The sequence below is a fragment of the Emys orbicularis genome, chromosome 4 (assembly GCF_028017835.1).
Source record: "Emys orbicularis isolate rEmyOrb1 chromosome 4, rEmyOrb1.hap1, whole genome shotgun sequence".
In the NCBI taxonomy this organism is placed as follows: domain Eukaryota; kingdom Metazoa; phylum Chordata; order Testudines; family Emydidae; genus Emys; species Emys orbicularis.
Genome location: NC_088686.1, coordinates 36,014,844 through 36,086,932, shown reverse-complemented (window position 1 = coordinate 36,086,932; position 72,089 = coordinate 36,014,844).

The window sequence follows — 72,089 nt, the reverse complement described above, 5'->3', positions numbered from 1 at the left end:
TGTCCTTTCCCCAGGAAATTAGGACACTTTTTCTAATAGGTCAAAGTCAGTATCATTTGAGGCTACTTATGACAGGGGATCCCCCAGCACAGTGGATATATATTGGCCAGATTCTTGGCTGTGTCCAAGGAGCACACAGCACAAATTGGAGGTGAGTTGGGATGTTAAGGTAATGTAAAGCTCACCTTTACACTTCCCTGATCCTGGGCTGGTGGTCTGCTGGACTAGTTCCACATGATAAGTTAGAGTAGCTTGAAGGGCTAAGATTGCATAGTGGTTCTGGTAATGGTCTGAGTGTCTTTCTTTGAGTTTTATTTTGATGAACAGACTGATATTCAGAACAAGTATGGCAGAGTCAGTGGCACTATAAACTTCCCTAGTAATGTGCATTCATATACTTGTGTAAGGAGGGGCCACATCTCTGCTAGTGAAAAAGATAGTTTGGTCTCTATGGTCCACTGACTATATGACCACAACATCTTTCCTAGTTAGTGAAGCTGAGATGAAACTCCCAATCATTTTGCATATGCTACCAAAACCAGCCATCAGACAGTAAACACGTGAGGCAGATGTAAACCAAAATGGAGCCCACTGCCTGCAATCCCTGGAAGAGGAAGTCTCTCGCTCTTTCCCTAAGGCATCATGGGAGTTGTAGTCTCTAAGGCTGGATTGCAGCACACGGGATCTTCCCAACTGGAACATTCCCAATTAAATTCAGAGGCCCCACTAGTAAAGGGTGCCTACAATCCTTTCTTCTGTTTTTTAGCATCTCCTTTATAACCTTTGTCTGATGGATTATGCATTCCCTTGATTCTTGTGTGCATTACATCATTTCTTGTTTTCTTTATTCTAAACTAATTAACTTAATGATTTGGCCTAAAAAGATGTCTTGGAAGCTGCTTTATTATTATTTGTTTTGCATTGGAATTGCTCTATCTGTATTTGATCTGGACACTTATTCTTACAAAAGCCCATTCCTGTTCCTCCAAGGCACTTTCTATTATTTTACGTAGCTCTACTGTCTAGTTCTATTCTTTAACTCCTGTCCTTTTTGGAAAGAGCCCCTTTCCAGGCTCAGTTCTGTTCCAATATGAAGAATACGGCAAAACTCCCATTGACCTTAACCGATCAGGATCAGGCCTCAAGGCTTCTTCTGTTTGTTTGAACATACTGGTTTCCCATTTGCAGAATACATCACATTTTGGTCATTGAGCTTTCACTTGAGGCCGCAGCAGCTTATGTATTTCTAGTTTGCTTTAGTTGTGATCGGGTAAGAGCAAATGAAGAAAAGGGCTATTTGCCAGAGGGTAACTGACACCTCGATTCAGGAAGCAGTCAATGGCCCAATTCAACATTCCTGTCTCTGCTATTCAGTGTCTCACAAGGGCTGCAATTTATATCAAAGACTTTAAAACTGCACATAATTTCTCTTTTATTGTTCATCCTTCTCTTGTTCATTGCTGTTTCCCTATCAAGGGTATCTTGGGCGGTGCCTTTTTATTATCCAATCCACCATTTCCGGCTTGACTGAATCATTATATTCAGTAGCAAGTGGGTCTTTGCTATTCCTTTAGAGCCTGGTCCTGCAAAGTGCTGAGGCCCTGCTAAAGGAGCATTTTACCCATTGACTTATACATGCACCCTTTAGAATCAGACTCTGTCTCCTTTTTTCTGTTTTTTTTTTTTTTTTTTTTTGTTCTCTTAATGGTGGGACCCCCATTTAGCCCTATAGTCACCATTTTTGAGAATAAACCATGTCTCTGTAACATGTAGTTACTCCATCCTTTCTTTTGTCACACACAGCTCCAATTTCAGCACTTTACTTCCATTTGACTCAAGCACTTAGTTTATTTTTTCCCTGATTGTATCAATTTATTGTAGGTTTTGTGTTTCTGCCTTAAGACTTTCATGTCTGCGATTCCCACACACTTTAAGTTTATGATCTCTAGGACTTTATTTTTCTTCTTAAACATGTAATCTGATCCCTCCCCACCCTCCTTAATCTCTTGTGGTTAGGTACAGAGTTTAAGACTTTTCTAGCCTTGCAGTATGCTGCAGCTTCTCACACACAACCTAAATTTTCCACAACCAGCCAGGCAACTAGTCAGACTAACTGTGATGCTGGCAGACCAGGTGTCAGCTCATGCCAAGATCCCCATGTCTTCATTGAACACTGACAAACACATAGCTGGAATCAGTCTGGATCACCTATGTGTTAGTATTTGATAAAATACGTTTAGAATTATTACAATGTGTTCAGTGTTTAGACTATTGAATGGTTGTGAATTGCTGCATGAATGGTATCTTGCTTATAACATCCGTATCCCATATTATACTGCAATATTTGAGCAGTTGCATTGTGAGCCTCTGTGGCTATGTAAATCACCAGACAGGACAGAGACATTAATTAGGATGAAGGCCTGAGCTTCCACAGAAGGTGTTATGCCTGTCCCAAAAGGAAAGGTCCATTGATACCAGGTGGACTATTGTGGAATGTTGCAACTGGAATTTCCCTATGTACCTGCAACAAGAGGTCAAAAAACTTGCTGTTCTGCTCTCCTCCCCATGACAATGACTCATGGAAGTGGACTTCCCACATCAGCTCAATGTGCAGCTCAGAGCACATGACAGGAGGGGGATAAAAAGGAACTTAGTATCTCTAGTCTGTGTTGATTCTGAGGGGCAAAGTGTTTCCAGGCATGAGCGAGAGATCCCCAGCTGCTTAGCCTGGGTTAGTCCTACAGGGCATTTGTGATATGTTTCCACTGCCATGTAAGCCCATGATTAGTGAATTCTGATTAGACAACCCAGGGCTTGAGTGTCTACACCAATTAACCCTACATTAAGAATCTTCTAACCCATGCTTGAACCTGGGGCTCTGGCATCCATTCTACAGCACATAGACCTGAGTCAAACCAACCATATCCCAGACTCCCGAATACTCTTCCAAAATGTAGCTGTTCTAGCCCTTTGATCATGTTGCACTTTGGGGAAAACTGAATTGTCCACCCTGCACTTTAGAGGAAGTTTGAACAGCCCACCAACATATCCTTCTGAGCAGTCATTTTGGTCTGTGTGCTACCAGCTCCTGAAGCCAGCAACATGGAGGAGGAGGTGCCTTTTCAATAACTCCTCTTGTTTGCGCTTTCGCTGCTGTGTCAGGAAATGGGCAGAGCTTCCATGAGACACTGGTGAACATTACAGAGGCATTTTGATGGAGCAGGGAGAAAAAGAGGAAGACGACGTACGCATGCCAGACTCAAACTGGCTACTGTTGCTCATGACACTAGGTATAATTGCTGATGCTGCTTATGCAGACCAGCACTTCTGGAGCAGGGCCACAAGCACAGACTGGTGGGACCACATTATCATGCAGGCGTTGGATGACCAGCAGTGGCTCTAGAACTTTTTTATGAAGGAAGCTGTATTTCTGAAGTTTTCTGAGCAGTTTGCCCCAACCCGCCAGCATAAAGACACATGCATGAGGGTTTCCATGCTGGTCCAGAACCAGGTTGATGGCTAGAAGATGGCTAACCCAAACTACTGCAGGCCCATTGCCAGCAAGTTTGCTGTTGGAAATTTAACTGGGGGTAATCAGGCTCATGATTTATCCCAAGGTGGCAGGCTTAAAAGATATTCCTGAAGTAATTGCTGGGTTTGAGAGAATAGGGTTCCAAACTGTGCTGGGGCCATAGATGGGATTTGTTTGCCCTTTTCAAGGAGCATGAATACATAAACCAAAGGGTACTACGTCCTTGTTATGCAGTGGTCAATTTATGAATGCTATGGTGACGAGTTGCACTGGAAAAGTTCATGAAGCCTGGGTTTTTTTCACTGATTGGGAGTCTACAATTCATGGACAGACTGGGACACTATTCCCACCTAATAATATTGTTATAAATGGAGTTACTGTCCCCACCGTTATTCTGGGGGACCCCGCATATCACCTTTTGCCTTGGCTTATGATACCATATCCTGATTTTAGAGGCCTTGGCAAAAAACAACTTGTTTACACTCTCAGCGGGTGTCGAATGGTCACTGAATGTGCTTTTGGCAGATTGAAATCCCATTGGTGATGTTTACAGACCCATTTGAATTCTAGTGTCATTAATGCTGTCCGCATTACTGTGGCTTGTTGTGCTCTTCACAATCTTTGAAGCCAGAGGTGAGCCATTTCCCCCGAATGGCCCTTTGATGGGAAGGGGCTGCTGAATCGATACCCTCAGCCAGAAAGTGCTCCTACCATAGCTGGAGCTGGATGCATCTGGGCAACAGAAGTCAGGGATGCTTTGTGCTCCCACTTTATGGACCTGCATGGTCCAATGGAAGAGGGAGAATAGTACCTTTTATGAATGTTTTGGGGGAGGATGGGGCTGATTGATGGGCGGGGGAGGGGGGAATTCAGTGTTTGGGGAGTTATGATGGTGTTGACTGCCATGCAATGTACTTATGAATGACATGACCACTTATCTAATGGAAGTGGGAGGCTGATTCACAGTATGGATTGAGGTAAGGCAGTGACTGAAGTATGGATTGATGTAGCTAACTGTTTTGAGGAATACTGTTTTCATACTAATTCCTAATTGTCCCTTATCGTATGTTTACTTTTATTATTTTGCATACACATAGTATGATGTGATGCAGTGATAGCAATAAACTTGCTTAATAAAATAAAATGTTTTATTTATAAATATGTATTAGAAATGTGCAACATTAATCCCTTGCCAGGCAGGCCAATTACCATTACTAAAACATCAGTAACAGAACCTTAAAGAAAGGTTTAGCAGACTTTAGCAAACTCCAGGAGATGGTAGATAAGATCAATAGTTCAAGAGAATTGACTGTTTTTCAAAGAGTCATTATTAAGGACACAAAAGCAAACTATCCCACTGTGTAGAAAAGATAGGAAGTATGTCAAAAGACCACTCTGGCTTAACCAGGAGATCTTCAATGATGTGAAACTCAAAAAAGAGTCCTAGAAAAAGTGGAAATTAGGTCAAATTACGAAGGACGAATATGAACAAATACACATGTAGGGTTGGGAGAAACTTAGAAAGGCCAAGGCACAAAATGAGATCAAACTAGCTAGAGACATAAAAGATAGCAAGAAAACATTCTACAAATATATTAGAAGCAACAGAGAGACCAAGGATAGTTACTCAATGAGCGCCAGAAAAACAATAACAGAAATTTTAGAAATGGCAGAAGTGCTAAATGACTTCTTTTGTTCAGTTGCCACCTAAAAGGCTAGTAGAAATTGGACATCTAACATAGTGAATGCCAGTGGAAAAAAGGTAGGATCAGAGGCTAAAATAGGGAAAGAACAAATTAAAAATTACTTAAACAAGTTAGATGTCTTTAAGTAATCAGGGTCTGATGGAAAAACGTCTTAGAATATTCAAGGAGCTGACTGAGCAGATATGTGAGCCATTAGCGATTTATCTTTGAAAAGTCATGGAAGACAGGAGAGATTCCAGAGGACTGGAAAAGGGCAAAGAAAGTGCCCATCAATAAAAAGGAAAACAAGGACAACCCAGGGAATCACTGACCAGTCAGCTTAACTTCAATATCCGGAAAGATAATGGAGCAAGTAATTTAGCAATTTGTGAACACCTAGAACAGGGGTCAGCAACGTTCGGCACGCGGCTCGCCAGGGTAAGCACCCTGGCGGGCTGGGCCAGTTTTATTTACCTGCTGACGCGGCAGGTTCGGCCGATCGCGGCCCCCACTGGCCGCGGTTTGCCGTCCCGGGCCAATGGGGGCGGCGAGAAGCGGCGCGGGCGAGCGATGTGCTGGCCGCGGCTTCTTGCCGCCCCCATTGGCCCGGGACGGCGAACCGCGGCCAGTGGGGGCCGCGATCGGCTGAACCTGCCGCGTCAGCAGGTAAATAAAACTGGCCCGGCCCGCCAGGGTGCTTACCCTGGCGAGCCGCGTGCCGAACGTTGCCGACCCCTGACCTAGAAAATAATAAGATAAGTAACAGTCAGCATGGATTTGTCAAAAACAAATTGTATCAAACCAACCTAATAGCTTTCTTTGACAGGGTAACAAGCCTTGTGGATAGGGAGGAAGTGGTAGATGTGGTATATCTTGACTTTAGTAAGTCTTTTGATACTGTCTCACCTGACCTTCTCATAAACAAATTAGGGAAATAAAACCTAGATTGAGCTTCTGTAAAGTGGATGCATAACTGGTTGGAAAACTGTACCCAGAATGTAGTTATCAGTGGTTCACAGTCAAGCTGGAAGGGCATAACGAGTGGGGTCCCAAATGCATCAGTTCTGGGTCCGATTCTGTTCAATATCTTCGTCAATTATTTAGATCAGGGATCGGCAACCTTTGGCACACAGCCCGCCAGGGAAATCCGTTGGTGGGCTGGGATGGTTTGTTTACCTGCAGCGTCCACATGTTCAGCCAATCGCAGCTCCCCCCGCCATGGTTCACTGTTCTAGGCGAATGGGGGCTGTGGGAAGCGGCGGCCAGCACATCCCTTGGCCTGTGCCACTTCCTGCAGTCCCCATTGGCCTCGAACAGTGAACCACGGCCAGTGGGAGCTGTGATTGGCCAAACCTGCGGACGCTGCAGGTAAACAAACCGCTCTGACGTGCCAGCGGATTTCCCTGATGGGCCGCGTGCCAAAGGTTGCCAATCCCTGACTTAGATAATGTCGTAGACAATACACTTAAAAAGTTTGTGGATGTTACCTAGCTGGAAGGGGTTGCAAGTGCTTTGGAAGATAAGATTAAAATTCAAAATGATCTGGGCAAACTGTGGGAAAAGGTCTGAAATAAATAGGATGAAATTCAATAAGGACAAATGCAAAGTACTCTACTTAGGAAGGAAAAATCAGTTGCATACATACAAAATGGGAAATGATTGCCTAAGAAGGCTGCAGAAAAGGATCTGCATGTCATAGTGGATCATAAGCTAAATATGAGTGAACAGCATAACACTGTTGCAAAAAAGAAAACATCATTCTAGGATGTATTAGCGGGAGTGTTGTAAGCAAGACACAAGAAATAATTCTTCTGTTCTACTCTGTGCTGATTAGGCCTCAACTGGAGTATTGTATCCAGTTCTTGGAGCCACATTTCAGGAAAGATGTGGACAAACTGGAGAAAGCCCAGAGAAGAACAACAAAAATGATTAAAGGCCTAGAAAACATAACCTATGAGGGAAGATTGAAAATAGGGGGTTGTTTAGTCTGGAGAAGAGAAGACTGAGGGGGACGGGGGAACATAATAGTTTTCAAGTACATAGAAGGTTGTTACAAGGAGGAGTGAGAAAAACTGTTCTCATTAACCACTGAGGATAGGGCAAGAAGCAATGGGCTTAAATTGCAGCAAGGGTGGTTTAGGTTGGACATTAGGGGGAAAAATCTTCCTAACTGTGAGGGTGGATAAGCACCCTTGCCCAGGAAGGTTGTGGAATCTCCATCATTGGAGATTTTTAAACAGCAGGTTAGACAAACACTAAGAGCACTTAGTCCTGCCATGAGTGCAGGGGACTGGACTAGATGACCTCTCGAGGTCTTTTCTAGTCCCTTGAGTCTATGAAAAACAAACAAAAAACTAAGTACTTTAACAAGTGCAAACAAGTTAGGGGGCTTGTCTTGTACATGATTTACCATTGCACATCCACTGGGCCTCTGTTCTCCTTTCCCTTCTTTCCCTGTTTCCCATGCACTTGGCACCAGGGGAGGGTGATGGAGGCATCCATGTGGAGGGAATCAATATGGAGGATTGTACAGGACAAAGTTGCCCTGCCCACCTGCTCATGGAGCCCAATTGCAAGGGCTACCCACCCATGTAGTTTTGCAAACTATTTCTGGACTGCGTCATGGGGTTCTGTGGTATGGGTGATGCAGCAGGAGCTGGTACTCTTGCTGTGTTTAGTGATATCAGCCAATCAAACAGTTCTTTCTGCTGAGCTCCCTTAGCTGCTATTCCTGTTCCAGGAACTGCAAAGTGAGTGCCTGCTCCTGCACTCATACCCTGTCCTCGAGCTAGACTGAGGTGGCTGCACTTCCTCATGCCTATTACCATGCCTTCATTCTAGCCATAAGGCCTTCTGGCTTTAGAACTGAACCTGCTTGTTCGCCCTGTCCAGAAGTTCACAGAAACACTTCCTCTTTGAATGGTCTAGGACAGTACATTGTCCGAGGCGTCTGCTGCAGTGTGGGCCAGCTGTGGAGGTATTGCAGCCAGTAGGGGTCTGTGGACGTGGTCCAGGACAGTACACAGAGGGTTATTGTGTCACATAGCTCAGTGCAGGAGCACAGAAACAATCCTTGTGGAATTACAAGGATATAAAATGTAACTTTTCCAAATGGAACTTCAATATATTGTCAGAGGGATGCTTCAGACCACAGAAGCTCACTGGACACAGCCTGGTTAATTGCAGTGAAAGAATCACAGAGGCACTGGTAAGTTTTTTAAATTTCAAAGCTGCTTCCTCCCCCCTCACCCCCCCCCAAAAAAACTGCAGAACTACTGGGAGTGGGGAGCAGTCAGTGGCCATGCTACAAAAGCTTTTACTATCATTTCAGGCCTTCCACATGTTTGAGGACATAACAGTTCTTGTGGTGCCCGATTGGCAAAGGGAGGTGTTATTGCAAGCTGCCAGTGGGAAATCTGCAGTTATTGCAGCTGAAGTATTCAAACATATAGTGACTGAACAGCACATCTGAGCGGAGTGGGCTGATCAGCTACCAAGGTGGCCCTGGAAAATATGCCCTTCGCTGAAATATGACTATCTACCTGGAGTTTCTGCTTCAGGAAAAGTTTGCATCTAACAGTATGTAGGATTGGGTCAGAATTCATGAAGGAATCAACAGGAAGCTGCATTAGCCAGTTATTACTGCATGCAAACACAGAGAATTCCACAGCCATTCTCTCTATTTCCCCCTCCCCGCCCCCCCCCCCCCACCTCCCAGCACATTTTTGGACCAAATTACAAACCCAAGTCCTCAATGGACTGCATGGAACACCTTTAACTAAAATGGATTAGATTTGTAAATGTAAAACATTTTCACCTCCCACACACACACACCTCATGTCACTGTTTCCATGCGGTTTCTTACCCCATTGAGTGGTTACAGAGAGGCATACTTACAGGCATGGCAAATGCAAGGTGGTTATTTTTAAGAAAGAGGAATGCCCTAGCAAAAATCTGTGCCTTTCCAGTACAAATTCATTTTCAAGGCATTTTTACTGTTTGCATTTCCTGGGTGCCATTTTGAACTCCACTTGGTGGGAGGTGTGGGAGCAGGGAGGGAGCACCAAGCCATTGGTGACAGATACAGGCTGCTTGCCGGGGCTTCTACGAACATTTGCATTGGTTCATAGAAAAGAAATCCCTCCCATTCCAGAATCTGCTGCAGGCTCTGTGGTGTGCTGTTCTTCTGGGAGGGGGGAGCAGGGAGCATCAAAAAGCTCCTCTGAGTTAGGGTGACCAGATAGCAAATATGAAAATTTGCGACTGTGTGTGGGGGGCGGGGGGGAGGGTAATAGGCACCTATATAAGAAAAATCCCCAAATATCGGGACCGTCCCTATAAAATGGGGACATCTGGTCATCCTACTCTGAGTACAGCCCCAAGATGTGATACTACTGTTCCTGCAACAAAGCAGCCTCTAGTACTGGTTTCAGCAACAGAGTCACTCTGTTCAGCAAGAGAGTCACTCAATGTCTGCTGCTGGCTCCCCTCAGTCCCCATGCTCGATTCTGGTGCCATCAGGCACCACCATTGGCTCTGTGTAGTGCCCAGCCAAACTCTTTGTAAAACAGGGCATGATGTTGGCAAGTTGCCCAAAGTGCCATTCTCATCCCTGGTTTTCCTGTACTCAGTCTTGAGCTTCTTAATCTGCTCCTTGCACTGGTCATTGGTCCAGTAAATTTGCAATGGTGCCAGTTCTTTGCTATTTTCTGGTATGTGTGGTCACTCCTGTTACTCTTAGTGAAATCCACTGTTTTGCTGGCTTCACACCAGAGATTGACCAAAATCTGGCTGTGCTCTGTGACCATGAAGCAGTGCACTTTGCAAAGGCTGCTTCTGTTCAGTCTCTGTTGCAAACAGAGAAGGCTTTCTGACTGTGTGTTTGCAGCTCCATGGTCAGAAGACAATGGAAGGATTAAACACTGATTCACTGGGCTGCTGCCCTACACCAATGGGGGCTAATTCAATTTCCACGGAGTTGATTGGTGATTTGGGGCTAGAGAAGACAAAGGAAGTTGGCCCATGGGATTGCAGGATACTTTTGGCGTACTCCCAGGACCTGAGTTGGGGGACTGCATCTACACTGCAAAGCAACAGGTCTTGAACCCTCCAACCCTGCAGGGTCCTAGGATCCTAGGTCCAAGCCTAAATCTGAGCGATTTATGTGTAAAGAGGGGGTAAGGGGCCTCAAGCCTGAGCTCGGGTTTACATTGCAGTGTGGACATCCCATAGAGCTTGCTGGTTACAGAGGCTTTTATTAGCTTTTGAAACTTAAGACTGTAACTTATTTGTGTATCTATGTTTAGGTGCTTTAACCTTGTAAATAACTTTCTGGTTTCCTTTTCCTATTTAATAAATCTTTGGGTAGTTTATTGTAGGATCAGCTACAAGCTTTGCCTTTTGGTATGAGATCTAAGATGCAATTGACCTGGGGTAAGGCGCCCTCTGGGACTGGATGTAACCTGAATATTGCTGTGATTCTTGGTATAAGGGCCCATCTATCATAAAGGTATGCTCATTGGGTGGCAAGATAGATCAGAGTACTCAAGGAGACTGTCTGTGACTCCATGTTACAGTGCCTGAAGAGTTTACATTTGATGACTGGTTGGTGAAATCTAAGTAGATAACTCACAACAAATTTGGGGTTTATGCCCTGTTTCCTAACAGTTGCTCTAAGGTTGGTACTCACACTTTTAAGTTATTGCAGACAGCATTGCACTAGATAGCCTTGTCAACATTGCTTCTCTCGGCACCCTTTAATATGCTAGAAAAATCCTCTGGCTTCTTTTACTCTGCAGATGAACTGCAGATCTGTAGGCCTCATGTTCGTGACCACTGCCTTTGTGGCTCTTGCGTTAGTAAGAAAAATAAAACATGGTGAATTTACCATTCTTCACCCCAGCACTGTCAGTTGGGTCCACTCTCATTGTTTCTGGCAGTAGACAATACCTGATGATCAAATAAGAGACTCTGTCATTTTGCAAGGTAAACGGCAACAGTTTTAATTGCAAAAAGGTGTAGATTGTACTGCTGGTGGAGTAGCAGTAAGACTAATCAAGTAATAAGGCTATGAGCGAACATACAGTGTAAACAGGAGTTTCTACATGGAGAATTGTATTTCTCAAAAAGATGTACCATGGGGATCAGACCTTCAGATGATGTAAGGTTGGTTTGCAGTTGGGGTAGGAAAGATGGTCTGTCTGGTGGATAAATCATTGGACAAAGGCTCAGGGGGACCGGAGTTAACTTAAATGGGCTCAGGGACAGATTTCATGTGTGAACTCAGGCAAATCACTTAATCTACTCTGTGACTCATTTCCCCATCTGTAAAATGGAGGAAATACACCCCACCACACAGATTTGCTGTGACAATAAAATCTATTCAACTTTGTGAGGTGCTCAGATTCTAGAGTGAGCCGTATAAACTGCTGTCTGGACAGACAGATATAGATACCTATGCCAATTTAGATCAGCTGAGGAGCTGGCCCTAGTTAAGCAGTTTAGAAAGGAGTAAAATGGAAGACATTAGTATATGATCAGATTAAAAATCTGCTGATTCAGATTCCATTCTCAGATTTGCTGATACCAATCTGAATTTATACTAGTGTAGCTGAGAGCAGAATTTGGCCCTTTAAGTTATTTCCTCCTTTATTTGTCACATTGATTCAAACCATCTGAGTCTCTCTTGGACTGTTCAAAACATGGAAAAGGCCCATAATCTTAAAATGTCCATTTTAAAATAAGTCAAATGGAATAACACAATCATTTTACAACAGAAACAAACTGCAAAAATCCATCCCCTCCAAAGGCTAGCTAATCTGACACTTCAAGGTGCAGTCCTAAATTTCCTCATTAACACAGAGATGTTTAAATAAATAGTCGATGAGAGAAGAAAACATTACAGCACAGACAGACAAAGCTTAATATTCTAACTTTTTAAATATTTGGTGAACAAAGTGGTGATCCAAATACTTTAATGCAACTTGAGTTTCACATTAGACACTCACACTTTTTTGCTCACCTAATTTTCTACTTCTGCTTCTGTAGTCTGACAGCTTCAGCAATTCTCCATATTAATTTAGAATTCTATATATGTCAGACAAACCTCAGATCCTACTGTTTATATCAACTCTAATTTGCTCCAGATTTTTTTTTTTCCATGCCAGGGACCACACAAAAGCTTTTTTAGATTTACTTTATTTTATTTTGTTTTTTTTCCCCCTAAGATTCTGGTAGTCAGTAAATCATATATATTTTTTTTTAAATGCCTTTCCACAATTGATATAATTTCTTATTGAATAATAACTTATTTTACTTAGATAAGTTATAATCTTCCCCTTCTCTGTCCCCCTATGTATAAAATATTTTATTCCACTACTGTAGTTCAGACATTATGTGCATGCTGTCTTTTTTTTTAATTCCCCCATTTTAATTTCAAATATGTATTACAAAATGTAACACAAAAGAGGGAATACATGAATGCTCGTCTCCACACCTCTCCCTCCCTCCTTCCCCATATTGATACACACACACACACACACACACACACACACTTACTTACTTTCTTACTTACTTACTTGCAGCAGTCATAGCACCTGGAAAAAGATCATTAGTTAGCTATCTTCTACTTTTTGGTAATTTATGTGTAGGTCTTAGTGTAACACTGCAGTCAAACTCTTCTGATGTTTCTTCCTGTTAGAGAACATTAAGGGAGATGCTGGGGTGGTGATCCTTTCAAGCTAATTAGAGATTGAAGAATAACCCAAGAAGGTTGAGAATTTAGAGGCAAATTTTCAAAGCCAACAAGGAGATTTCTCCACACAACTCTCATTTAAATGAATATTGTACAAAGTGTAGGCCTAATGAGGTCCTTACTAGGTCCTTAATTGGGCGAAGTACCCATTGACCTCAGTGTTTTTTTTTTATTAGAACAACAAAGGTTTGAAAAAAGTACATACATTATTCTTATAACTAAAAAGATAGTTGAATGCACACACAACATATAAGGGGACTTGGAGAGGCTATTAATATTCGCCCTTTCCGAATGGAGATGCCAGAGTTGTGACCCTACTTGGTGAATTACTGTATGTGGGCAACAAGTGATAACTAACTGGTTATTGACTGTGAAGATTACAAAAGGTACAAAGTAGGAAAAAACAAAGGTGGTTATCCAAAAAACAAATGACAAAAAAAAGTCTCTTAAAACAAAACAATAAAACCATCAGGATTAGTTCTAATGTTTAACAATCTCACAATCCGCAAAAGTAGAGTAATATAATTGTTAATTTAATTTATAAAGCTTCTCAGCCTTGCCAAAGAGACTGTACCCACTTAATGGAACATCATAAAAAATAATGCCCTCTTAAAATTAAAATGGATACGAACAAGTGGGCCCATTATCAAATAAAGGTGTAAAGGAATGGGGGAGGAGGGCTAGGTATTGAATACAATGTAAGGCCATCAGTAGACAGAATAAAAACACCTTTTAAAATAAGGGTTGAGGTTTCATTTCTTTAAAGGTGCTCAGCATTGATCTGTGGACTTGTAGAAGACAATGGACGTTTCTCATTGACTTCAATGAGAGCAGAGTTAAGCCAATGCTCAGAATTTTTAAGATGCCATTCTTGAGCATTCTTTGTTTGCTTTTCAAATGAGGAGGAATAAATTGAATCAGAAGTCAAAGGATTGAGCTGAATCCCATAGGTCCACCACAGCAAGGGCATGATTGCCATAAGGTGTACATTTTAAACTGTGAAATTAATTAGCCATTGGAAGAATTTACCCAGGGTTGTAGTGGATTTTCCACCACAGACCATTTTTAAATCAAAATTGAATGTGTTTTTGGTTTTTTTGTTTTGTTTTTTTTCTCTAAAAACATCTTCTCTACAAATTATTTCTGGGGCATATCTATGGCCTGTGTTATACAGGAGGTCAGACTAGGTGATCACAATAGTCCCTAATGCCCTTGAAATCTAAGAATATGCACTTATGAACCAGCCAAAATGGTAGTTGTTGAAATATAGGCAAATTTTGTCTCCTGGCATTTGTGTACAACTCCCATTGGCTTCAATGAAAGTTGTGGCTGTATCTCTGAAAGTAGAATTTGGCCCTTAAAGGAGTTTTATGACACTTCTCCATTCTTCTTTAATAATGAATTGCAGTCCAACATTTGCTGCGTAGAGAGCTCAGTGGCATGCTAGATAGTTTAAGACAAATTTAGCCTTTTTTTCTAACATCTGGTAACATATTATATATATCAGAGGGGTAGCCGTGTTAGTCTGAATCTGTAAAAAGCAACAGAGGGTCCTGTGGCACCTTTAAGACTAACAGAAGTATTGGGAGCATAAGCTTTCGTGGGTAAGAACCTCACTTCTTCAGATGCAAGTAATGCATGAAGTGAGGTTCTTACCCACGAAAGCTTATGCTCCCAATACTTCTGTTAGTCTTAAAGGTGCCACAGGACCCTCTGTTGCTTTTTATATTATATATAATACTTTGCAAATGCATATTGCCTTTCATCCAGGGTCATAAGCCACTTTACAAATTTCAGTTTATTAATCTTACCCACTATCCTGGGAAGTAGATAAATATTATTCTACCTATTTTACAGATGGACTGGTTGAGGGAAATAGTGAGGTTAATAACTTTTCTCCGTGGTCACACTACTGAGTCAGTGATAGATCTATGAATAGAATCTAGGAGTCTCAAATTCTATTCCCCAGCTCTAAATGACAATATCTCTCACTTTTTGAAAAGTGACTGCTCTAGATGAGTTCAGGATTAAATAGGTTCAAAATCTGTTTATAAAAAGTGCCACCTATTGCTAACCTACAGAAATGGTGTTTGCTGCTTAGAAAATTTCCAAATGTGCTGCATGTACATTCCTACAGGAAACAGATTTTCAAATACCCATCAGTGAAACAAAAAGAATCTCTTTTCAGAGTATTAAATGGGCACATCATGTACTTTATTTTATTTTAACTATGCACCAGGATCTAATACATGGACTGAATCCATATAGCAATATGGGAGAACTAGGCCCACAATATGTCTTGTCTACAGTTTCTAACAGAGGCCTGATTCTCTTGAGCGTCACATAGCTTGATTAAAAAAAAGAAAAGAAAAAAAGTAATAAACCGTAATGGAAACCATGTTTCTGTTCTATTGCCAGGAGGGATTACAGTATCATGCAGAGTACTACATACCTCGCTGAATGGAAAGAGGGCACAGGCAAGGAAAGGGTTTGGGGAGGAAAAAAACCCAAAGCTACATTTCATTTTATATCTTATGATATAAATGGTTTAAAAAAAAAATTAAAAGGCTCATTTGATATGAAAAATAGACCTTTCGTCTCCTGGCCCCAACAAACACTGGAAAACCTCATACTCCTGGCATGGACTACTAGAAAAGAGGCAATTGCTTGAGGGGGGGAGAGGGAGAGGGGGAGGACGACTCGTACTGTAAACCCTAGAAAACAACTTGAACAAAAAACATATTTTTAGTACTCTGCTTCGAAGCTGAATGATAGTTGGAAGGCTGATTTGCTCCTGTGTCTAAAGACTTTGTGGTAAATTCCCTCTGCCTGTGATGAATGCTCCATATAAGTACAGAAGGGCCAATTCGTTACAGAGGCTGAATTCCCACTGCAGTTAGGCAACTTGGCTACTGAGTGATTCAGTAGTCGTGGACTCCACCGGGCTTATTGTAGAGCTGGTTGGGAATTTTTCAACATAGTGGGGTTTTTTTGGTCAGAAAATGCTGATTTGTCAAAACTGAAATGCTTTGATGAATCTCTTGTTGGGAAGGTTTCTAATATCCAGGATGTAATTTCTGGTCAGAACTAGAGCAAGCCCCAAGAATAGCTAATAGGCTGGCAGTTAGGGCACTTGCTGGGCTGCATTTCTCAAGCTCTCCCGTTGGAGCTGTTCCAGTGTATATACATAATTAAATATTCATTAGGATAAAGAAAGAGACCAAATTTTAAGACTGGCACTCATCTGGGATGTGGGAAACCAAGGTTGAAGTCTCTATTCTGAGTCAGGCTATTTGCTATTGTGGGGTAGATTGAGCTCTCTGTTTTTGCAAAAATTCAAAAGGTCTTGTTTTGAACCTGAGGTGGACTGAAACATGGAAACTTTTTGTGAAATAGAATTCTTGTTTTCTGATCAGCCCTATTTTGTTGTTGCTGTCTTATGTCTTTTACTGTGGATAATTTTAACTATAGTTTTAGGGCTACAACCTCCCCTAGGTAGATTGTTCCAGAGTAGGTGGACTATGACCTCCAGGAAGATGTGCACAAAAACATTTTATGAAGCTCAAAAGCATTTCAAACATCTCACAGGTTTCATGAAACTCATAAAGTTTAGAGTTGTCCCCATCCCCTCCTCTTATATTTTGGACTCATATTAGCCTTGTCCAAAAGAGTTTGAGAAAATCGGACAATGTGCTTTGATGGCAAAAAGCTACTGAAATTTACAATACAGTCTACAAGATAGTTTAGTTTTAGTTTGAAACTCAGAGGCTTGTTCCCCTTGGATCACCCGAAACCATGACAGGTGCATTGCATAAATTGAGAGATGGAGTAAGTATTAGGGTGGATGAATTAGTTTGGATAAAATACAAACTGAACCACTGTAAAGTTGTTACTGCAGTATTTTCCCTCTCCTTCAAAGCCTATTTTTTTCTTTTCTTCAGTCCAATCTTCCTATGCAATAAGTCCCTTCACTGGTTGCGGACACTCTGTTTGATGGCAGCATGGTGAAGAGAGGCCTGGTGCAAGCAAAGTCTTAACCCCACCACTCCCAGATGACATTTCCAATACGTTTCATGCTTGCCCCTTTCTTTCAGGCCATTTTAGATCTCTCTGCTGGGAACTGGCTGTTTGAAAGGCATGTATATGCATGTGTGAGTGTGCATGCAGCAGTTGCGGTTCAGTGCCCTTGTCCCAGTCCCCCATTTAAATAGACAATATTAAATGGACTTTGGACTTCAAAAATTGATTTTTGAGGGTGGTGGAATTTAGAATCTTCAGGGTCTAATCTTCATTTCTAGAAAGGCCCCCTGCCATTGTTCTAGAAACATAAAGGTCCTTTAAAGTGGGTAAAATTGTAATTTATGTCAACTTTACTGTCTCTTTACACTGCTAGAGTGGTGCAAAAAGATCTTGGCATAAATGAGGATGAATCGTCCCTCCATATCTAAAGCAATCTAATTCTTCAAATACATCTTCAATTCTCCTGAAACACAGCACTCAAGCCTTGGGGTTAAGGGGCAAGTGGACAAATTCTCTGCTAAGAAATGAAGCAGGCAAAGAGCAGCAAAATGCATAGACTGCCGCTGGGTTACGATTGTCTCAACCATCACCTGTAATGGGAGCAAACTCCCAGCAAATGTACAATTAAAGCACAATAAATCACTCTAATAAAAGTGTCACTACAGTAAGGCGCATTCCAGTCTTCACATCATGTAAGTACTGTATTGTCAAATACAAGCTGTTTCCATGTTACAGTCATTAGGGACTGAAATGGTTCCGTAGCAGACTTGTTACAAGCAGTTAAGTGTCTAATAGAGGAGCTCCTACAATGCTGCACTTTGCACAAGAACTCTAAAATCTGCAAACTCCAGTAGCTGCTGAACTGTTTTAAAGAAAGAACAGGAGTACTTGTGGCACCTTAGAGACTAACAAATTTATTAGAGCATAAGCTTTCATGGGCTACAACCCACTTCTTCGGATGCATATCCGAAGAAGTGGGTTGTAGCCCACGAAAGCTTATGCTCTAATAAATTTGTTAGTCTCTAAGGTGCCACAAGTACTCCTGTTCTTTTTGCGGATACAGACTAACACGGCTGCTACTCTGAAACCTGTTTTAAAGAAGATGCTGTTTTACAGCATAACTTTATCTCTATTGTTAGAACTTTGAAGGCACGACTAATTAAAGTGACAGGGGAATGAAAAAAATGTTGTTTCTTTATTCTTTTGTCCTCTCATGCTTTCCCACAATTAGCCAGTGAGGAATGGGCCAAAGATATTCAGCAAATGGCTGTCAAAATATACATTTCTTAACTGACAAATTCCACGGCAAGCAAAGAACTGTAGTGCTTTCTGATTCTTGTATTTAATAAAACCTGGCACTCACACCTTACAGCTACGTGAAGGATTACATAGTAGCACGTTAACTTCCAATCCAAAACTTAGTCAAGAAAACTACATATGTACAATGTATTTTAAATAGCAAAAACATTTGTCTTTAAACTAACACTCTGACCCCTAACTTAGGGCTCAGTTTGAAGGCTTCTGAGCACTCTCATCTCCATTCAGCAAATCACTTAAACCACATGCTTAACTTTAAGCACATGAATAGTCCCATTGAATTAATCTGCCACTGAATCCATGGAACTGTTCATATTCTCAGAGTTAAGTATGTGCTTAAGTACTTAACTGACTTAGGGCAACAGTGTTCAATATCATGTAGGTTTGAGCATGTATAGGCCATTGTCAGGTTTCCAAACTGAATATGAAAGGACATGTGTAAAGTGTCATATGGGAGTAACAAAATAGCAGACAATGATTTCCCAATTGTAGCCAATGTAATGAAGGGTAAGGCTACAAAGAAAGTTATTCTAATGTTCGGTACATTTCTCCCCCTCTTCATATGTACTGTAAACAACGTTGGGGAAGAGAGTGCTGTTTACTGAATGTTTGAGCAGTGCCTAGAAAAATGGCTGAGGCCTGTAAGTGCTCCCGTAATATAAATGTTAAATGGCAATAGTGGACAAAATAAAAGTTTTCACTGGGAGTGTCTATAAAAGATAAAGTTGACTGAACAAACAAACTAATGATAGCATTAGAGCAATTATAGTTTGCAACAGGGAGAAACACACTGCTCATCTTGCCCCTCTTCCAGGCAGTGCTAGATTGCTCCTACCAATAGACTTTTTTTCAAAGCTTTGAGTCTATGGTTTCAAATGACTCAGGCAATGAGGCGTTCCTTGCCCATTTAAGAGGTAATAACTAAAGGAAAAAGAGCACATAAGAAATTCAGAGTCTAATCATATTTGCATTTTATACCTCTACTCATTACATATAGTCTTTACTTAGGTAGGTGAGGAAGAAAATTAGTTGAACTCCGCAGAAAGAAGATGCCTCTAATGGTGCAGAATCTCACTCTGCATGGGTCTTGAAATTCAGGTCTAGAGGCTAGACTAAAAAGCCCCACTGGCACTATAAAATAAATAATGTAAGTCTCTTCTTTGCTTGATTCTTGCTTTGAAGAGCTAGAGATTGTTCTCTTAGGCGTCACATTTTCAAAGAGATACTTAGTTATCTAGGTGTCCTTTCCATAGGGATGTGTATGTCGTGTGTGTGCGTGCATGGAAAGGTTATTATTTAAAAGGAAATCACTTATCTATCTCGAGTTAGTCCATTTCTTTTAAAGTTGTATATTCAGTAGTAATGGGGGGGAGAGGGGGATGGAAGATGTTGGGGGGAACAGGAAATTGGTTTGAAATAACCACAAAAGAAAATTCAAAGTTTTTCCTTTACCCTGTTTTTGCAGTTACTGAGGATTTCTGATTACTAAGAATCTCTTATGGTATGTCAAAGGGAGTTGACCATAACACTATGGATTTTATATAAGAGTTTTGTAACTAGACAAGCCTTGAGTCTACATTTTCTTGCTTTTGTATATTTAAGTCAGACTGTTACATTATTTAAATGCAGATATGCATTAATTATAATTGTATATTCATTCAGCACCTTTAATCCCAAACCACTTTATAAGTTAAAAAAAAAAAATCTGTGCATAGGGTTCACGTCACCCATCGCTAAAATGCAGTCACCTCTAGGTCAAAATACGTCTCCTGCTTACCAATGCGTAATGACACGAATGGCAGTTTAGCATAGAAAATTCCAGGGTGCATTTTGGTAGGCAGAATGCATTTACTCAAACTGAACTTGGCCAGAATGTTGGCTTGGCAAAAAGTGGAATGGGATTTTTAATGACAGCAATCTGTAGCACAGCATTGAGGTATTGGTTTAGTCATGTCTGAGAAGTAATTGTATCACTTACTGAATGGCAGGCTCCCATCCAACTACTGTCTAAGCCCAAGCCTAATTAGATTTGAGATCTGATATGATCACAAAAAATAAGAGGTGGCATTTATGTTGTTCTGTGTATGTGTAGTGAGTGTCCATGTGTGTTTGGTTAGGAGGCATTAGGGGATATACTAATATCTGGACATATTCATCTTTGTAGATTTAAATTTCTGGAGACATTTAGGGTTCCATCCAACTTCATCAGAAGTCAACAGGAGTCTTTCTATTAATTTCTGTGGAAGTTGGATCAAAACTTGATTACACAAATATTGAAGACAGTCAACATCCTTTGTTGATTTTGCAATCTATTTTTTCCTAAATCTAATAAATAGAATTTTTAAGTTTTCAATGAAATTTCATTAATTTTTCAGTGTTGCCAACTCCTGTAGTTTTATCCTAAGCCTCACAATAATTGGTGTAGGTTTGTTTTTGTTTTTCCTAAAGCCCCAGCTCCTGGAGTCATGTGTTGATGTTACTATCTCTGTTTGTATTTCAAAACAAGGAAGTTTCTAGCCCTCATGGTTGCAGAAAATAGCTTGAAAATATGAATCCTAAAAGCTCCAAAACCAGGAGCCATTTTTAAACTAATTTTTTTCAAAACTTCATTTTTAAGCCAATCTTGTGATTTTGGGGGGACCTGTCTCCTGATTTTTTTTGAACATTTGGCATTATCAGTACCCATTTTTAAATTTAAATTCTGCCATGCAGTATCAGAAACTATGAACCAATAACATTATTCTGGTCATGGGAAATGTAGTGAAAACAATCCTAAATAGATAGTGAAAGACTAGAAAATCTAATATTTTCCAAAATAAGTGAGATGTGAAGAGTTATTAAAAACTAGAAAGGGTGAATGTGAAATTAGTGCTTTAAAATATAGTTTTTAAAAATCTGGTACATACTAGTAATTGCCTTTTTTCCTGTTTAAATGTGATTTATCTTCCCAGTGTCCCTTTATGAAACAATAAATCAAAAAACTAGTTTCTTTATATATTTTTTCACATTCTTTCAGATTCACATGGCACAGGTCATTTGCCTAAAGAAGAACACTTGTTTAAAGAGTTACATATCACTAAGACTAGTTATTTTTAAATGATTTCTGAACTGGAAAAGATGAAAACCAGAATGTCTCTCACACCGATTCAGGACAGATTACAAAAACAAGACAGTGAGCCTGGGAAAATTGTGCACAATACCATGATTAGGATGGTGATATGCATACCAGCCATGGAATAGCCACATGTAATTATTCTGACTTCATCTTCCATCAGCACACAGTAATAACTGTCAACCTACAGAACATCTGATAACACGATAGAAGGAATAATAGCTGAGCATGCTGAAACTGAAAGGAATGCAAAGTAGCGATGTTTGAAGTGAAAATCTAAGTCTAAGTAATAAGAGGAAGAAAAAAAGGAGGAAATCAGGACAGAAACGTCAAAGGTATCTTGGTTAACAGCAGTCTTCAGAGTCTTCTCATTCAAGAAAAATAAATCTATTTGTTTAGTAGGAATAGTTGTAACCAAGAAAGGGATTTTTCCGTATATACAAATAAATTATTTTCTTTGAGTGTAGGACAAGGGATTTTGTTAACAATGGATAGTTCATTTATATACACTAATATGTAATCTTGCTGTCCTTTCTGGTTAGCCATATTCAATAAAATACATTCATTGTTGTGCTGTGTGAATTAAACTACCATCTTCTGTGAGTGTGTGAAATCCCACGCTTTCACAGATATTCACAAATTTGATGCAGGGTTAGCTGTTGCCATTTTCACTGAAAACATGGGCCAATCTGGCAGTCTTAGAAGCCTCCTTGAGTGGGAACTAATGGGTGTAACATTTCTTCTGATGGCATCATAGGCCAAATCCAATGTTTCCCTGCATGGCAGTGAAAGGGCAAGAAGCAGGTCAAGGACCAGACAGGCTCTCCATAGCCCCTGGAAACCACTGAGCTCTGTAGGAGCACTGTTCATGGTAATGCAGAGGATGTTTCAGTGGTTGGGGACAAGTACAATAGCAGTCATGATCAATGGGTATACATGGATCTAAGCCAAAAAGCAGGTGTGCCTCCTCTAGGATTATGGGAGAGCACTGCTGCTTGCAGCCCTTTTATGCTGGATTTCTATGGCATTCCAGCATTCAAACCTAAATTTCTTAATTCCCATCCAGTTAGGCAACAAATCCCAGCCTAGGCTTTTTCAGGTACCACAGCATCAAGGTAGGCTCTCCATGCTAGTTATGCAACCAGCTTCACAAAATAATCAGGTCAATCATCTCTATACTTGTCCTTGGAATATCAATAATAAAAATGAGCCTTTCTGTGTTACTGATGCAGATTTACTTGTGGGTGTTAAAACAGGCACACATTCACGCACCACAGTGTACTGACAGACTCACAGCTCAGCAGCTGAAAAAATCAAAAAATGTCTATGATAATGGAGCTGGGATTTTTCCCCTGTTCAGAGAAAGAAAATATAAAACAGATGGTATCAATGTTATACCACAGAAGTGCATGGAACATGCTTTTGATGATTCAGCCAGTGTAAAGTCTTACCACTTTTAAAGAAAGAAAGATCATCGTTGATTAAAATAGACCTATGCTCTTTAACCATTTGTAATTCGCAGACTTAGAATACAGAGGCTCACTGACCCACAGCAGGGAATGCAAGAGTGTTTTTTACTGGGGGGAAAAACTAGACCCTGTTTAAGTTAGGTGGCCATTGTTGCTCAAGCAGCAGCATATACTGGCTTTAGGGGAGCTGCAGATGTCCAGGTCCCTGCCTCTCCCAGCACAACAATCACTCATAGGATGCAGAACATAAAAGGTCTGCTATGTATACAAAAAACACTGGAGGTAACTGTGACTAGCGCTAATGAATTGTGGAAGGATAATTTCCTCTGCTTTTTTTCTTTTTTTCTTCAAACAAATCACAGCATTCTATTTCACCCCAATGACCTTTATAAAAACTCTACAGTGACTAATTATAAGACAAGGAGGAACATCTACTATTAGCAGAAATAGGATTGTTATTCAGTAACCTTGGGAGGTTGCACATCCAATGATGCTCTGAATCCGCAGTTATTAGATGGGGGTCTACTGAAGGTTGTTTCAGATTGCTGCTGGCGTCTTGCTGCTGAGCTCTGTGTATTCAATGCCACAATGTCAGCAGCTTGAAATTCCCTGTCTGGTTTTTATGTTGCTAATAATCTTCAATTTAGTGCTGTTTGCAAAGAGGGAGAGGGAGAAGGAAGTGTTTTCTAAGCAGGGGTGTTGTCCGCAGCCCTCTTTCTAATGGTGGTTCTGAAAGTATTTGTTGTCATGTTGTTCATCTGCAGCAATGAGTCAGACACTGAAAAACCAAATTGCTAGGATGCATGCTCCTGTTGATTAGCGGTATAGAACACAGATGTTTGTCATCACCCTTGATACATACAAAGTATGTATGGCTTTGTTTTTACAAAATGTAGCAACAAGTATTGAGGCACCAGTGTGTCAGCCAGAGATTTCTGCACAGAGCCATGCACTCAACTCTCTTTTCTGCCTCAGTGAGAGAAGAAATATTGATATATTTCAGAACTATTGAGGTAGGGAGGGTGATGCTTTCTCTTGCATTTGTTTTATTCTCACTTTCAGCCGGTGCCAGTGGGGGGGAGGAGCAAACAAACAAGTTGCTATTTACAAAGATGCCTTATTTTGGATTCCACTTCAATTTCATTTGTAAGTGGTGGCTAATGAAGCCATCATATTAATTCTTGGCCTCAGCGCCTTTTTAAAAAAATGCATTTGTTATAAGTGAGAAGAATTCCAGCTCCTAAGTGATTCGGGGGCAAATGATTTTGAAAGGTCTTTGCCACTGGTGACAGAATCAAAGCCATTTTCCCAATACAACTGCTCAGCTCCACGATTCTTTCAAATTTAACTCTTTAAAGTTTGTCTACTGGAAGAAGATCAGAGGGAAACAAAGCAATATTACTTGCCCCTTTTGAATAGGACTTCAGTCTGATTTCTGAGAAAGGTCTGTGCATGGCTCTTCGCAGACAACAGAATAACTGAAGAGAGTTTAAAATGCATTAATTATAAATTAACCTCATTAAAAAGCTATAGTGAGGGCCAAGCTTTTAATGGATATAGACCTATTTGCCTACACCAAAAAGTGCACATTTGCATGCCCTACATTTACCTCATTAAGGGCAATATGAATAGCCTAGGTAGCTGGACAGGTGTGAAAACAGTTGCATCTTTCTTACCTCACTCCTCCAAAATGGATTCACTTCAATTTTATAGAGGTTTCTTCAGTCCAAGGCAAACACTCGGGCACCTCCTCCAAATCTGCCCCCTACTTTTACAGTAGAACAGCACTTGTTCCAGTGCAATATCCCCTCCCCGGCTTTGACGTAGGGGGTCAGTATTTGCCCCCTGCTGCTAGAATTCCATGCTAAATTGTGGTAAATGCGTGCACATTTTTATACACACACACCTTCCCCTCATTCCTTGAAAAAAATTGCCCTCATAATCTGGTAATTCAAAATTCATATTGCACCATCTTTACTGTGTCCTTTCCCTTTAAAACTTCAAGTTACATAAAGGCCATTTTTTTCAGTTTATAGCCTTAACCCTGCCTTAATGAACATTTGTTTTCTGTTTGTGAACAAACCCAGTATGTGAGGTTTGTGGAACCTTGAACTCTTTGAGATTCACCTGACCTTAGTGTACAGGCTCCACTTACTGTTGGCATTCAAAGCGACTGGTTTATTTTTCACCAGATTAGCCTATTTTGAAACCAGGCTGCTGTAATATTCAGTTTATTTCCCATTGTGACATGATACTTTACTATATTCTCTTTCTGTTTACACCTAAGTATGTAAGAGGGCCTCATCCAGCAACTATGAAGTATCTATTTAAACTGGTCTGCACTTTTTATTATTTTCAAGACATACTGTGGTAAACTTTTGTGATGACTGAAGTCAGAGTCACAATAACACAATTTCTTTATAATTCTAATTAAATTGTTAATGGGTGCAGGGGCTTTTTAAGACCTGACATTTAGCACAAATAAAAAAAAAAAACCATAAGAAACAGCACAACTAAAGTACAATAGTGTTTTTTCCACTTTCAACCTTCTGAACCCAGTTCTGCTCTAAAGTACATATGTACCGGTCTGTTTGAAGTCAATGTACTTCCACAGTTGTAATTCAGGGACTGATGCAAAGCCCGTTGAAACCACTGGAAGAGTGGAATTTGGCCAAATGTTTGAAACCCTTGTGGGAGGAAAACTGTATGTTTCCTTTTATTGTAATTAGATATAACTGACGATAGCCAGTGTGGATATCATATACTGCCATTTAGATAAACTCTGAATAGCATATGCTGAGTAAAGAATATAAATGAATTTGTTAGTATGGCCATGATCTAAATACCAAATTTGTGATTGAGCTCAGAAGGAATGAAACTAACACAGTGACCAACAATAAACCAAAAAGCAGATAGGCAACAACCAGGGCCGGCTCCAGGCACCAGCTTAACAAGCAGGTGCTTGGGGCGGCCAAGGGAGAGGGGCGGCATGTGTGGCAATTCGGGGGCGGCAGGTCCCTCACTCCCTCTAGGAGCGAAGGACCTGCCGCAGATCTGCTGCCACCGATCGCAGCTTTTTTTTTTTTCCCCCCCAATTCCACCGGCGATTGCGATCGCGGCTTTTTTTTTTTTTTTTTTTGTTGCTTGGGGCAGCAGAAATGCTGGAGCCCAACAACAGAACAAAAAGCCAGTGCGGTGACAATATAACAGCCGTTTTTGCCAGAAAGCAATTAACGCTGCTCAATTAAGGTACCTTTGCTGCCACACCAAATACTAATGTAAAAAAGACAGATGTGAATAATAAGTCAAGGAAGAGATAAGATGACCCACAATCAAGAGAAGATAGATGAACTCAACACCAGTCCATGTTAAAACAACTACCCTCAGATACACTAATTTTCATGTATCTTTGTACATATTTTAGGGTTTAATTACTGACAGCAATAAATTATTCCTACAGGATGTCAAAAGAGACCACTGATCTCAGAATCTGCTTCTAGGTATCTGTCTTAACAATGAAAGTGACAGCTACAAATGATGTATTTTACTATTTATTTAAATGAATATATGTTCTCAAGGGCAAAAAATATTTTTTTTGGAAACAAGTCCATTCAACCTTACAGTAAGACATTTTGGTTTGTTTCAAGATGGAAATATATCGTATAGCAAAAAATGAAGGAATGGAAGGAAAGAGGGAGAATATTTTTTAGACATGTCATAATACCTAAGTGCACATATTATATATCAGGTATTTATGTTTAAAATATGATGGGCTCAGTCAGGTTCCCACTGCCCCTATTTGTCCTATCACAATTCCAAACCATTCCATGCGCTGTTACTAAATGGGTCCTGCCCTATGTTCTTTATTTAATGTTAACAAACTTTAACCAAAATAATCTGTTTTACAATGTCTCCCATTTTCAGCTAAGTGGTTGCTCTATCCCAGTTTTGCCAACCTTTATCACGCGAGTAACCCTGTTCATGTCATGAATAAGTAGGCTTAAAAGGATTAGGTTTTTGCTGGTAAATGTCAGTAAAAGTCCATTTCATCATAAACCCACAAACAGGTGAAACAACATTTCCATTGATGATAGCTGAAATTTACAAATAGGAAAAGTAAAAAAAATCCTGCTTGAGAACTAGAGTTTGATTTAAGAATATTTACTTTGTATATTTTGACATGTGATGTTGACAGTTTGTGTGCTGACAGCTGTAAAGCTTTAATTGCTTGAATCTCAGCGTCTACTGGCCTTATTGTTTGACCCCCTCGTAATTTTCTGCAACTGTAAAAATTTGATACAAAAAGCTTAAAAGCTATCATTTTCACAATTGTGAAAATTTAAATTAATAAAAATGTGATTTTTTTTAATAAACATATTATCCATTGAAATGATAAAAACAAAACAAAAAAAATTCTGTCCCGCCTATGGATAAGTGAGTAAAGGTTTGCAGGACCAGACTCCTGATAGCTGTACTTTGAAGGTGTAAAGTTCCATGTTTGCCTTGTGCACAGTATTTATATCTACCTCAGCATATACAGGTGTGTGTATAATATACCTAGATCAATATTAACGATGCATATAACTGACAAAAAGCAGCTTGGTTATACTTTAGTTTGCATAAATGAACACTTAAAGCTCACTGACAGTCCCTAAATTGGCTAGCAGTTATTTATTTTTATTTATTTATTTATTAATGTAGTAAAATTGTATTTAAATTGTCTGTCAAAATGCAAGGCTTTATTTTCTTTATTTATTCTCTTTATATTTTGCTTTATAGATATTTAAGAATACAAAACGGGCATGTTAAAATACTTTGATCTAGTGAGCCTGAATAGAAAACACGAATAGAACTTGATTTGGATTGCATGTACTGCTTCAGAGTTGGATCCTGAAGTCCGTATTCCAGTAGGGCTCAGTCCTGCAATGTTCTCAGCACCTTACAGCTCCTGACTGATCTTTGTGGGAATGCTGGCTGCTTAACACTTTCAAGGATCACTTTACAGGAGCAAGCCCATAATCCTTATTCACCGGTATATCACCCATGTATTCCTATTGACTTCAATGAGTTCACTCATGTATAAGGATTATTTGCAGGAGTGGGGGATAGCAGAACGGAGCCATCTATATGCTTTCTCACAGGCAACATGGCAAAAATATAATACTCAGACACAGAACATATGTTTTTCAAGTAGAGTCTAAATCTCTCTCTCTCTCTCTCGCTCTCTCTCTCGCTCTCTCTTTTTTTTTTTTAACAGCAAGGAAGTTTTAAAATACATATCTTCAATTGCTTTCTGCCGGTTAGAGTTTCGGTTGAGAAAAAGAACTTATCAGCTATTCTACTCTCTAAACTGTAAAAAGGTATGAGGGTAAAATAAAAAGTTAGTTGCACAGAACAAACGTAATATGCAATTGCATGATATAATAATATGCAAATTTGTCTGGGGGGGGGGGAAACGTCACCATCTTACTGCATCACCAAAATCTGCTCTATTAATGATCAAGTGACCTTAAATGCCACAGAGCCTTTAAAAGTAATGGGGTGTGATCTCAAGCCACTGAGTGATGTGAAGCCAATTTCTTCTCAAGGGCTCAAGCTGTAACATCCACATTAATGTATTAATATCAGTAGATGAAACATAACAAATACTACATCTCATTTACATAATGGATGAGACTAGGGAAGCAGTTCCAGATGGCTGATGAGCACCTTGAGCCCAAAGATTCTTTTTTTTTTTTTTTTTTTTTACATATCAGCATCCAGGAGTCTAAAGTGCTGAGATTAGATCAAGTTGACTGGAATATGGACTTTGAGTGATGTGTTGCACTTAAACTGGACGAAAGTTAAAATACCCCTCGAGCTAAAGTACTCCATGCAGCTGTAGGGCCTACCTGCTTATTGTTGTTGGGACGTGTATCATATTTGCCTGGAGTGCTTCAGTTCTAGTCGGTGGTGCAGACTTCAAGGAAAATTCTCTTCTCTGTTCTGCCCTGCAGAACATGACTTCAAAGAGACTGCTCACATCCTCAGAATTAAATACATGCTAAAGTGCTTTGCCAGATTGGAACCTTAATGCGCATATTGTGCGCAATTGCTGGGTTATTCAAAACTTTTTGGATTGCCATGTCCTGAACACTGTAAAGACATTGTGGATGTAGAAGGTTTTTTTCATCTGTATGTTTCCATTATAAATGATATTTCCCAGCTTGGAGAGGGAGATATAAAATCAAATATATTGGAATTGCTTTATCAGGAGCTAGGCATTGTATTTTCCATTACTGGAGGAAGGAAACTATTTTGCTAGTAAAAGAACGGATTTGTGTCCTTGATGGATCTTTATTCTTGGAGAAACTTGTTTATGAATTAGAAGCGCACGGGAAAGTTTTCCAATTCTGTGAACATTTTCAAGATTTTGGAAATTTTTCTCATCTCAAATCGGGGAGGGGAAGGAAAGTAGAAATCTCAATACTTTTCACAAATCAAGAATCCAAAATATAAAATTTTGGGTGAGGTCAATCAAGACATTTCATTTTGAGTTCAACCATTTTTAAAAAAATGTAACATAATTTATCTAAAATTTGAAATGAAAAGTCATTTTGAACTGGAAAAAAAATGAAAATTTCAAAACTTATTTTTGAGTCAAGAAACTAATCAAACTGATTCCTCCAAAAATGTTCAGTTTGAACAAATTGACAATTTTCAGTGAAAAAATGGCTTGTTAAAGAAAATTATGACCAGCTCCAATAAGATGCTTTGACTTTGGAGAAAATGGGGAAGTCCCACATTGGACTGCTCAAAGTATTGATTCTATGAGGATCTGTCTGCCTTCACCTTCTATAGAGTTTGGGGGACATCATCCAACAAGTATTGTCTTGGAAGGGGAAATAGATTTTGGAGTCTGTTAAAATTATTTTGTCTATTTTTTAATGTTATACTTTTATTATGTACTTTTGCTGCTGCTATACAGTTTAAATTAACAAAGATAGATAGTCTTTAAAAACCATATTTTAAAACATCCACATAACTGAAAGACTTTACAAGATAATGAGAAATCAAAGTGGAGGACAAAATACAATTATAAATCTGCTTCCCAATCGGCCCTCATAAACAAATGGGAAGTATTGGTAAGAACATTGCTAACAAGGGAAGAAATAATGAAATGTTAAACCAAGACCATTGGTTTAAATTACACCAGGATATAGTTCTAACTAGCATACAGATATTACAAGCAGGTACTGTGGTATATAATGCAGCCAGCAGCACTTTGGCCAAACAACCTTGTTGTAACTTCTCATTAGAAAATATGATATTGCACTCATTTAGTGGGTGCAGAATGCTTTTAGTGTTTTGTTTTTAATTATTTTTTCATTCTTTTCCTTCCTGGAAAAACTGTAACAGATTGTTACTGTTATCTTGAGGTATGATTATCCCTTCAGTGTTCAAGCACGTTCCTGGGCTGCGTATCACCTGGAATTGGTAGAAGTCATCAATCAGATGACAGTGTAGGAGGTGAGGTGGAATGAGGAAAGTGTAATGCAAATACATCCCTTTGTGCCCCGTGAAGCGTAACATAGAAGCATCCTTCATTACAAGAAGGTGGATATGAAACACATTTAAGTAAAACAGCCAGATTTATGTTGACTTGATATTAAGTTACTATTGATTTAGGATGAAACTGCCACAACATCACTAGATACATTAATTCATATTATTATCTTGTTTTGGCAACTCTATTTTTTAAGCTCAGTGAAAGGTATAGTCAAACTAATTTGTCCCTACAGGTTGTCCTATTTAGAGTTCAGTGTCTGCTCTATCTTCTCTTAATTTGTTCAGACAAACACTTTTCAATCCTTAAAATAAGATGGCTTTTTGCTTCTCCCTCAGGACCATTCCTCCTCATTAAGGAGGGTGGTGGAACAAGTACTATTGCAAACATCTGCTACTATGGTACAGTAATGCAATAAGTTTCTCTCCAACCAGGGTGGTGTTCAGGATTTCTCAGTCATCCATTAAGTGTTTGTAACCCAATTTTGATTTCAGTCAATTAACTTGTTCATAAGAATTCACAAAAATATGTGGATGAACTGACTTAAGTCTATCAGGTGTTCTTCCTCTTAATGTATGTGCAACTCGCCTCAGGTGACATGTGACCGGGATTCATCACTAAATTTGATCCACTTGTTGGATCATAGCTTCTCCGGCCCAAGCTGAGTACTGATGGAGAGTGCAGTGTGAATGTCGTCTGAGCCACGTGATATTGTTTCTGGTCCATGACTGGATAATTCAAATTTTTCAAACAGGTGAATAACTAATAACAAACAGCAAAGAGTGAATGATGAACAATGAGTACGGTGCACATATACCCTTGTGTCTATGTGACCATAGGTATTTGTATGAGAACATCCATTCGCAAACATTTGTGCAAATATAACCATGTGTTTGTGAATCATGATTAATAAGGGGTACAAACCTTGCCAAATTGAACAGCTATCCAGAATGTGAATGAATGCCTATGTCCACTGTTTTGCACTGTGCAAAATTACCTGTGTGTACAAATGAGTGTGCTTGTATATCTTATGAACACAGTTAAAGAGGCAATTTTGGCCTAGAATACTTCCACTAGAAGAGGGGTACAGCTGGTCTGTGTGATCCTTAGGGCTTTATATGTAAAGGTAATGTATAGAGCTGGTTGAAGTCTGAGTACCATTTTCACAAAAGGACAGGTTGTTTTTATTTCAAAGCATTCAAAATAGACTTATTTTTCATTTTATTTCTTTGCTTTTTTACACTTTTTATCCTACTTTTAAAAATATAATAAAACATTATCAAAAATCTGTTTGGGATTCTCAGCTGCAAACCCTCTCTTGGCATTAGACACCATCACCATTTTAGCAAGAAGCTGGGCGGGGGGAGGGAGGAAGAGAGGAAGCAGCCCTCCTTCATAACTTTTAGCCCAGTGGTTAGAGTACTTACCTGAGATGTGGGAGACCCCTGGTTCAAGTCTCCCGTCCACCTAAGTGGGAGAAGGGATTTGAATTGGGATATGCCAGCTCTCATGTGAGTACTATAATCATTAGGGCTCTACGATATTCTGATGTGGGGCTCCCTCAGTCTCTCTTCCTCCTCCACTGCTCTGGATGTTTTGTGTCAGCTTGTCTGTTGGGCCCAACCCGGGAGAGGAGGTCTAAGCATGCTTACAAGATCAGGCCCTGAGGTGAGTTAGGGTGGAAGAAAGCCTATTTTCTCTCCGTTTGTGCATTGCTCTGCGCTTAGAGGGTCCAAACATCTGGCATGGAGCTGTGGGGCACATGCTCACAAGCAGAAACATAGGTGCCTAATGGTGCTGAGCTAATTTAGGTACCTACAGGGCTCGAAGGAAGCTGAACGGAGAAAAAGAAAAATGCTGCTCAAGAACTTATCAGACTGTCATTAAATAATTGTCTGACTCTCCACCCCCATAATTTCCTCTGTGAAAATGTAAATGATAAAAATAGAAAAATGCTTACAATAATTTCACCCAGATGTGAAAATTTAAATAGATCAAAATAGAAAAAAAAATAAACTGATATTATCCATCAACATTATATAAAAATACAAATAACAATGGAATGCTGCCAAGCCTAACTCTAAGCCCATATAGAAAAGCCACACTTAATATGCCTCCTGTGTGGAGACAAGGCACCAGGGAGGTGCAGGATCTGACTTCTGAACAGATGTCCCAGTGGAGAGTTCCCCTAAGCTCTGGCACTCTCTGAGGAGCATCTGTGGTGCAATTGCAGCCCTCTTGCACCACTGAAGTGCCACAAAAAGTCCACAACCTGACTAGTGAATCTGTCCCCAGACCTCCCTGCATAGACTGAGTTGTGTTGCAGGGGATATGGGAAGCTTGTCTTACTGCTCTCTACATCATTATGTGTTCTGGAATTCTCTTTATCCACAGAGCTGTCAATCAGTTGTTTCATTCACACTAACAGAAATGTAGCTCCTTCCCCAAGGTATGGCTTAAGCCTCCTCATTGGGGCTGGCTATCTGGAGTGGCTTCTCCACTATCTTTGCATGGGCTGGGTCCTTGGTTTTTCTTTGACTCCTGTTGCCTCCACCCAAGGTGATTTCTCACTGAGCCGAATCTATCTCATGGGATGCTGGCAAGGAGTATAAAACCCAGTACACAAGAAACAATAAAGTACATAACACAAACCCCAGCAAAGAAATGACACACCCAAAAATAACAATATAACAAAGGGGGACTTTATTGGGAGCAAGAAAATAGGATCTGGGGAAAGACAGAGATAGGGTTATCTAATAAGTACTAAAACACTCCCACATCAACCAATTCCCTACTTGCCAACACTACCAACTCATCCCAACCCCCAGCTATCTGCCTGGCACCTTCCCAGGCTGAGAGAACCCAGAGACACATGCTGCAGTTCTGTGAATGTTGGCCTGCTTAAACAAAAAATACTGGTCCCCTCACAGCATCTTCACCCAGGTGGAGACAGAGTCCTCTACTGACCCCCTGGTCTGGAGTCCTGTGTGGGTCTTGGCTGGCTTTTGGTAGCCAGTGATGAATTGGGTCTCTGCCACTCTGGAAGTTGGTCTCTGCAGGGCTGGAACTGCCTGAGCCATGCACTAGATCCTGCAGCAGGTCCAAGACCCCCTTTGTTGGGTGTGGGAGTTAATCAGAGACTCCCTGAGCTGTCCTGTTTCTCTCTCAGCTCCCAAGCTCAAAGTTGAAAACTAGTCTCTTTGTCTCTGAGTCAGGCTGTCCCCTCCCATTGAGGTACTGAATAGCCCTGGCACATCTTCATCTGGCAGTAACTTTTCCCCTGAAATTCAAGCAATGAATTGAGTTTTGTTTGTGCATCCTGGTGACTATCAATTAGGGTCCCATGGATGTGAGATGAGCATTTTCTGACTAACAATACAGTTTAGGGTAAAATGATTATCAGGACAAAATTTATTCTGCCCATAAATCAGAAGAACTTATCTTGATCCATAGGTAAAAATTCCATGGCAGGAATGTAATGTGTAACCTGTCTTTTGTAATTTAAGTACAGTGATGGAATTGTGGATTCCACCCCTCCTCCTTTCTTCCCCCTCCCCTCATTAAAAAAAAAATCTTGTACTGAGATCAATGAAGACTAGTCATTACGGAGTTCGGTTACCATAACCACATGGTATATACCTATATTTTATGTCAGTTCCGATCTTTGTTGGCAATGAGACTTTGCTGTTTCAGACCTCTGCAAAGGTTTGATGGTGAAATGTCAAAACTAAATTGATTGTATGGTATCTCCTGGGATGACTCAAAGAAACTGCAATCCCCTTGCTATGTTTTTTTGCTTTCTTCTTACATGTTCCCCCAAACCAACTAATCAATTTTTCTGTCCTTGCATGTTCCCTCCAAGACAAATAGAAATGGAGGAAAGCAGCATCTGTAATGCCAGATGGCCACTGCAACTTTTTTGCAGGGAAGTATCTAAACAGTGCATGACCACTGTTTTAGATAGGATTTATACTAGGCTCTGAAGTCTAGTATAAATCCTTTCTCCGATGGTGTTTTTCTGTTCATGCATAGTATCAAAGAAGGAAATAGAGATCCGTTGAACTCCTTGCTTAGGCTGGAACTGTTTCTTCTTATTTACCTTTCTTATCTACCCGTCTAAACTAGAAGTTCCATTTCACGTTATTCAGTATTTAATGTCCTCCTCTGTCATACAATGAATAGGAATTCTGGATGTGCAAAGAAAAGCAGATAATGTTTGTCCTTTTCGTACCACTAACCAAAAGTAAAGAACATTAAACTTCTCCATCTGTAAGTGACAGAGGGCTAATTTTAAAGCAGTATGCCAAGCAATGAAGTTTGTTTGTAGGTGTATCAGTAAATCTTACCCAGCTGCTATTCAGAACCACAGTGATTTAGAAATTATTCTGAACAAGTTACAGTTCTTTGAATGTTATCTCCCTGATTGATGTGCAGTAACTGAACTAAGAGAAGGCTTTATTTGTTCTTAGTGAAATTGAACTTGACTTGAAGTGAGTTCTTGATCATAATTCCTACTAGGAAAAAATCAATGGGGAACTAGTGAGCATCATGGCCTTTTCCCAAGGTTTTTGTAATGCAGACAGTTGCCGTACCCCTAAGTGTACACACAGTCCATTTCATATCAGTATAATGTTTGCTCCAAAAAGCAGCTTCATTCCAGTCTGACAAACAAAGGTACTGATGAATACTTCAGAGCTATCATCTAGATACAGTACCTCTGAATGCAAATGTATTGCCAAGACATCGGCATGCTGAATACCTAGGAGTCTGGGAAATGGAGGAAAGGGAAAGAGGAAAGTAATAATAAAAATCAACAGTATAAATGAAGGTTAAAGTGGTTAATGGGTTATGCCCTAGCCATTTACTGCTGGAGACTAGTATTCAAATCCTGCTTTAGGCCCGATAATGAAAATGATTTTAAGGATTTCATTTTGATTCCTAGTGGCAATATTTAGCTGCATTAAAGAGAACACAACACAATTAAGAATGATGGGCAGTTTTCTGCTCCAGAAAGGCCCAGGATAGGAATAATAGTGGCTGCTACAGGCCAGGATTGACATACATTGTGTGATACAGGAGGGCCAGGGAGCAGTGGGAGAGTGGTCGAGGGGAGATATAATTAGCCCTAGGCTAATTAAGGCATAGTTCCCTGCAGACTAGGGAGGGTTGCTACAGTTAATTGGAGCACCTGTAGTCAATTAAGGCCCTGTCAGGAACCTAATAAAACCCCCTGCTTCAGGCAGACAGGGTGTACGAAGGAGAGAGGACTGAAGTTTGGTGGTGTGTTGCTGAAGAATTGAAAGACCAGAGAACCAGAGGAAGGGAGACCCTGCCCCAGAAGGGCAGAGAGACTCCCTCCCCAGCGTCAAGGACTGAGGGTAGCCCTACCCAAGGGGGAAGAGGGGAAGAAACCCGCAGGGGTTGAGAGGGGCTTGGGCTCAGAGTTAGGCGCAAACCCAGATCCCTCCCCTGCTTCCCTTCTCTACCACCTTCCCGGATCACTAGCAGGGCCCTTGGTGCCCCAAGAGCAGGGGCAAGCGGTGGCATCTTAGCCCCGCGCCAAGAAAAGCACGGGACCCACCATACCAACATCAACCATTTTGTCATGTGGTGTCATAAGTGGGATTTCTGCACCATGAACATAACCCAGGGTGGGTCACGACTACGCTGCCCCAAGATGGAGGACGTGGTCAAAGCACTGGTGCAAGCCACTGCCAACCAACAGGAGGCCATGCGGCTGCAGCAAGAGACCATTCGCCTGCTGATGACCCAGGCCACCCAAGATTGGGCCATGCTGCCGGAACTAATGAACCAGGTGAAGGCCCTTACGGAGCTGAGCCATGGGTATGATGGGACGCATACCATAAGGGCCAGTTACTGTCTGTAGAAAATTACCCAGGAGGATGATGTGGAGGCGTACCTCCTGGCCTTTGAGAGGACAGCCCTGTAAGAGGCCTGGCCCCGAGACCAGTGGTCGGGCATCCTCGCCCCATTTTTGTATGGGGAGGCCCAGAAGGCCTACTATGATATGACCACAGAGGAGGCAGCAGATTACCCTGGCTGAAGGCAGAGATCCTGGCCATGTCCGGGGTAACAACAGCCTTGCGAGCCCAGAGGTTCCATGAATGGCAGTATTGTGAAGACAAGACACCGCGGTCACAACTGTTTGACCTAATCCACCTAGCCTGGAAGTGGTTATACCCGGAGGCTCTTAGCCTTGAGAAAATGATGGAGCTCCTGGTGCGGGACTGCTATACGAGGGGACTACCCTCGGGCCTCCGAGCCTGGGTAGGCCAGAATTACCTCTCCACCCATGATGAATTGGTCACTCTCGTAGAGCGACAACTGGCAGCCCATGAACTGTTCGAAACCCCGGGAGGTGAAACATGGTGTTCCAGGAAGCCAGTCCCAACTCCAAGGCCACAGATCATTGAGAACTCCAGGAAAGCCATAGCTGGAAGAACCAGCACCAAGGAGCGGCCTGAGGTCCTGAAGGGACCTGGGGGTCCATGGGGAGAGGGCTGGGGGTGCGGGTCAGAGAACCCAAGACAGAGGGCAACCTCCAGGATGACATCATTGCTACGAGTGTGGGGAGTCGGGGCATATAGCAGCCCAGTGCCCCAACATGAAGGATCCCATGCAGTGCAATCTGGGGGATCGCAGGGACCAATGTGGCCTAATCAGCCTGGTGGGGGTTGCGACGGCCCCACATGAGTACACCCGGGCGGTAAAGATGAACAGCATCCAGACCATAGCTTTGGTGGACTCTGGGAGTGCTGTCACACAGGTCTCAAGGAAGTTAGTGGGGCAAGATCAACTGAGCTGGGACAAGATGACCAGAGTGACATGTGTCCATGGCAAAGTAAATTTCTACCCCACAATCCCAATACAGATTGAGATCTAGGGGAACACTACCAAGGTGACTGCAGGGGTGGTCCCCAAGCTCCTCTACCCGGTCTTAATTGGCAGGGACTTTCCCGGTTTCGAGAGCCTACTTCCCCCAGATCGAGTTAGGAGAGGGCAGTAAACCCGAGCAGAGATCGAGGCGCCCATAGATGGCCCTACCCCAATTTTTGCTGGGTTTTCCCCAGAGTTATTTTCACCCCCTCAGAAGTCCCAGAAATCTAGATGGGAAAGGAGGGCAGATAAAAGATTAGGAACCAGGATTTTGGTGGCAAGCCAGAGAGTTGCCCTGGTTGGGACGAGGCCCCGTCAAGGAAACCGCAAGGTAGCACAGACAAATGGAGATCCAGAGATGGCCCCCAGGATGAGCGGAAGCACCCCAAGAGAAGCAGGGGAGACCAATTCAATAGAATCAGGCCAGATCGGTCCCGCATGCGAGTATTTTGGGCAGGACCAAGCCTATGACCCACTGTATGCAAACATGAGGAAGGAGGTAGTAGAGGTAAATGGCGTGCCAGTAGAAGGAAAAAACAAAGGCCCAGGGCCATACTATATAAACAAACAGGATCTGTTGTACTGGGTAGTGCCAGTATGGGGGGAGGTAGTAGAACAGATCTTGGTGCCACGGAAGCACACAAGGGCCATATTAGAGTTAGCTCACAGTCATCTGTTTGGGGGATATTTAGGAGCAGATAAGACCCTGGATAGAGCCCTAAGGAGGTTCTACTGGCCGGGGGTATGGGCAGAAGTCCAGTGCTACTGCACCTCCTGCCCAGAGTGCTAGCTGCATAGCCCCCGACCTCAGTTAAGGGCCCTGTTGGTACCCTTGCTTGTAATTGAAGTCCTTTTGAAAGGATAGCCATGGATCTAGTGGGACCACTAGAAAGATTGGCCTGGGGCCACTGAAGCATACTCGTCATCCTGGACTACACTACACGGTACCCCAAAGCCATTCCTCTAAGAAACTGCATGTCCAAGGTGATCGCAAAAGAACTGGTCCAGGTTTTTGCTAGGGTAGGCATCCCTAAGGAGATCCTGACAAACCAAGGGACTCTCTTCATGTCGAGAATAACGAAAGACTTATGTAGCCTGCTCCGCATTCAAGCTTTGCAGACCTCGGTCTATCATCCCCAAACAGATGGTCTGGTCAAGCGATTTAACCGCATGACCTGAAAGGTGGTGGCCCAAGAAGGAAAAGACTGGGATACCCTCCTACCATACCTGATGTTTGCGATACAAGATGTTCCCCAGCCATCTACTGGATTCTCCCCCTTCAAGCTACTGTACGGATGCCACCCACATGGCATATTAGATATCACAAAAGAGGAATGGGAGGGACAACCCAACCCAGGGAAGAACGTCTTCACACACGTGGCCCAGATGAGAGAACGAATAGCCCAAGTGAAAGTTCAACCACGGAAAGTTCAACCAGGAGAACAGGTGTTGGTGTTGGTACCAACAACAGAAAGCAAGCTCCTGGCCAGCCGGCATGGACCCTATGAGATCATGGAAGCCATTGGGGAGGTGAATTATAAGGTGAAGCAGCCAGACTGCTGAAGGCCAGAGCAGATCTACCACATCAATATACTGAACCCCTGGCTCGATCGGGAGACGTGCCTGGCTGTCCTGTTGGCTCCACCCCAGGCAGATGGCCCACAGGGGCAGGTAAGGATATCCCCCGAATTAGCCCCAGAACAACAAACAGAGGTCGTCAAAATGATCCAGCGGAACTAAGATGTGTTCTCCACACAACCAGGCCGTACAACGCTGATCCAACACCACATCATCACTTGTCCCAGAGCAAGGGTGACGATAAAACCATATCGCATACTAGAGGCAAAAAAAGAAGAAATTAGTGCAGAAGTAAGGAATATGCTGGAACTTGGGGTGATTGAGGAATCCCACAGCCAGTGGTCCAGCCCTATTGTCTTGCTCCCCAAGCCTGATGTCACTCTGAGGTTTTGTAATGACTTCCGGAAGTTAAACGAGGTATCCCAATTCGATGCCTACCCGATACCACGTATTGATGAGCTGGTGGATCAGTTAGGCAAGGCTCGATACTTGACCACCTTGGACTTGACAAAAGGCTACTGGCAGATCCCCCTGGCTGAGGACGCCAAGGGAAAAACCGCTTTCTCTACACCCAATGGCCTCTTCCAATATACTGTCCTCCCTTTCAGGCTCCATGGGGCCCCTGCGACTTTTCAGTGATGGATGGACAGATTACTTCGACCCCATGTCAAGTATGCTGCCACCTATTTAGATGATGCGGTAATCCATAGACCTGACTGGGAGACACACCTGGGGAAATGGAAGATGCTATTAGACAGGCTGGCCTCACCGCTAACCCATCCAAATGTGCAATAGGGTTAGCCAAGGCCAGATACCTTGGATATGTAGTTGGAAGGGGCCTGGTGAAACCCCAATGCAACAAAGTGGAGGCAATACAGGAATGGCCCTGACCGATCCGCAAGAAGCAAGTCAGAGCATTCTTAGGGATAGTGGGGTACTATCACCGGTTCATCCCTCATTTCGCCACAAGGGCAGCGCCTCTGACGGACCTGTTAAGAGCTCGGGGCCTGGAGATAGTTAAGTATACCAAGGTGGCAGAAGAAGCTTTCACAGACCTAAGGACGACCCTTTGCAGTCATCCAGTGCTCATAGCCCCAGATTTCAAGAAGGAATTCATCCTACAAACAGACACCTTGGAGGTAGGACTCGGGGCCGTTCTTTCATAGATGGTGGGGGATGAGGAGCACCCGATCCTTTACCTCAGCTGGAAGCTCCTGCCCAGGGAGCAACGGTACGGCGTAGTAGAAAAGGAATGCCTAGCAGTTAAATGGGCCATGGAGATTTTACGATACTACCTACTTGGGCAGCGGTTCACCCTTGTGACAGACCACGCCCCACTCCAATGGATGCACGCAAACAAGGAGAGGAATGCACGATTGACTAGATGGTTCCTATCTCTACAACCTTTCCACTTCCGGATGCAGCATAGAGCCGGAAGCCAACACGGCAACGCGGACAGCCTGTCACGACAACACTGTCTCTCGTCCCAAGTAGCCCAACCCCGTGGTGTTGAGCGGGGCCAGGGAGCAGTGGGAGAGTGGGAGTGGTCGTAGGCTAATTAAGGCATGGTTCCGCGTAGACTAGGGAGGGTTGCTACGGTTAATTGGAGCACCTGTAGTCAATTAAGGCCTTGTCAGGAACCTAATAAAACCGCCTGCTTCAGGCAGACAGGGTGTGTGAGGAAGGAGAGAGGACTGGAGTTTGGAGGTGTGTTGCTGAAGAATTGAAAGACCAGAGAACCAGAGGAAGGGAGACCCTGCCCCAGCAGGGCAGAGAGACTCCCTCCCCAGTGTCAAGGACTGAGGGTAGCCCTACCCAAGGAGGAAGAGGGGAAGAAACCCGCAGGGGTTAAGAGGGGCTGGGGCTCAGAGTGAGGAGCAAACCCAGACCCCTCCCTGCTTCCCTCCTCTACCACCTTCCCGGGCCACTAGCAGAGCCCTCGGCACGCCAAGAGCAGGGGCAAGCGGTGGCATCTTAGCCCCCCGCCAAGAAAAGCACGGGACCCACCATACCAACATCGGCCGTTTTGTCACAACTGGCAGAGCAGTGTGTGGAGACCTCAGGCCTAGAATGCCAAGCGGTGCTGCAGGGCAAGAATGAGGTACATGTCCAGGCTATATGGGGCCTAGGACTGAAACAATGGAAGATGACAGGTTGGAACTGAGGTGCATTGGCACAGGGACGTTGAGAACTTTACGCAATCTCTGCCTGCATTAATTCTTGTTCACCATCTTCAGCAGCACAATTATAAACAATTATAAATGTGTAATTGAACACAGTTAATAAAACAGCAAGAGTCTATGCAAGCTTATAGCCTAAGAAGCTCTGTGCTCCTAGTACATATTATGAAGTAATTACAAATATTACTACTTTTTACCTCTCCTGATCTAAGAAGCAAAAGTGTAATAAAAGTAAGATTAGGATCTATTTTAGAAGTATTGTAGTAATAATAATAAACTATCACAGTTGTAGGACTCACTCTCCGATGCACTGAATGTTATGGTAGCTGTGCCAACACTGCAGCTCAGGGACATGAGGAACAGCTTGATTTATCAGATGCAATATTGTAAAGTCTCTTAGAGAAGAGGTTTTGCTTATTACACTATGTACAGCATAAGGCTTTTTTATAACACTTTTTTCTGTTCCATCTTAACATTCAGGTCAAGTTTATCTTCCCCTGTTGCCTCTCTTGCTGCCTTGGGCGACTTCTATTATTCTTCAGATTGTCTTATCCCTACCGCTCTTCTCTGAATCTCTCTATCTTGAGTCTACATATGCTTTGCACCTGGGATTTTATTTTATTAATGGCAGAGAAATAGCCCAATTATGCATTCAACTTTCAGAATACCCAGGGCCTAAAAGGTTTCCTTCTAAAGGCAGAGCAAGTGATAGTATCACCACCTGCCTTCTGCTAGGGGCTCCACAGGGGCATTGTTGGTGGAGGCTGCAGTAGGGATGCACTGAATAAATGCCTCCTCCAACTCCCTATGCCCTACATGAGCAAGTGCCACATGATCTTTGGGCTGCACTGTCTGCCTGTGAAATCCCACCGTTGTGGGAAAGTTGTAGCCACTGTTCACTACTCCAGTTTCCTCCTTCTAGAATATTTGCTACCAACAGCCAGGCATGGGACTTAAGCCTGTTGTGACAAAGTTCCTCCTCTATCTTGGTGGGTCCTGCGCTTATTGGCAGATTTTCTTGCCTCAGAGATTCACCATGTGGGTTGGGGAACAGCCCAGAGACCTTCCCGTCTGGGAGAACCCACAGTCCAGGTCAATTGGGAGGTTTGGGGGGAACCCAGGCCCGCCCTCTACTCCAGGTTCCAGCCCAGGGCCCTGTGGACTGCAGCTGTCTATAGTGCCTCCTGGAACAGATGCATGACAGCTACAACTCCCTGGGCTACTTCCCCATGGCCTCCTCCAAACACCTTCCTTATTCTCACCACAGGACCTTCCTCCTGGTGTCTGATAACGCTTGTGCTCCTCAGTCCTCCAGCAGCACACCCTCTCACTCTCAGCTCCTTGCGCCTCTAGCTACCCGCTCCTCACACTCGCACCACAAACTGAAGTGAGCTCCTTTTTAAAGCCCAGGTGCCCTGATTAGCCTGCCTTAATTGATTCTAGCAGTTTCTTCTTAATTGGCTCCAGGTGTCCTAATTAGCCTGCCTGCCTTAACTGGTTCTAGCGGGTTCCTGATTACTCTAGTGCAGCCCCTGCTCTGGTCACTCAGGGAACAGAAAACTACTCATCCAGTGAGCAGTATATTTGCCCTCTACCAGACTCCTGTACCCCACTGGTCTGGATCTGTCACACTGTATAAACCCAAGCTTAGTATCTCCTGTAAGGAATGATGTATCCTGTATGACAAATTCCACTGAATAGCCCAACTTTTCTATTACAAAAAATGCACCAGGACACTGGGATTATCATCACCCCTACCCTTGCAATAAATGCCATAGGATCTTTAATAATTACATGTTGTCAGAAATTCAGGGTGAATCTTGACCCCACTGAAATCAATAGGAGTTTGGACATTGACTTCAATGCGGGCAGGATTTCACTCATTATTTTCAATGTTGGAGCTGTTTGAATGTTGAAGCCCAGTGACCCAAGTGCTGCAGCGTTGGATTGAGATTAATTTAGAGGGAAGAGTATTTTTAGTGATTCACCCATACTACTTTCTGCAACACCTCTAGATTTTTCCTAGCAGGATGCCCATCCAAGAATGGGCCAAGCCAGAACCTTCTCAATTTCTAACAGCAACCAAGATCAAAGCCCAAGAATGCATGATATTGCAGTAGAAAGTGTGTAATAATTGCTGTAAATGTTTCATTTTCTACCATTTTAAAATGGTATTTGGAAGAGCTATAGTAATACAATTATTATACAATGCATTACTTTCAAGTTCTGCATGTACTGATATTTGCTGAGCTTTGTGGTCAGCTGCAGAAGCTGATATTTTCCATATCCTTTAACTCTTATGACCAACAAGTTCTCTTGTATATACATGATCTTATGAAAAGAAACATTTTTAAAAAGGTATTTTGAGTGAGGAGAGAGAATTGGATGATTGTATTAAAGGTATTGATTCCCTCTCCCCCCCCCCCCCCACACTGAAAAAAACAGAACATTCTCTATAAACTTTAAATTCTCATGCACTCTAAAACAAACTCCTGATAAAAATGGAACGGCTGTTAAAATGAAACATTTTCCTTTACAACAAGGTTATGCACTGAGTATGTTTCTGCTGAAATCCAAATAGCGAAAAGTTTTGAATGAAGTTCAGAGAGAGCCTTAATCTTCCAGTCATTGGGATTTTGCTTATGCATTCAGCATTTGTTTTTCTCGTTGCTATTGTTATTGGAGAGCCTGGCTTAGAAATTAGCGTTGCCTTTTTCAATGACAATAGAAGAGTGCAATTATTGTTCAAAAATGCATTTTCATATCTTTTATTTGATATCTTCATACAATGAGATACTTTAAATGGTATTTGGAAGAGCTATAGTAAAAAAATATTATACAATGTACTTTTTATATTCTGTTTTTTTCTAGACAGAGCTTTGCAAAATTCTCATAATGTAACCTTAGGCTCACCTGGATTTATGTTTTGTACCAAGCTCAAAATTCAGCCAAGGTTCACCAGAGGTCACAAACCTGGGCCCTGTTTTGAGTAAACCTGAGCTGATTTATGGGTTTACGTCAAAACCATGTGCAACTTACGGGCTTGACATAAAACCTGGGCAAACTTTGTGGTTTTAACTGTGTTTCCCTTTGAGCTTTGGATTCATTCCATCTTGAAACTCAAAGTACAGCTAGTCTCAGCTCGACTTGTAGAGCTAAATTCATCCCTGGTGTAGGTCCAGTGAAGCCAGTGGTGTCATCGGGAATATATTAGACCGCTATGATCTGATTTTCAAAGTGCTGAGCACCCAGGGCTCCCACTAAAGTCAGTCAATTTGTTGACAGCCTTCGAGTGCTCAGCACTTTTGAAAATCAGGCCATTGAAGTGCTCTATGTCTCCTTCCTGTTGGCAAGTGAGAATCCAAAGGGTTTTCCTTACAGACTAATCCAGTAACCTTATTTAGTGGTATGAGTATGAAAATTTACTTGGAGCATCAGAAATGTCAAAAACAGAAGAAGAAAAAAAGCCACATGAATGGAAGCTTGCTCCTCTACTGTATAGCAAAACTGTGCCAGAAGGCTATAGTCTAGTGCTTGAAATGGGATGCAAAGCCAATTTGTTATGTTGTGCACCTAGGTGAGCAAGAATAAGTTTGAAAACTACTGTTGTTAGCGGGTAAGGTAACATCTTTTATTGGACCAACCTCTGTTGGTGAGGGTACGTCTATACTACCTGCCAGATTGGCGGGTAGTGTTCGATGTATCGGAGATCGATTTATCGCGTCTCGTCTGGATGCGATAAATCGATCCGCGAATCAACGCCTGTACTCCACCTCGGCGGGAGGAGTAAGCGGAGTCAATGGGGGAGTCGCAGCAGTCGACTCGCCACCGTGAGGATGGCCAGGTAAGTCGAACTAAGATACTTCGACTTCAGCTACGCGAATAGTGTAGTTGAAGTTGCGTCTCTTAGTTCAACCTCCCCACTCCTCCCCGCTAGTGTAGCCCAGGCCTGAGAGAGACAAGATTTTGAGTTACACAGAGCTCTTCTTCAGGTCTGGGAAATGAAATCACAGCATCACAGCAAAATGAGAAGTGGAACAGATTGTTTAGCATATATAGTTAGCACATTTTGTAAAAGACTATTCAAGGGGAAGTGGCTTGTTAACACATCTGCAGTCATAGGATAAAAAGAGAGGGGTCAGTGGATTAAAGATTGTTGTAAAAGTCATAAATCCATTTTCTCTGTTCAATCTTTGATTATTGGTGTCTAGCAGAGTAATGAATTTAAACTCTTGGGGCATGGCTACACTTGCAGATGTAGAGAGCTTTGAGTTTAACCAGCCTTTGTAGAGTGCAGTACAGAAAGTGCTGTAGTCTGTCCACACTGACAGCTGCCAGTGCACTGGCATGGCCACATTAGCAGCTCTTGCAACGGAGTTCAAAACAATGACAAGAGTGGCCACTTGACTTAAGGGGATTATGGGACGTTTCCGGAGGCTGATCAGAGCACAGTAATGCAACACCTCATTCACACTGACGCCTGTGCGTTGTAGCCAAGGCGCAGCAAATGTTATTTCTCTCACTGAGGTGGAGTACCAGCAGCGCTGTACCGTGGAGTCAGAGCGCTCTACGTGCCTTGCCAGTGTGGATGGGGAGTGAGCTAGGGTGCCCGGGGCTCCTTTATTGCGCACTAACTCGCAAGTGTAGTCAAGCCCCAAGGCTTGGCTTTTGAAAGTGTTGTGCAGGTTTCATTTGAGGATGAGGACTGATAGGTCAGATACAGAGTGATCTCTTTGTGAAAGTGTTCACTCACAGGTGGTGGGGTAAACAATCTGTTCCACCTTGCGTTTTGCTGTGACGCTGTGAGTTCCTTTCCCAGACCTGAAGAAGAGCTCTTTGTGTCTCAAAAGCTTGTCTCTCTCTCTCCCCAACAGAAGTTGGTCCAAAAAAAACTATTACCTCACCCACCATGTCTCTCTAATATCCTGGAACTGACATAACTACAACCACACTGTATTTTTCTAGCATGACCAGATTCAGGAAATACCAGATATCTCACCAGGAAGCCTGTTCTTACAAGATCTCAAGACTCTTTGGCAGACTCATGGGCTTTCCAGATACAGTCCAGTTAAACAGCTATATATATCAGTGTTTCTGATGACTGCTGCTGCTGCTAACTTATTGAAGTTTGTCCAGCGTTATTGCATTTGAAGTGTTACCTAGGTCAGACATCTACAGGTACTGGCGGTGATAAATATTAGGCTGATAAATTAGCTTCTCCCTCCATGGAGAATTTTAAAAATATATAATAAATTACCCCTATCAAGTAAATATTGGATTAACAGAGGGAAAAGAAATATCATAAAAAAGAGAATTAAATCCATAATCTCTGTCTTTTGCCATTTGTCTCTCTGTTCAAGAGCAAAATTCTTCTGTTTAAAATGTTTGTTCTTAATTTCTCTCATTCATCCAAAGGAGCATAACACCTATGCATTTTGTAGCTACCTGTGGTGTGAGCCCTCCGAAACCTGGCAAAATCCTGCTGCTGCATGAGTGGCTGGATCCTAAGCCCACCCCACCCCATTCACGGCTACGAATGCTTTCTTCAGAGAGCTGATTGTTTGGTGGGGAGGGCTGAGGGGGTTTATATTAGGTAGCTATGCACAACTCTCATTGCCTCTGGATGGAAAAAAAGGAACAAAAACCTGTTTAAAGCTAGACGTGTCCTATTATTTCCGTAATTTACAGAATTCGTTAGCATCTTTCTATAGGAGGTGTACTAACTGTACATCCATTCATATCGTTCAGACATGGCTTGGCTGTCAAGCATACGGGGCCCTCTTCTGTCTTCACATATGCCCTGTGCAACCACACTGGAGTCAGGTTGCACTAAATGTAACTCAAGGTCAGGGCCGGCGCAACCCATTAGGCGACCTAGGCGGTCGCCTAGGGCACTAACATTTGGGGGGCGGCGGCCGGATCTTTGGCTGCCCCAGTCGTCGGCAGTATTTCGGGTGCGGGACCTTCCGCCGCCTCTGTCGGGGGCGGCATTTCGGGGGCGGGACCTTCCGCCGCCTAGGGCAGCAAAAAAGCTGGTGGCGCTCCTGCTCAAGGTAGAATTAGGCATACAGTAAAATAACCTTCTTTGGTATAATTTCCTCCCTGTGTATTGTGTGTGTTCTCTTTCTGGTGTCTTTCAAAAGGTACCATCTTTTTCTTCAAATAATTGTTGCCAATGTAATGTAGCTGAAATGCCGTGTATAGACTCCTACCTCACATCAGTGTTTGTACAATTTGTAAGACTTTTTCTCTTTCTTTTATGTGTTAAATGTATAAAATGTAATAGATGTTCTATTCATGGGGGAAGACAAACTTTAAAAAGAATATCTGAGTAGATGACTGTGTGCATTGCAAACAAAAACAAAGAAAATTATAGCACTAAAGAAAAAAACTCATATCTGTCCAAGGACGACAATATATCAAGGGAGAATAATTCTCTTTGTCCTACCTTGGGGTTAAATGCTCACTGCTGCCTGGGAAAGCTTGCATTTCTTTTCTGCTGTCTATGTCTGTGAATGTTTTATGACTCTAATTGAGCTTAGGAATCAAGTTTCTTAGACACACACAGTTTATTCCAAAGAATAAAGATACAGCAGAAAGTTATTGATTTTTGAGGAATCTACGTCTTGTGAAAAATTAACCAGACATTCCTTCCAAATCAATATGATTATCTTTGCTGTTTCAGGACTGCTTAATCTGATCCATAGTGTCTCCAGTGAATAGTCTGCACTTTGATTCCTTTTTAAAAAAGTGGCTTTTGATGTCGCCTTTGTGCATACTTATGGGACCCACTAAACTTTTTTATGTGGAGCTGGCGGAGAGGGGAGGGCAATTCTTCCATTTTAATAGTGTGACAGGTGCTATGAATCACAGTCCTCGTGAGCGGTCCTCTCTTAGGCCTGGTCTACACTAGGAGTTTATGTCGAATTTAGCAGCATTACATCGAATTAACTCTTCACCCGTCCACACAACGAAGCTATTTAGTTCGACATAGAGGTCTCTTAAATTCGACTTCCGTACTCCTCCCCAACGAGGGGAGTAGCGCTAAATTCGACATGGCCATGTCGAATTAGGCTAGGTGTGGATGGAAATCGACGGTAATAGCTCCGGGAGCTATCCCACAGTGCACCACTCTGTTGACGCTCTGGACAGCAGTCCGAGCTCGGATGCTGTGACCAGCCACACAGGAAAAGCCTCGGGAAAATTTGAATTCCTTTTCCTGTCTGGGCAGTTTGAATCTCATTTCCTGTTTGGACATCGTGGCGAGCTCAGCAGCACTGGCAACGATGCAGAGCTCTCCAGCAGAGATGGCCATGCAATCTCAGAATAGAAAGAGGGCCCCAGCATGGACTGATCGTGAAGTCTTGGATCTGATCGCTGTGTGGGGTGATGAGTCCGTGCTTTCCGAGCTGCGATCGAAAAGACGGAATGCAAAGATCTACGAGAAGATCTCAAAAGCCATGGCAGAGAGAGGATACAGCCGGGATGCAACGCAGTGCCGCGTGAAAATCAAGGAGCTGAGACAAGGCTACCAGAAGACCAACGAGGCAAACGGACGCTCCGGATCCCAGCCCCAGACATCCCGTTTCTACGAGGCACTGCATTCCATCCTAGGTGCGGCCGCCACCACTACCCCACCACTGACCGTGGACACTGAGGATGGGATATTGTCGATGGCCGGTTCCTCGGAGATGTTAGCGGACGGGGAAGATGAGGAAGGAGATGAGGAGGACGAGGCAGTCGACAGCGCTTACAACGCTGATTTCCCCGACAGCCAGGATCTCTTCATCACCCTTACAGAGATCCCCTACCAACCGTCCCCAGGCGTTAACCCGGACACAGAATCAGGGGAAGGATCAGTCGGTAAGTGTTTTAAACATGTAAACATTTATTTTTAACAGAACAGGAATATTAACAATATTAACAATGGGTTTTTCATGATTAGTTTGCCCTAGGCGCTTCACGTTTCAGTCCTTGGCAGTGCAACTACTGAAAAAAAATCTAACAATGTCCGGTTTAGCATGATTGGTTTGCCCTAGGCGCTCTACTGTTTAGTCCCTGCCAGTGCAGCTACAGTAAAATCCGGTCTATATGTCCGGGGATAGAGCTGAAATCCTCATGGGACATCTCCACGGAGCTCTCCTGGAGGTAATTGGCAAGCCTTTGCATCAGGTTCCTGGGGAGAGCGGCCTTATTGGGTCCTCCGTGGTAGGAAACGTTTCCGCGCCAGGAGACAAGCAAGTACTCGGGGATCATTGCCTTGCAGAGCATGGCGGCATACGGCCCTGGTCTTTGCATGCTTTCCCGAAGCATCCTTTCTTTCTCCGTCTCTGAAATCCTCATCAGAGTGATGTCGCTCATGGTGACCTGCTTTGAATTAGGTAGGGGAATGTTAGTATTGGGACTGCTTGCCTGTTCCTTTACAGAACTGTAACCGGCGGTTTACAGCCACGCGGTGGAGGCGGGAGAGGGGCAGCATACAGGGATCTTTCCCTGGGACAGCCGCGAGGGGGTGGGACAGGGGCAGAGTTCATGCTTGCCGGATTGCTGGCAGCAGGGACTGGCATTGCTTTGAATGTGAAAGGAGGCCAGTGCTATTATTAAAGTTTTAAGCAGCCACAAGTCTACGGCTTACCATGTCAGCCTGCTACCCAAATTCCGCTGTCCTGCCCCGCTTGTCTGATCTGCACTGCAAGACCCCAGGCACTGAATGCGAAGGCCGAAAATTCGACCTTGTCCTGAGTGCGCATGTGATAGGTGCTGTGCATGGTCTTGTTCACAGAGAAAGACTATGTTCTTTGTTCACAAAAAAATTTATCTTTCTGAGGAATTCACTCCCTTTTTCCCATCCCACAGCTGCGACTGTCTCCCGACCTACCCTGGCATCACACTCCCAGAGGCTAGCGCAGATTAGGCATAGGAAGAAGAGGACACGGGAGGACATGTTCTCGGAACTTATGGACTGCTCACGAGCCCAGGCAGCCCAGCAGACCCAGTGGAGGGAGAACTTGTCCCAAATCCACCGATCACACATTGAACGGGAGGAGAGGTGGCGGCAGGAAGACCAGCAGGCGACTCAAACGCTGCTTGGACTAATGAGGGAGCAAACGGACACGCTCCGGCGCCTTGTGGATGTTCTGCAGGACCGGAGGCAGGAGGACAGAGCCCCGCTGCAGTCTATCTCTAACCGCCCTCCCCCGCCACAAAGTCCCATACCCCCCTCACCCAAAATCCCAAGAAGGAGGGGCGGCAGAGTCCGTGAAAACTCTCACTCCACCCCTGCAGACTGCTCAAGTACCAGAAGGCTCTCATTCCCCAAAATTTGATAAGTCCTTTCCTTCCCGCCTCACCCAAGCCCCCGTCCCAGTTTCATCCCCCAGTTTCATGTGTAGTTGCTAATAAAAAATACGTTTCTGTTAATTACTGTTTCCATCATGTTCTTTTAGAGGAGAGTCTGTTTGAAGGGGGGGAAGGGAGTTGGTAATTGGACAGGACAGTCACCTTTACCAGGGTACAGACGCGGGGGCAGGTTCAGCAGCAGGGCACACACACATTGCAGTCACTAGTTACCCTGGTCAGTCTGGGAGGTGGTTTTCATGTTCTGTGTGTGTGGGGGGGGGGGCTATGTGACTTTGTGGCGGGGGAGGGCGGTTAGAGATCTTATGCAGCGGTCCTTATCCTGGATCACAGAGCCACGCAGCAGGGGATCTGTAACCGTCCTCCCCCTGCCACAAAGTCACATAGCCCCCACACACAGAGTCCCGAACAGGAGGGGTGGCAGGCTCCGTTGAAACAACCAGTCCACCAGTGCGGAGCCTGTCATTCCTCGAGTTTAGAAGCGTCCTTTGCATCACTACACTACACCCGCTCCCCACCACAGTCTGCGTCCCAGTTTCAACACTTTACCGCGAAAACAGTAATAAAGAAAACGGTGTTCATTAACAAATTTCAAGTGATTTTATTTTTAAACGTGTGTTGGAAGGGGGGGAACGGGGTGAACAGGGTATGTAACTGGAGAGGATAGTGAACATTCACTGGGTAAAGAAACGGGGGCAGGTTCAGCTTCTCTGTAAACAGACTTAATAGTCACAGGTTATCCTGCTCACTCAGGAACCTAGCTTTCAAAGCCTCCTGGATGCACAGCGCGTCCCACTGGGCTCTTCTAATCGCATGGCTGTCTGGCTGGGCGTAATCAGCAGCCAGGCTATTTGCCTCAACCTCCCACCCCGCCATAAAGGTCTCCCCCTTGCTCTCACAGAGATTGTGGAGCACACAGCAAGCTGCAATAACAATGGGGATATTGGTTTCGCTGAGATCAGACCGAGTCAGTAAGCTTCTCCATCTCCCCTTGAGACGTCCAAAAGCACACTCCACCACCATTCTGCATTTGCTCAGCCGGTAGTTGAAGAGTTCTTTTTCACTGTCCAGGGCGCCTGTATAGGGCTTCATGAGCCAGGGCATTAGCGGGTAGGCTGGGTCCCCGAGGATCACTATAGGCATCTCCACATCCCCAACAGTTATTTTGTGGTCCGGGAAGTAAATACCTTCCTGCAGCCGTCTAAACAGACCAGAGTTCCTGAAAACACGAGCGTCATGAACCTTGCCCGGCCATCCAACGTTGATGTTTGTAAAACGTCCCCTATGGTCCACCAGTGCTTGCAGCACCATTGAAAAGTAGCCCTTTCGGTTAATGTACTGGCTGGCCTGGTGGTCCGGTCCCAGGATAGGGATGTGAGTTCCATCTATAGCCCCACCGCAGTTTGGGAATCCCATCACGGCGAAGCCATCTATGATGACCTCCACGTTTCCCAGGGTCACTACCTTTGAGAGCAGTAGCTCAACGATTGCGTTGGCTACTTGCATCACAACAACCCCAACGGTAGATTTGCCCACGCCAAAGTGGTTCGCGACTGACCGGTAGCTGTCTGGCGTTGCAAGCTTCCAGAGGGCTATGGCCACTCGCTTCTGGACACTCAGGGCTGCTCGCATCCGGGTGTCCTTGCGCTTCAGGGCAGGGGACAGCAACTCACAAAGTTCCAGGAAAGTCCCCTTCCGCATGCGAAAGTTTTGCAGCCACTGTGATTCATCCCAGACCTGCAGCACTATGCGGTCCCACCAGTCCGTGCTTGTTTCCCGGGCCCAGAATCGCCGTTCCACAACATCAACATGACCCATTGCCACCATGATGTCCTCGGCGCGGGGTCCCATGCTTTGTGACAGGTCTGTGCCACTCTCAGACTTCAGGTCCTCACCGCGCTGCCGTAGCCTCCTCGCCCGATTTCTCAGCATCTGCCTCTGGGAAAGGTGGATGATAAGGTGCGAGGTGTTGACAACGGCCACAACTGCAGCGATGGTCGCAGCGGGCTCCATGCTCGCAGTGCTGTGGCGTCCGCGCTGTCACTGACCAGAAAAGTGCGTGAACTGATTTCCCGACGGCGCTTTCAGGGAGGGAGGGCGGGAGTGACGGTTGGATGACGACAGTTACCCAAAACCACCCTCGACACATTTTTTCCCCCAGAAGGCATTGGGGGCTCGACCCAGAATTCCAATGGGCAGCGGGGACTGCAGGAACTGTGGGATAGCTGCCCACAGTGCACCGCTTCCAATGTCGACGCTTGCCCCGTTAGTGTGGACTCACAAAGTCGAATTACTGTTCGTAGTGTGGATACACACGTTCGACTTTGTAATATCGATTCCACATATTCGATTTAAGTAAAATCGAACTACTCTCGTAGTGTAGACATACCCTTAATTGTCAGACGTGACAATGCAAGTTTCCCACTCTTCCAAAGTGCCTTAACTCTGACATGGAAGGACCATCTTTCAGTCTCCATTCCCATTCATTCCTAGTCTTCTGAGACTATCAACAAGGGTTACTAATACTGGTGCCAGTCGTGAGTGATTGGGTTTGTGATGTCCACTTTGAATTAGACTGTGGCTACTAACACATTTCAGAAATAATATTAAATAAACAGGTTATTTCAGCCACTATTGGCCTTTGGTTTGAATTGGTGATCTACCTTTTGAGGTGAATTGCTTCCTATTCTCTGAACCATTCAGTCCCCTATTTTTCATTAACCTTAAACAGATATTATTATATAACTGACCTCCTATTTAGAATTGACAACATTTAAAAAATGTTTCTTTCCATTGAGGGGATCAATATTAGCTTTCCTAATCTAAAAACGATCCTGGTTTTTGTTGTAATGTTTGTTTGTAATGTTATATATGTGTATATGTTTCTTTATAAAGCATCTGCAGTGTTCTTAGTGCTTGTACATGGCACTAAATGGAGATGGTCCTTGCACAAAGTTGAACCTGATTAGCACTTGGATGACAAACCTCCAAGGGAAGCCAGGATGCTGCATGACGGATTAATGGAAACTCATGGGGCAGATTCTGATCTCACTTACATTAGTGAAAATCCAGAATAAAGTCCAAGGGAGCCAATGACATTACTTTGGATGGACATTGGTTTAATCTAGAACAGCAGGAGGCACTCTTCCCCTTGATTTCGGGAGTTGCTTTGTTTATTGTAGGTTCCACCTTTGGGGCAAAACATTAAAGTGACATTTCAGTCAGTTGAAATCACTACAGCACTATTGACAAGAGTTAAGAATAGCACTGTGGTATCCTAGCCAAATTCCTCTATAGTTAATTATCCACTTATCTAAGCTAATTTACCTAAGTTCACCCTGAATTTTCTGTCCGATAAATTCTTCTTCTTGGACCATTGGTTAGTTTTGCTGTTGTGCTGGTTGATGTGTTTCACTGACTGTTGGCTCAGCGTATGCCTACACAGCAAAGAAAAACCCGTGGCTGACCTGTGCCAGCCGACTTGGACTGGGGTTGTAGGGATGTTTCATTGCTGTGTAAACTTCCAGGTTCAGGCTGGAGCCTGAGCTCTGGGATCTTCCCATCCCACAGGGTTCTAGAACCTGGGCTCCAGCTTGAGCCTGGAAGTCTACACAGCAATGAAACAGCTCGGCACTCTTAGTCCTGTGAGCCAGAGGCATCTGGTGCCAGCCAGCTGTGGGTTTTTCTTTGCTGTGTAGACATATCCTCAATGATTCCTCTAGATATAGCTTCTATAGTAATTTGGGGTCTTTCATTAAAAGCCCTAGAAAAATTGAAGACATAATTATAAATAACATAATTTTGGATTGAAGAGTATTTCTTGGCACATTTGGTATCTTTATGGCCCCTAAACTATTATAGAAAATAAATCCTTTAATAATATAGCGTCTGACTCCTATTCAGGGATTCAGTAGCAAAGAAGCAGAACTACATAGTATAGACCTTCATAGACTGGTCAGCATGCATTTCAGCATCAGACAATCTTGCAGCATTCTGCCTGAAGCACTTTTAAAACCTTATTTTTATTTTTATTTTTTTATTTTTTACAAAAAGATTACTAATAAACAGAAGGGGTTTTTTTGGAAGCAAGAACAAAACAGCTGAATTTTTCAGGGTGTGAAGTGTCATCCTTGATGGTGTGTGCCAGGACTAGAAAATTGAAAATGTCATAGTTCACAAACACTTTATAGCCTTTTCAGTTATTAAAAAGAAAAAAAAGATTTAGATTACAACAGTTCTTCTCGTCTGACCTAAAATGAATCAGATATTTCATGTAAGGAAAACAAATGTTCTAATATGAACTAATCTGAGATGCAGCTGTTCTTTTACTAGCTTGACTTTTCCTGCACAGATGGAGGAGGATCCAGTGTCTGCTTGTAGACATTTCTTTTTTTATTGACTTTTACTGTTCCTTGAAATATCCCAGGTCCCACAGTATTTTGACTGTTCAGCTCAGACAAGAGGACTTAGTCCAGTCTCAGCTACCCCAGTTTGCCCAGTGCAACACATATATATTCGATAATGGGTATGGACCCTGGTTAATGATCTGTGGCCACACAAATGTAATAATTGACACCAATAAAAAAAATTCCATACTTTCTGCTCTGAAAACAAAGGACCCTACCGCTGAAACTAAAAGGACATCTTGTTTAGCAGCAATAATATTAAGGCTATTATTTTCTTTGTATGGCAGCTAATAGAGAGTAGCAATCCTGTAAGTCCAACATTTCATTTGGTAGGAGGCAGTGGTACACAAACAGCACACATCAGCCAGCCCATATACAGTGCTGCTGTAAAGAGTAGATGAGAAAACCTTGAAGGCTAAATTTAGAGGGCAAGGGCCTGGCCCCACTCAAGTCACAGGGAGTTTTATAATTGACTTGAGTGGGGCCAGGATTTCACCCATAATCTTTGGAATCTCATAGATTCTCAAATTCCAAAACATGTTGAATTGTGTTCAGTTATGCTCCATGTAACAGAATGAGGAGCTTTTGGAGATCACATTGAAAATAAACTCCTAAAATTACTGTACATAGAGGGATTGTTTCCCTTTTTATTTGGACTACATGTTTTTATTGGGGGCAAGGGTGATTTAATTTTTTTTACATGTGGCAGAAGATGTTCTTCTATTAAATGGTTTACTCTGAATATATGATCAATACTACTTTGTTTTTCTACAGCATCAGTCTCTCAGGTCTTCCAAGCTGGCTACACAAATTCATACTAGAGGGGCTTGAGCTAGGACACTTAAAATAGCAGTTAGGATGTTGAAGCTGTAGTGGAGACTCAGGCTAGATACTCAAGCACAGACCCAGAGGGTCAGGTAGGTTTGAGAGCCTGAGATGCAATGTCCACAAGCTAACGCGAGTCTGTCTACCCAGATTCGGATGCTTGCTCCCAGCAGCAGTGTAGACATACCTTCAAAGACCAGGGCCTCTTCATCCATGGTGCTCTCATTCATGAATGAAGCCTCTCCAGGTAGGAAGCAGGATAACCATTTTATAGACAAGGATACAAAACCACAGCAAGGATAGATTCTGATACGTTTACGTTGAATAGCACCTTATCTTGAAAATGGTATTGAATCAAAGGGACTACTCATGGAGTTAAAAGCTATTCAGTGTGAATAAAGGTACCCAAATCCTACATGATTCTGCATTAACTCGCCCAGATTGTGAACCCTTTATTCATATTGGAGAGCAGCTACTCACATAAATAGTCCTATTGACTTCAGTGGGACTACTCACATGAATAGTCGGGAGGGAGGGATAGCTCAGTGGTTTGAGCATTGGCCTGCTAAACCCAGGGTTCTGAGTTCAATCCTTGAGGGGGCCACTTGGGGATCTGGGGCAAAATCAGTACTTGGTCCTGCTAGTGAAGGCAGGGGGCTGGACTCGATGACCTTTCAAGGTCCCTTCCAGTTCTAGGAGATGGGATATCTCCATTAATTATTTATTATTATTATTAATTATAATAACTATTTGTCAGTGTGAGTAAGATGAGGGGTCAAAATGTTGTTCCATGGTAGCTAAACAGAAGTCAAGAAAAGGACCTGGTGGTAATAGATTTAACCATTAATCTATATTGAAAGCAGAAAGAAAAACAGAGGAAGTTACCTATATTTTGTACCAGCAGGAAACAAAATTATAGGTCTCAGGGCCTAAACTTGAATAATTTATTCAGACCCCTAGACTGTGAAGTTTTGAGTTAGGTAGAGACTCTAATCCAAATCACCCCTCGTCTTGGGTTTATAAAGCCAAAACCTGACACAAAAGATTTTGCAAAACCAATTCTGGCTTTGCCTAGCCTTTATTTATAAGTATTAAAGATTAATGGCTGTATTCTCATCCCTTTAAAGTCAATGGCATAACTCCCATTGATTTCAACGGGGGTAGGGTCTAACCCCAATTCATTGTGCATGAAAATGTCCAAAAGTTCATATGAACTCTGTCCTGTGTCCTGTGGTATCTCTTCTTGGTTAGCCTTTCCAGTTCAGCTTCATCACTGAGCACATCCTAGTTTGTGATGCCACATTCTGTGAGATTCATCCTTCCAAAGAACACATTTTACAAAAAAAGGGGTTGTTCTTTTTTTTTAAAATGATAGCAGGTTGTTGATGTCGTGTTTTGCATGCTGCTCATTTCCCATATAAGCTTGGAATTGGCAGATGTGAATCCTTCCAGCACAGTATGCAGGCGGGCACTAGTATTGAACTTTCCGTTTGTTTACAATTGAAACATATTTTGTATTAATCTGTAAATAAACACTTCTAAAGAGCGGGCTACAATATTTTCCTTCAGAAAAACAAGTTCTGAATATGCTCTTAGGGAATTTCATCCTGGAGCAAAGGGCTTATGCAAGCCACTAGGCAAATCTTATGTCCTACTTATGCTTTCCAAGGAGGATTTAAGTGGGAGATATGTAATACATAGGCCTTGTGCTGACCCTCTGCATAGAGGTGAATTTCACTCTTGATGCAGGGTCTAAGTGGGGATCTGCTTTCGCATGAATTTCATCACATACATCCTGAGGAAGGGAATAAAGGAGACCCCAAATAGAAGAATATCTAGTTCAGATCTTGATTTTTCCATATTGAATATGAGTGAGTTACTGTATTCAGTATCTTGGATGAAACAAACTATGCGGGACTGTTTTTGGTGAAATGCCTGAATCTACATTAATACCCCACCCCCTTGTGTACATGCACACAATGACTGCCAGTATGAATGAAAGATCTGCAGTGCCCTTTCTCTTTCACCTCTGGTTGTGCTTTCCAGAAGGTAATAGGTCTTTATTCAAGCATCTGTATCTGCCATCTTTCTCTCTATTGCAGCATACATTTCAACACCCTAATCTACAAGAAGCAGATCAACAAATTTCTCAGTCAAATTGTTTTCTTCTTAACCCCAGAACCATCAATAATCAGGATTATCACGTGAGTCCAAATTCTTCTTTTTGCTCCCACGGAAATAGTTAAGCATTAAAATTAATTTGTATATTTAATAAGAATGCAGCTTGTCTCTCTGTGTGTGTGGCTTCAGTATTAACATAGAATATTGATTGAATAAGACTGTCTATCTATCTTAGGGTATATACTGCTGTGCATTATCACTGTATCTGAGCAACTTCCACGTAAAATAGCAAAGTCCATAGTTGACATCATGGAGTCTCTAGCACTTCTCACTTTTTGGGGGGTCAAAACTATGCTTGGGGTGGAGTTTTTATTTGTTGTTTTTGGTTGGTAGGAGTAGACGGGGTTATCAGTATTGGGAGTGTTCTTATGATGGATAGGCTTTTAAATCAGCATCACGTTCTAATTTAAAAATATTATTGTTAATAGTTACACTAATTTATTGTTCACATTTTTTCAGCAATTCACTTGATTTGCAACATGCATCACTGTTTGGCTGAATAGCAATCTATGAGTTAAAGGAACAGAGGGAACAGCTGGGTCTATTTGAATAAAGGATCTTATTAGAGCTAATTGGGGTAGAGTAGTAGGAGGGTTAGTCCAGCTGTAAGTTGTTTGAGCTCTGTCTGCATTTATACAAATGCTTCATTCTAAGGGTTCACTTAACGGACATTTCTAAAAGTTGTTGCCCTGGAGGTTGAAACTAGAGGAGGCTTTTCCTCTTGAGATTGACCAGGAAGTGATTGGGGCCTGTGAATTGGCCATGTGGGAGTTGAATGAAGTAATTTGGATCCCCATGGGAATTAGCTGCTTCTGTGGAGATCCCTCCAACTCCCACATTTTTCTTTATATTTCAGAACCTGGATAAAGTGCACTGGAAGTAAAGGTGTTTATTTATATTATAATTTTTCTGCACCAATGAAACTTTATTTGTGAAAAAAATAAACTCTTATATAGAATTGTTATAGTTGTGGAGCTACCTAATTCATCTCCAAACCCCACACTGTTTAATTTGTTTATGGGTTGTCCCAGAGATTTCCATAGGATTCACTGCTATATCTGAATTTAGCCTCATACGAGAAGTCAGAGCTCCTGTTCTTTTACAGAGATCATAAGAATGGCCATATGGTCCATCTAGTACAGTATCCTGTCTTCTCATAGTGGCCACCAACAGATGCTTCAGAGCTAATGTATAGAACACAGCAATTATCAAGTGACTGATCCCCTGTAATTCAGTCCCATTTTCTGGCAGTCAGAGATTTAGGGACATCCTGAGCATCTGGTTGTGTCCCTGACCATCTTGGCTAATAGCCATTGATGGACCTATCCTCCATGAATTAATCTAATTCTTTTTTGAACCCTGTTATAGTCTTGGCCTTCACAATATCCCCCGGCAATGAGTTCCACAGGTTGACTGTGCATTATATGAGGAAGTACTTCCTTATGTTAGTTTTAAACCTACTGCCTATTAATTTCATTGTGTGATACCAGGTTCTTGTGTTATTTGAAGGGGTAAATGAACACTTCCCTAATCACTTTCTCCACAGCAGTCATGATTTTATAGACATCTATCATATTCCCCCTTAGTAGTCTGTTTTTGAAGCTGAACAGTCTGTCTTTTAAACTTCTCCTCCTATGGAAGCTGTTTCATACCCCTAATAATTTTTGTTGTCCTTCTCTGTACTTTTTCCAATTCTAATATATCTTTCTTTGAGATGGGGAGACCAGAACTGCACTTAGTATTCAAGTTGTGGGTGTACCATGGATTTATATAGTGACATTATGATATTTTCTAGCTTATTATTTATCCCTTTCCTAATGGTTCTTAACATTCTGTTAGCATTTTGGACTGCTGCTGCACATTGAGCAGATGTTTTCAGAGAACTTTCCGCAAGAACTCCAAAATCTCTTTCTTGAGTGGTAACAGCTAATTTAGACCCCATCATTTTATATGAATAGTTGGGATTATGTTTTCCAATGTGCATTATTTTGCATTTAATATTGAATTTCACCTCCCATTTTGTCACCCAATCATGCAGTTTTGTATGGGACAAGAGTCCCTTTGTAACTCTTCACTGTCATCTTTGGACTTAACTATCTTGAGTGAGGCTAAATCTACACTTAAAACAATACAGCAGACAAGGGGTTGTCCCATCGCTGTAGTAAAGCTACCTCCCATTTTATTCCTACCTTTTGTTTCCTATCTTTTTACCATTTACTGATCCATGAGAGGATCAAAGAGATCCATTCAATTTCAAAATCACTGAGTTTAATTAATCCCTTTAAAAAAAAAACCTATAAGCTCATGACTCAGCCATGAAAGAATTTCTGATGACAAATATCCAAAATCTTTATAACACTATTATACAGTGCACCGCTGAGTGATGATGTCCATGTCAGACATAAAAGGAGACAGCCTGAGGCTCTGAAAAACATATGGATAGACTGCAGAGTAAAAGGCATCTTATTTTTCAAAGCCTCAGGACTGATGTTTTTCTCCTTCATTACAAATTATCTGTGGTATGAATATACTGTACCTCTGCCTGCACTTTACTTTGTATAAATGAACCTTATTTAGGGGACGGACCATACTTTCAAGGGCAAAATTTGCATGATTTCAAGGGGAAGAGGATTGAGTTCTAAATCACTGTATTTCGGGGCAAGGGGACAGTACGGGGGAGGACAGGAATTTGAATGTGCTTTAAAAAGAAAAAAAAGGCCAAAATATTATTGGATGAGATTTAATAAATTCATCTTGATGTTACAAAAACAATATAAAAAGAAATATTTATTCCCGACATTGGAACACTGATTTATTTTTTTCATGTAGCTTCTGTCAAGGGTATGGAAATGTACAGTTTGTACCTCTGTTATCTAGTGGCTCCCAAGTGTAATGCCTGTTTGCCACCATCTATCTTTCAAGTGGCTGCATTTCAACTATATTCTTTCATATGTATATAGCTTCTGAAGCACTTTGAGAGCCTTCAAGATTAAATGTGCTAGATAAATGTAAAATATTACACATAGTACCCAGCAACGTGTCTGTGTTCAATGGTGGCCTACAAGCTCAGTGACACTCTTATTCTAGTAAGAGCAACAGATGAGTGAACAGGGCCGGATTTCCAATTAGGCACAGTAGGCATGTGACTAGGGGCACCCGTGTTCTAGGAGCACCTTACCTCTCTCTAAAATTGTGTGCAACATGAAGGTCAGATGTAGGTGGGGGCGGGGGAGGAGGGGCACATAATGTGTAAATTCCACCCTGTGGGTAAAGCTTATTACTGCCCACAACTTGATGAACTTATTGGCCTATTAACATTTCTGAATTTAGCTCCTGCCAGTTCTGCTAAAAAAGAGGGAAAACACGATGGGCTTCATGTGTCATAGAAGGAATTTTTGTAAAGCTAGGAAGGAAACCATAGGGACTGGAATGACATTCTATCTATCTGTACACATTCACACACAATAAAAAGAGGACATGAGTGATTGGTAAGATTTAGATACAGAGACTGAAAAGCAAACCTGAGCCATGTGGAGCTAAGCTATATAATATAAAATCAACAGTAATGAAATGTATAATGCTGGGTGTAAGTGTTATCAATATACTGCAAATAACTTCTAAAGTGTAGTAGTTACTGGGTGCATTGAAGGAAGAAAGCAAATAGAATTATCAAGGGATTCTTTTATTATAATAAAAATAACTACCTATGTAAAGTGTGTCATTAAATGATATGTTCAGTTAATATCTAAAACAGTGTTTTTCAGTCTACTATTCCGATTTTAAAACTCTATTTGACTAAGGTAAACAAGGCAAAGTGCATTAAAATTTAGGAGTTCTTGTTTAATAGAAGTAAAGATCCTTTGCATTTCTGTAGTGCTTTCCATCTCAGGGTCTCCACTTACTAACTCTGGACCCAATCCGGCAAGGCACTTTAGCACGTGCATAACTTTGAGCAGTGAAATACATGGGACTACTCACATGCTTAGGTGCTTCGCTAGATTGAGTGCTCCTATCACCTTTCAGAATTGACCCCCAGTGACCCTGATTCTGATGTCACTCACTTGAGTTTTACCTCAGAATAATTCTGATTACTTCAGTGCAGTTACTCCTTATTTAGACTGGAGTTAGAGAGTCCAGGCATAGTGAATTTACCCTCACCACACCCCTATGAGGTATGGAAGTGTCATTTCAATTTTACAGATGGGGAAATTGGTATAAAGAGAGGCTAAAGGACTTGCCCAAAGTAATATAGAAACTCAGTGGCTGATCCAACCACAGCTAGCAGAGCTCCCTCTATTTAGTATAATTTATTTGTATTACCTTAGCACCTAGGAGACTAGTCAGTCATTCAGCAGAGTGCGAGTGATCAGTCTGCTGTGCTCTCAATTAGCTTGACCTCGGGGAAAGCTAACGAAGCTCTGACCCTAAAGAGGAAAAACAGTTTTGGTCTTTTAACCTTTAGGGTTGGTTTAGATTCAGGTATTTTCAAACCATTCATGAAAAGGGGATGTTAGAAAAACAGACAGGTTTTCACCCATATCTAAAAATAACAGGGCTTGTCAATCGCTGTGCTTCAGGGAATAAGCTAATTGCTGTGGTTAGGGGGTAAAAAAGGCCTTATGATATTTAATTGTAAAATGAGACACATTATGGGGAAAATAAGGGGCACGGCTTATGCTTTCCTCCAAAGCATCCATCATTATCTGTTGCTGGAGACAGGGTATCCATTAATGGCTATGTTCCATTTTGTCAAGTCCTACATTCCCAGACTCATTGGTTTTCAGTGACCAGCAGCAAACTCTTGGAATACTTCTATTTAGTGCTGCCTAACTACCCATTGGGATTTTTATTTTTATGTATGCTGTAAAGCAAACTAAATGCATCCATTTGCATATTGTTAAAAAAGTATAAATCCTTTATAGTGTTTTACACTATACACATAAAGATTTACACAACATGATAAAATTGATGCATATCTGGTGCTTGTATAATTAAATGGTGGTAGACAAACCACTAATGATGTGAATTTCTGTGATGATTTATGGTTTTAAATAACACAGATAATCACAAACATACAGCACTTTAAAAGGTTAGATACATTTCTTCCTCCCCCACCCTTGAGTCTAAAAATCAATGGAAACCACTCTGGTTTTACCTCTCACATCAATGCTTGTCGGACTGAAGAGGCTGCTGGTACTGCAGCCCAAGAGATCACAGAGGATGGGGTAGTCCTTTAAACTGCCTCTAGTTTAGAGGAAATGGCTTCTTTCAAGCTAGAGCCTATTCTAAGCTTCCTCAGGCAATTGTTATTACTTATTTATTTGCAGCATCGCAGTTGGTTGGTATGGCAATGATCATGATGTCACAAAGAGAGGTTTACAAATTGAGTTGGCGAATATGCAGCAGGAGCAGATGAATTCTTAAAGGGTCAATGTGAAATTTTAAAAACTCAGTTGTTTTTGTTGTTTTTTACTTTATTCCTAAAAGCCTGTAGAACATACACCTAGATTCCATTGACATCCAGGCATTTAAAAATGAAAACTGGAAGACTATAAAGCCATTGACAACAGTAAATAACACTTTGTATTTTATCGGCAATGATCAAAGCTCAGCTTTACGGGAAGACAAGAAGAGAGAAAAAAGAAATGTATAGAAATGGTACAGGAAAACACAATTGTACATAAATGAGAAAGATGAAAGGTAGTAATAGTAACTAAAAGAAATAATTTTCTATGATGTTATTAGGAAACATTTCCTCTTCTCACTTCAGAATTTGCCTGCATTTGTTTATGTATATGAGATTTTAAAAATCTACAGCCACATGCCATCTCCTCTGCTAATTTGCAGATTTAGGTTCACCTTTGAAATTTGGGTTAAGGTTAAAACAGACCAGGTCTTTTGATCAAGGCATTTAGCCAGAGATCCGAGTTCTGTACTGATTGTACTAGGCACTCTTCTTCATGTCGCTGTGCTTCGGTTTCCTCATCTGTAAGATGGTGATAATGATACTTCCCCATAGGGTGCCAATTTGTTACATTGTGTGAGGCACTCAGCTACTATGGCGATAAGTGACATATAAAAAACTATAAATAAGCAAAGGCCAGAATTCAAGGTCAGATCTGATTGACTAAATTTGAATTGGATGGCACCAAAAGCTCACTCGATTTTTTTTTGGGGGGGGGGCCTAAAGCGATAGAAATCTGCCACAAATATCTGATATTGCTGACGTATTTACAGAGTGGAAATCTCACAAGATCTGGTGTTTTCATATTTTCACCAGTTTGGGATACATCTAAATCATATCTGGAAAATAGGCCCATGTCCATAACCAAAACTGTAGGTGTGAATTCAGGTATAGGGATCCAATTTGGGGGCCGTGGGAGTGTTCAGATTCAATGTTCTGGATTTGTTGTTTGTTTTCTACAAAACCTAAATTGTGGATCTAAACTCTTTAAGCTAAGTGTCTCTGGCAAAAATCATCCCCCCGCCCCCCCAGTCTCTTAGCTAAGTATTTCTAATGCATTGATTACTGTTCTTTATCCCCATTCTATTTGATGCTTTTTAAAGGGGAAAAACATCCTTAGAGGGAAAAAAATTGAAGAGTTCAGTAATGTTCCTTTCCAAATTAGTGCTCTTACCTCCTGCTGAATTATTAGTATGCATGGAGTTACCTAAACTGCCCAAGTGTGGTTTCAATTACTTTGCATGGTATAAATGTCAAGTGAATGCATTCTGTGCAGATGGCCCTCTCTCTCCTTACTAATATAATTTTTACATTCAGCCGTTGAGTGCTTTCAGCTGACCTTATTGAGTTCTTTGAGAGGGTTGCTCATTGGCTTTTGAGCTTCAGCTGCCCTCCTCTGTAGCACTTTTACCATCTTCTATGATTCCCAGCCCAGCCCAGCCCAGCCATCCATAGGTTCAGAAGAAAGAGGTTGCATAGAATATGGAATGAGTGAATCTTACTCAGTAAGTGACATCTGACCTGAGGCAGTGTGGCAGCTGATGCTGAGTTGACCAGGTACACCACCTCTACTCAGAAGCATAAACCATGTAGCTGTTTCTTGATGGTCATCTGTCTGTCTTGTTGTGTGGGGTAGAGATGTGGAAGTTTAAAAATGCCCAATTTTTCCAAATGAGACGCCAATTAACCACATTAAGATTCCCTCTGAATATGAGGAGGCTGTAACCAACAGATGAGTCGCTTCATGAAATCTCATATAAGACAAGCAAAACAAGTAGCTGATTAGCTGGATCATCACCATGTATTGTGATCTGTGGACACCACTTCCTTATAGTCTTCAGGGGTTCCAGCATGATCCCACATTCCTGAGCATTGTAGGGATTCACAGAGACCTTAATCTGAATGGAGAAGCAGCCTCACAGGAGGATTTTCTGCATATGACTCAGCTCACAGCACCTCCCTGTCACCAGTAGGTGTTGCTACAGGAGAAGGTTGGGCACAGTATACTAAACCTGTAATCAGTGGTTGGGGGCAGTGCTAACTTTAATGACAAAAATAAGATTTTGCTAGTTTTAGTCACATCCACACTGTAGAGCCAGCAGAGCTATGAGAGAGCAAGTTGGATTCTTATCTAGTTTTAATATCATCAACAGAATTGTTAACTAAGTTCCAATCTCAGGACCAAACTGTGTCCTCAGCTGCACTATTACAACCAGATTGCAGAGAACAGGAATGCACCAGTGTAAGTGAGGCTTATTAAGATTCACAATCCAGAAAGAGCACAGCTTGTCTTTCACAAACTGAGTTTTCACAGCTGCCATCTTTAGAAAACCATCTTTTTCCTTGCAGCATATTTGACATAAAAGTCTCTGAGAGACGATAAACATACATTGTTCATAATGCCATTTTTTGCAGCCACTCTCCAGAGAAGAACACTCTTTAAAAATGATTTGAAGGATTGATGCCCTAAGAGCCCTTCCTTATACTGAAGGTCAGAATCAGTCGGGAATTTTTTGACAAGGCATTTTCCCATTGAAAAATGTTGATTTGTCAAATTTGAAACTGTTCATGAGAAACAGTCAGTATAACAGGGTTCTGTTTACTGAGCACCCCCTCCTGCCTGAGGTCTCTGCAGAACCCTCACTCTGTTCCCCCTCTTCCGGTCCCCTTATGAACTCATCACAGTCTTTCTCAGGACTACCACTAACCCCTGCCTGGGCTAGGCTAATAGCTGAAAGCAGTTCATAAAGTCCATTACAGCAACACAAAAGTCCATACTCCTCTCTGGCTCTTCTGCTGCACACAGCTCTTATTTTTCCCTAGACTGTTCTTCACAGAGACACCAATCCTGTCCTTCCTAGCCAGAGCTCAGCACTCTGGCTTCCTTCTCCCTGTCAGTGCACTCTCTGTTTTGAGGGATTAACCAGCATATATATTGCCCTCTGTCAGATTGGTTGGGAGAGAGGAAAGCCCTGCCCCACCCTACACTACATGGTCCTGCCCTTAAAGGCACAGTGTCCTGATTCTTCCCATCCACTACTAATTCCCCAGGCCCACTTCCTATCTTTCTGATAAAAGGTCATTTACATTGCTTTTGTTTATTCCAACATTCCTAGAACTGGGCCTTCTGGCTTCCTCTAGTCTTAAAGGGCTAGTGTACCATACAGTTGGTTTTGATGAATTTTCAACTTGAAAATATGTTAGAAAAATATTTTGAGAATCCTGTTTTGAGCAGTTTTCTGGCTCACAATGTTATTTTTTTTTGTTTAGAAATTTTAAGCTAATTATAGTAAAAATACATTAAATAGTTGAAATTGACATACTGAAATATTTGGAAATTATTGAAAGAAAACACTTCTATTGACCCAAACTGGGTGGGTTTTTTGTTTGTTTTATTTTGGGTTGGGTTTAGTTCATTGGTTTAAGAAAATTTTCAAGAGTTTGATTTTTTTTCTCAGTCTCTTTTCTGGATGGGAAAGTATTTTGAAATTTCAAATATTTTCTTGGGATGGAAAAACAGTTTGCTACCTAGCTCTACCACAGGTAGATAGCAGCATCACGACTTTTTCTGAGTATGCTCACATAATTTAAATTGACAGAATAGTGGTGGGTTACTGGCCACAGATTGAAAGAAATGCCAAAGTGCATGAATATGAACTCCCAGGGAATAACGTGGCAGAAGTTTTGCCTCTTGAAATTAAAATGAGCCTCTTTTTAATGAGCCTCAAGGTTTGCTTTGATTTTGAACAGTGCCCTTAAAAATCAAGGACATGCTTTTGAAGCAGCATCCAGCTAGAAATATGAGGGGACTAAAGTAGCTTTTTTTCATGGTGAAATTGTCAGCCTTTTGGCAGGTATTTTCTTTTGTAATTATAAATGGTTTAGGGAAATGGTTTCACTGCAAAGTACAATTCTTTCAGTTTCCTAGTCTCAGCCCATCATCAGGAGAATTCATTCATTCGGGAAATTAAAAAGAAGTGGTTTCCTGAAATTGTAACAAAATTGAGAGTAAAATGCCTTCTGAAGCCATTTAAATATTTTTTTTCCCAATGCAGTCGACCAGTTTCGATCTCATTGCTGAGACTAAAATCTGTTCATCGTTGTCATGATCAATGAGGCAGATGATGGGCTTATACTTATATTGTCACCTCCTTGTTATACATACCCCCTTAGCTTGGAGGCACCCACTTCTGTTACAGTCTGTTACATTCCCATCTGCTGACCCAGAGTGCCCATTTGAGAAGGTGTCCTTTTCTGTTGGCCTGCAAGAGACGGCAGTTCTGTTCCCAATGCCTGGAAATTTTATGTTGTTACCTTCAAAACGACTGTGCTAAAAGTACATTATTTAGGTTGCAAAGTCAAACACTCAAACACAAGTTTGCCAACCTTAATTCACACTCCTTGTGTGTACGCATTATGACACAATCTTTAATTACATAATCATGTACAGGTTTTTTTTTTCCCACAGGATCCCTGCTTAATTGGCCTGCATGGGTCATCAGCAGTGTTGGAACTTCTAGATCCACAGCCCAGATATGTACTACTTGAATCAATGGGGAAAATGGTAGCAGTAGTAAGCTGTTATCCTCAATGTGGACCAGCCACCAGAGGGGGATGCAGATATGCCCTTTATAAGTGGATTTCACATCTATTTGCTGTTATGAAAAGCAATGTTGAGACTCAGGACTGAATTCTATACAGGGTGTGGAGGGGAGTGTTCTTGTTACAGACTCTTCTTTTCCTTCTTCCCCAGTGTGTCCCCTTTTGCTCCATCCCTTACTATGTCTCCCCCAGTCTGTCCCTCTTTCTCTCTCTCAACTCTTCTCCCACAGGTTGTGCCTGTCCCCCACTTCTCCCATCAAACCCAGTCTGCACACCCAAGCCTAGACCTGTCTATGTACCCCAGTCAGCACATCCCAGCCTGTCTCTATCCTCCTCTCCCCCATCCTCACCTCTCTGCATTCAGGAAGTCAGGCCCCTTCCTACTTCTCCTCTGCATCAGCAGTAGGTTCAGTAAGTGCAGAGAACGGACACTCTCCCTGCTCTCAGTTTTGGTGCCCGGAACGACAGCAGCCCCAAGCATCAAGGAGAAGCAATTTCAGGAAAATTGCTGCTCAGCCTCTGAAGTCTGGAGATGGAACATACTCAGCCACTTTGCAGGAAAGGACTGCCTGTATTCAGATGACACGTAGGAAGTATGTGGGGGTGGAGCATGCTCAGTACAGATGGACTCTTCAGAGAATAATGCTTTCAGACTCTAACAAACCTCTACTGAGCACGTGGAAATTGGAGTTTTCAGAAGCATAGCAGTTGACCAAACTTGGGTGCATTTTTTCACAGAGGTCAAAAGGCACACATCCCTGACATCTGGATGATCCTTCTGCCAAATTTCAAGTTGCTGCTTCATAGTATGGAGATGCTAGAATTTCTCAATGAAATGTTTATAAGACTGTTTGAACATTAGGGAAAAATACACTATATTGCCAATCTCATTTGCATACATGGCTAAATTGTTTCAGCTGCAACTTTCAAAAATGTTTCAGCCTGAGGCAGACACCTGCCATGGAAAATTACAGCCCCCAAATTTGGCAAAGTTATAAGCAACTGAAAGAAGCAACTTATAATGGAAAGTGTTAGGCAACCTTAATTAAAGGTGGGCTGGCAGCCACATCTATAATATATTTACTTCCAATTCAGAGAATGAGTCTATTGATGTAGACAAAAGTCAGTGTATTCTTCCTGAATATTAATGTTGTACATGCTCCTATAGTCGATTGCCCATTTATATATTTTAAAATAAAATAAATTATGAGAAGTTTGGCCATTTGTCCTGGAGCTCATCTAATGTTATCTGAATTACTTTGGTTGAAGTCTAGCTGGAAATCGAAAAAGAAAAAAGGTCTCTCTTGAGATTCTATTATTTCAAGGTTTCAGCAGAGCTGGCAACATGATGGAAGCAATTCTGCCCTCAGATATATAATTGCGGTTCTTGTTGAAGTACATGGGTATAGAATATTTGTATCTGAAGGCAGAATATGACCCTTGTTTTCAAAGCTGTTTCACTTACAGGTCAAACCAGCACAAGAGCAGAGGAAATTTAAATAAATACATATCTTTCTAGTTTGTGGTTTAACGTTATCCAAACATCTTCAAACTTCAAATCAAGCTGAAGTCCAGTTCAGCTTTTGGACAAAGGTTCCTCTTTTCACTTAATGTCACTGGGTTAGTTTTCCTAGCCTTAGTTTTAGTTTTACGTTCAGATTTCCAGCTTCTGCACAGATACTGGAGAGCCAGTGCTCTTTTTAAAATTCTTTTTTATTTGCTCTAAACAGTGAAGTTTTCCAAAGCAAAATAACGCTTGAAAATTACATTACAATAAAATGCTAACATGCTGGGCCTGATCAAGCCTTCCAGTGATAAAATACCCAACAGAGAAAGCATGGGAGAGGGAAATCTCCATGAAGATCCTTCACAGCTGTCCCCTATATTGTCCCACCAAAATCTAGGCAATGGCTTTGTTTTCCAAAATTCAGTATGAATACAGAAACCATTATTCTGCTAAGGGATCTATATTAATATGTAGTTATCTTTGACACCAAAGTGCTACAGCAAAAGAAAATATATTTACCATGGGCATGGGTAATAGTATATTTTTAACTCTTATAGCATTTACTGCTCTCAGTTATATACATCAAACAAGGAGGAAAAGAAATTACTGTGGTGTGTACCCTGCAGACAGTGTAATTTGATTAGTGCCATTAAAAATAGACCCTTTTATTATCCAATGAGATTTTAAATGCTGCACTGTGAGCCGGCAATATGTGGATATATTGTACTGAGCATCTTTATACCTATCTTAAACCATGAAACTGATGCAGCAGGAAGTCGACTCTATTCAGGAAAGGGCCTGCATTTTAATTAACATTTACCCCCTGGAAACAGACATAAAAAACTAAACACTACTTTTCAAGTCATCTTTGTAATTAGAATTGCAGCAGGCTACAAAATTAGCAAATCAAAACCTGCTAAGTTAACTTTTCTCCTACCATGTAGCCAGTTAAATGTTTTCCTCTAAAATGTGTTCACTCTAATAAGCTGTATTTTAAGCATCCGCAGTATTGTAATAAGTTATGTATTTTTCTAAGTGGATTGGCACTTAATCATTTGATTTTCCAGTAAATAAACCATTCTCTCCATGTAAATGCAGCGCTTCTTATCTTAGGATAGAAAGAAACTGCTCTAAAATATTTCATGCAACATTCAGGTGTCTCCAATTCCAAACTTTCCAAAGCTTGTGAGCCACTTGAGATCCAGGAAGAATGCTTGAAGAGGGAGGTACAGTTCAAGTGATAGTTCTTTCATTTTCCCCTCTGCTGGCCAGCACATACTAGATGATCTGAATTTGTAAAGCGGGGTACCATAACATTCAGCACAGAAGCTACATGCAGAATACAAAATTATGTTTCTGTTAATACAAGAGTAATGCCAACAATAATAAGATTAGACTTTTCAAAAGTGTTGACTATTGGCCTAATCCTGCCCCCACTGAAGTCAACGATGAAACTGACTTCAAAAGGTGCAGAGTTATGCCAGTGCTGAGTGCCCTGACTATTTATTTTCTATGCACTCAGACCCAGAGTAAGTACATCAACTAAAGAGGAAGAAATATATATAGGAGCATGTGAATTACAACAAAGTTTTAAAAATAGGAAAGGATTAAAACACCAAAACTACACAGCAAAGAAATGTTAAAAAAAGAAAATCCAAAGGAAATATGGAAGGTTTAAATAGGGAAATAGGAAAATAGAGAAGGATCAAAAACACCCTCCTTGCCACCTTCTGTCATTTGTAGAGCTAGAATGAATAATTCCACAAATTTTATCTATTTTGTTCTGTTTACGAATGCTATTTTCTTGATTTGATTTGGTTACGGCCCAAATCATTTACTGTATAATTTCCCTGTATGATTCTTGCTGTACAGCATATTCTTGAGTAATTTATTTTAAATATTCAAAATTTGAGCAGTTTTCATTGGACATAGAGCACATGGTCTAACTCTGTCCCATGACTGGTGAGCTGTGACTCTTAAGTTCATGAATCTACTGTGAATATATCTACCAACCTAACATTGGCATTCAAATCAATACTCTTAAACATTTGCTTTAAAATTGCTGTTTCCATAAACATTCCTGCCAATAAAGTCACTGACTACAGAATATTCCTGGATAGTGAAAACAGCTGAATCAAATTCATTGAAATATTTGAAAAAGTATTTTTCCCTTGTAGCTTTGTAAATAACAAAACTGTGAACTTTCCACATTTATGATGTTTATGAATGACCACATACTTATGCTATTTAGCAATTTTCATAGGTTCTTTCCCAAAGTGGACTTAACAGAAGTTTCTATTACAAAATGTCTCTTGCTATAGGTTTGAAGTGATTTGTGAGACACAGATATATACCTGATTATACCTTTACGTAACAATCATGCGATTCCATTCATTAATATAACCAAACAGCAGAAAGCCTCATACATAGCAACTGCATTAAGCTAATAAGGTATAACAGCATAGTTAAAACATTTAGAAGAAATAAAGAGATGAATATGACTTTAGCAGAGCACCTCAGAAGGCCCCTTGACACCAGTTCAGGAACCTGAGAGCACCTGAAAAATAGGGAAATGGGCTGGATCTTTTATACTCCATTTTTATGTAACTTATCAAATTTGACCAGTTTCCATGTCCATAACATGATTAATATTTGCTT